Below are 72,089 nucleotides of genomic sequence, written 5' to 3'. Positions count from 1 at the left end.
AGCATTTCTCTCCAGTATAATCTAGCAAACCATGGCCCATATTCGATTTGAAGCATTAAGTCCGGATCCGGACTTTTAGTGGCCTGCATAAGAAGTAGCATAATTAAGCCATCCAGCTTCATTCACACTCAGCACATATAGCTAGCCCAAGAAATCCCAACATGAATCATCAAACCCCTAGTGACATGACAGTTTGTTCTGGCCAGATGGATTCAACAGGGAAACTGGTGCCAAAAATGGATTCAGGCCAATATTTAGCTAGCAGACTGGAGGAACAAGAGGCTAATCAAGGCCAATTTATGAAATGCCTACAGGTCCTGTTGACCGCATGGATTCCTTCCAAGGATCTCTGCAGCCAAGCCACATCACTGTTGCTTGGTCAAGTAAGGTCCAGTTGTCCATCTCCAATTACAACCACAAATGCAGTCTGTATGTGCTTAAGATAGTGCCTGTGTGCTGCTCTGAGTGTCTCTAATAGCTTGTATGTCTGGGTGCCTGGGCCCATAACCTGTTAGAAATTATGTGTGTGCAGGAGTTGGTACTGCAAAGTTATGTGGGTACATACCAGCGGATGACTCACACTATGAACAGCCCAGTTACTTAACCAGTGGTGTTGGTTTATTTGGTTACAGCAGGTACAGTCGTACTCACTGTGATATACACACTGGTGATGGAGTGGAGCTTGAGCGTAACAGGGTTTCATATAGCTCACCAGCTGGTGAGGGTATGATGCTTGTGGGTAGCAGTACAGGATGCTGGAATGATGTAATAGCAGGTAATAAGAAGGTCTGTTATTAGGAGTTAAGCCAGAAACGTCAGTCTCTCACCCTGTCAGTCTACACAGTGGCAAGATGGAGCCTCGCATGTGCCATACTAACTATGGTGGCCATCTTGGTATAGGGAATGAAGTCTCCCTGGAGTTACAGTAAGATGTAGAAAAGGTAGGAAAAGGAATCAAGTGCGCACAAAGGAACAAGCAGCTGGTGCAGTTGGTGTTCAAAGAGAGGTGCCCTTCACCCTCAAATACTAATCCACATGCAAAACAAAATGCCGCAATTCCAGCGCTATATTTTAACAATACTTAACAATACTTATATCCAGCTGTTTGATGGGAACTGCATCTTTGCAGAAATCGTCAGTTGGAAAAATGATTCAGAGGATTATCCTTTTCTTGGTGGAAATGGAGGATGATAATCCCATATACAAAAAAGAAAAGTGCATGTAGTGCAATAACGTTTAATCATATAAACATGACATACAAAACAAGTGAACACGAATATCAAATAGTATTTCCAATCAAGAACAGGTGCTAATAGTAGCACAACGTTATTATGTGAGTATCACAAAGAATCCCCAAAAAAGTGGCTGGAGGGCAGCAATTACCGGATCATGAAGTTTTGCTGGCATATACAAATGCCACAGTTCAGCATGCAGGGCTAAGGCAAGATGATATCAATATCCCTTAGGCGATCCGCACCTCCTCGTCTCGTGGGGTCCGTGAATGAAACAGATAGCCAACGCGTTTCGACCCGTTACTTGGGTCTTTTTCAAGGTCAAAGTTGGATTGATCCTGTGAGGGACTTAGTCTCTTAAATACCCCGTCCAATCTAACTGTACCGGACGCAGCTGGTCTCTATACATGAAAAAACTACAAGTCCCATGACTCTCTACTGCGTCCGGCCAATCTCCTGTCTCTGAAGCCGGGCACGTGACTCCTTTGTTTCCGCTCTATCAGTATATTGAAGCGGCTCATTCTTTCTATCGCGCGTCGTCACTTCCGGTTAGTTTCCATAGCAACTGGAAGCGTCCCCTGGAGCTGGAAACAAAGCCCTGGTGTATACATTTCGTAATATAGGGCCAATGAATCGGGAGTAATCGGCATCATTAAAGTGCTTTGTGCCTGGCAGTCTATTTCTCTATAATAAGTCAGAAATAACAGTAAGTGACACATATATATGGCCAAGTATGAATGTACATATAAACAATCCCTACTATAATATATTGACAGAACAACAAAGTGCACGGTGCTTAAACATTATAAAAATATAATAAGAAGAGGAAGGTGAAATAGAATAAAAATCAAGCCATTACAAAAACCATTTAATTTCAAAGTCAAGGTTTAAGAATCCTGGTTTTAAAGTACCCAGTTCATAGATTTTCTTCATCTCTGCCCAAGCTAGTTGTTTAGACAGATCTCTTTGTCTCCAATTTCCTTTAATCCACATTAACCCTATGAATCTTTTTATGGCTAGTGGCGAACAGTTATGATGTTGTTTAAAATGACTGGACAAAGCATGAGCTTCTAGACCTTTTCTTATATTTCGCAGATGTTTTCCTATTCGTATTTTTAGAGGTCTGGAGGTACGTCCGATGTAATACAAACCACAGTTACATTCAATGGCATATATAACATTGCTGGTATTGCAGGTTATAAATTCTTTGATTGAATGTGTTTTGCCATTGATGTCTACCTGTGTAGTTTTTGCTAGGCCATTACTTTTTATAAGTAATGGCCTAGCAAAAACTACTTGGAACCATGTCTGAATACCCAGGTCGGACCCGGATTTTTGGTGGAAAAGAGGTATAAGTTTTATATCCATGAAGAGTTTATGTCCAAATTGTGCATAAGAATTAGGCATAGATTGAAGTAATATAGGGATTTAGGCACATATTGAAGTAATACAGGGAATTAGGACAGACTATAGTTATACTGGGAATTAGGGCAGACTGTAGTAATACAGGGAATTTGGCACAGACTGTAGTAATACAGTGAATTAGGCACAGACTGTAGTAATACAGGGAATTAGGCACAGACTGTAGTAATACAGGGAACTAGAACAGACTGTAGTGATACAAGGAATTAGGACATACTGTAGTAAAACAGGGAATTATGACAGACTATAGTTATACAGGGAAATAGGACAGACTAATACAGAGAATTAGGACAGACTGTAGTAACACAGGGAAATAGGACAGACTATAGTTATACAGCGAATTAGGACAGACTAATACAGAGAATTAGGACAGACTGTAGTAATACAGGGAATTAGGCACATACTGTAGTAATACAGTGAATTAGGCACAGACTGTAGTAATACAGGGAATTAGGCACAGACTGTAGTAATACAGGGAATTAGGACAGACAGATTATAATTATACAGGGAATTAGGCACAGACTGTAGTAATACAGGGAAATAGACACAGACTATAGTAATCCGGAGAATTAGAGCAGACTGTAGTAATACAGGGAATTAGGCACAGACTGTAGTAATACAGGGAATTAGGGCAGACTGTAGTAATACCGGGAATTAGGCACAGACTGTAGTAATACAGGGAATTAGGCACAGACTGTAGTAATACAGGGAATTAGGACTGTAGTAATACAGGGAATTAGGCACAGACTGTAGTAATACATGGAATTAGGCACAGGCTGTAGTAATACAGGGAATTAGGCACAGACTAGTAATCAGGGGAATCAGGGGCATATCTAGGGGTCTGAGAGCCCCTGGCAAGCTAAGGGACAGCGCCCCCCCCCTCTCTCTTGCATTTTCCCCTACCACACAGTAGGGGGGGTGTTCAATAATTATATATATATATATATATATATATATATACATACACACAACATGCTTACAAACACACACAGCATACATACACACTTAACATACACGCATAACATGCTTGCAAACACACACACAGCATAGATACACACATGACATACTTCCAAGCATACATACACACATAACATACACACATGACATGCCTACAAACACACACAGCATACATACACACATAACATACAGACATGACATGCTTACAAACACACACAGCATACATACACGCATAAAATACAGTCATGACATACTTACAAACACATACACAGCATAGATACGCACATGACATACTTACAAGCATACATACACACATAACATATACACAACATACTTACAAACACACACAGCATACATGCACACACACATAACATACACACAACATACTTACAAACACACACACAGCATACATGCACACACACATAATATACACACAACATACTTACAAACACACACATAACATACACACTACATACTTACAAACACACACACAGCATACATACACACACATAACATACACAATACATACTACAACACACACACAGCATACATGCACACACACATAACATACACACAACATACTTACAAACACACACACAAGAGACTGACCTGTTAACACAAACACACACCCCCCCACCCAACCAACACTAACAAGAGACTGTAACTGACCTGTTAATAACACACACACACACCACCACCCCCTACCCTGCCAACACTAACAAGAAGAGACTGACCTGTAACCTCACAGTGCTGTGCCGCGCCGAACAGCTCCTCGATCCCTTGGACTGGGAGATGAGTCAATGCACCATGCGGGACCCGAGGGAGGCAGAGCAGAGCTCACAGCAGGGTTGTGGACAGATCCCCTTCCGTAAATGTACCTACTGAAGGGGATCTATATACACAACCCTCACTGCAGCAAGTGAGGACAGTCGGGTGCGCAGCTGATATACACCGCAGCGGGCACCCGGCAAACAAAACTTGCAGCAGCGGCCGGGTCAGCATTCTGTGCTCAGTGTGGCTGTGGTCACCCGCACCCTAAATACCTATCCTTTCCAGTGGGTACCCAGCACACCATAACCTATCTGTCCACAGCACTGTAGAGCGCATCTATTGCTATGGTGGCACTGCCAGGTGGCACCCCCTGGCGGCCGGCGCCCCTGGCAAGTGCCATCCTGGCCAAAGTATAGATACGCCCCTGAGGGGAATTAGAACAGACTGTAGTAATACAGGAAATTAGGACTGTAGTAATACAGGGAATTAGGCACAGACTGTAGTAATACAGGGAATTAGGCACAGACTGTAGTAATCAGCGGAATTAGAACAGACGGCAGTAATACAGGAAATTAGGACTGTAGCAATACAGGGAGCTGGACAGTCTGTAGTAATACAGGGAATTAGGATCAGATGTAGTATTCAGGGGAATTAGAACTGACTGCAGTAATACAGGAAATTAGGACTGTAGTAATACAGGGAATAAGGACAGACTAGTAATACAGGGAATTAGGCACAGACTGTAGTAATACAGGGAATTAGGCACAGACTGTAGTAATACAGGGAATTAGGACAGACTGTAGTAATACAGGGAATTAGGCACAGACTGTAGTAATACAGGGAATTAGGCACAGACTGTAGTAATACAAAGAATTAGGCACAGACTGTAGTAATACAGGGAATTAGGGCAGACTGTAGTAATACAGGGAATTAGGCACAGACTGTAGTAATACAGGGAATTAGGACAGACTGTAGTAATACAGGGAATTAGACACAGACTGTAGTAATACAGGGAATTAGGCACAGACTGTAGTAATACAAAGAATTAGGCACAGACTGTAGTAATACAGGGAATTAGGGCAGACTGTAGTAATACAGGGAATTAGGCACATACTGTAGTAATACAGGGAATTTGGCACAGACTGTAGTAATACAGGGAATTAGGCACAGACTGTAGTAATACAGGGAATTAGGCACAGACTGTAGTAATACAAAGAATTAGGCACAGACTGCAGTAATACAGGGAATTATGCACAAATCGTAGTAATACAGAGAATTAGGCACAGACTGTAGTAATACAGAGAATTAGGCACAGACTGTAGTAATACAGGGAATTAGGCACAGACTGTAGTACTACAAGGAATTAGGCACAGACTGTAGTAATACAGGGAATTAGGCACAGAGTGTAGTAATAAAGGGAATTAGGGACAGACTGTAGTAATACAGGGAATTAGGCACAGACTAGTAATACAGGGAATTAGGCACAGACTGTAGTAATACAGGGAATTAGACACAGACTGTAGTAATACAGGGAATTAGGCACAGACTGTAGTAATACAAAGAATTAGGCACAGACTGTAGTAATACAGGGAATTAGGCACAGACTGTAGTAATACAGGGAATTAGGCACAGAGTATAGTAATACAGGGAATTAGGCACAGACTGTAGTAATACAGGGAATTGGGCACAGACTGTAGTAATACAGGGAATTGGGCACAGATTGTAGTAATACACTCCACCTTGGTAAACAAAGATCTCTTATATCTTGAGATATTTTGTAATCAATTTGCCCAGTTTACTCCTATGGGGACCCTTCTGTTACACCATGATGATTGCAGTGATAAATCCATCATTATGTTCAGTTCCGTGGAAACAGCTCTGAGCTTTGCCAATTGTGAAAAATCTTGTATACAGCAGTCTGTTCAGTCTAACTTGAGCTGGCTATGATTGATTCTGAACAAAATACTCTCTTTTCTTTTTTAGCAGAATAGAATTGTCACCCTTAATCTTTGCAGAATTTACAATAGAGCTCCAGTGATTGCTTAAAACATAAGGTAATTAATAATGGCTGTTAATCTTCAAACAATTTTAAAGTGTCTTTATCTTATTTACAATATACAGAGCTAACTGTACTTTCTAGTATGTTTTATGTTATGTCCAGAAATATACTGTATGTCTAGAAATATTTTCATACAGTGCACTTTCATGTCTAACTGTGTGCTGTGGAAGTGAGAGAAAGTTACCCCACTTTATATTATATATATTTCAAAAACTTGGGTTAATTGGTTCAGTAGAGAGGCTAGTGGTACAGTGCCTAGGTGAATAATAAGGGTCCACACTTAGCTTTTCAGGTTTATATGAAGATATATGGAGCATTACTGTCAGCATTCAGGAACAAAATAACAAACAAACTAGCCCTTCATTCAGGGCACTACCTCACTTCATGAACCCTGACTATAATGAGCAGCTAGTCTGCAAACATAACACAGTCTCTAAAAAGTCTCAATCCTGTCTCTCGCAAGTCACACAGTCTCTTTAGTAGTCCTCCCTGTCTGACTGCACGTGTAGACGCTGTCTCCTAGCTTGGCTGGTACAACTTCACATACACGGTCTTAGAGATTGGTGAATCTCCCTGCCCCGCTGGTCTGGACACAGCTTTCTAGCCCCCAATGGCCTCCAGGCACTCTGGGCTCTTTGGCTGCCTCAGTCCTCCTTGGACTGAGTCCACATGTAGCCTGACTGGTCTGCCTCACCTGAGCTCTGTACATAAGGCAGCCCCTAGGTGTGGTTACATTTCCTAATTCCCTATACAATATATATATATATATATATATATATATATATATATATATACACAGTATATATGTATAGTATATATAACTATACCAACCAGTTAAACTATGCACCTGCAATAGCTCTTTGTGTAAGTTGCACATTATTATTATTACTATTATAATTATTATTATTATTATTAATATTATTATATTATTATTGTTTTATCATCCTTGATTTAGATGGCCCTACAAGGGGTATGCAGCGTCTTACACAGCATATTTACAGATACAGTACAGACATAACAATATATAAAGTTCAACAGCATTGCACTTCTACCTAAACGATGTACAGCATAGCTGGAGGCCATATAAGCATTGTTACAGTACATAAGCGGTAATCATAGCCAAAATGGCAGCGCTGACTGGACCAGGAGGTTCTGTGCTGCTGTTTGGAAAGACCAGGGGAAGATGATGAGATTGTGGAAAGTGTGAGCAGCAAAGGGAAGAGGGTCCTGCTTGCAAAAGCTTACAATCTATTGGGGAGATTACCAGGTACTAATCACAAAGACTGACACATTCAAATGTGGAGGTACAGTATGACCAGTGATGTAAAACTCGAAAAAGTATGTCATTGACCCTGAAAGTTCTAGAACCATCTATGGACCATGCTATAATCCATATAAACTGAAAGATCTGGATTCTCGGCTAAATGATACACAGAATGGCAGGTGCTCAATCAATTTATTGGTCCATCACATGTGTGTGTAAGGAAGGGGCTAATCTAGACAAGAAAAACACACAAATTCCATCAGCTCACTACAAAAAATCAGCATATGAGATTCTGATCCTACATAATTGTAGCAATGCAGATATTTCAATATTGCTATAATTATGTAGGATGAGAAGCTCATTTGCTGGCCCTTAGCAGTGTGCTGGGGGAATTTGTGTGTGTGTGTGTGTGTTTTTCCAGTCAAAATTCATCATGTTGACACTGCTGAAGTGTCAACATGATAGATTGTCAACAAACCATCTCTAGTGGTCTAGCAGTGCCTTACCTGGCAGCGTCAGCTTCAGTGGTGGCTTTCGGGTCCAAATGGTCATGCAGGGAACAGTTCCGTCAAAGTCATCTGATGCGCCAGCTTTCAGGGGCGTACATTCCCCCTATAGCTAACCTTAATCCCTACCCCTAACCCTAATCATCCCCTCTAGTGCCCAACAATCACCTGATGTTCAACCGTGGATATCCCTAAGACCTGAACTCTTGGGGTTCCATGATAACGCGTTTGGGAACCTCAGCACTAGAAGATAAATTGGACGATTTGACTATTTTAGGTGATTTGGAACATCAAATCGTCTGCATCGTCTAGTGTGTATGCACTATTGCGCGCTCCCGTGTGTCATCAGCGACATTGTGTGATTGCCCGTACTGCATGGCCTATCAGATGCGACGCAGTGCATATTAATGAAGGACGGAACAAGTGATCGTTCCATCTTTCATTAAATCTTCTAGTGTGTACCGACAATCTTACATGGTCTGGCAAGATTGCCGGGTCATTTAATGTACTGTATACCCAGCTTTACTTGTGCAGTTGACATCTCTTGATGACTACTGTATGCAGTATTTTATGTATTCAGTTAAAAATTGCATACATTTTTATATACTTATACAATATATATTATATTATGTTATAATATTTATTATATATTCATCCTTGTTTTTCTGCTGTTTTCTTTATTACTAATAATACTAATAAAATATTGGGTTTTTTACATTGTATTTTACCGTTGGAAGTATCACTTTTAAATTATAGCATAGAACATGCAAAAAGTCATTTAAATGGAAATTTCTTAGATTTTACTTTAAATGTCACCTCTTTCTGCTGACACCGGCTATTTTAGCCGAAGTTACATTACAGCCTCAGACAATCATTTTTCTTCTGAGATACACTATCAGACTCTGCATAACTAGTAGTTCCTTTCCTTTAATATTTTAATCTGTCAAAGATGAATTGGTATCATTATTTCTATTAAAACTAAAGTAAAACTGTCTGTTCATTTTTTTTTAAACTCATATGCAGTGACAAGATTTAAATCAAAAAAACTTCCTTGAAACAAGTCAGATGATTCAGTATATTAAATGCTAATGTACAATAGAAAATCATATTCATAAGACTTGAGATTCAACTTATAAAGGATCATCAGTGGACATATATTGGACAGTGTATATGAAAGTAATAAAAGTTAGTCTTTATAGAGACTGGGCTGTATTAAAAATGTAAACATTTAAACACTGTACTACAGTATGTAGAACTCTGGCTGGCAACAAAAACCTGGCGCCATTTGACTGTATCACGTGTCCCCACCTAACTAAAATAATGTAACCTCTTTTGCATACCAACCAATCATCTTGATATTGGGTTGGGAGGTATTCCCCACCATTGGTGGGTTTTGAGGCAACGCCCACAATACATGGCCATGCCCCAAGTGTACCATGGCCACACCATAAAGCTAAATAAAGCTGAAGAGTGATAAAAATTGTTATCATGTGATCTGAACCCTGACCCCTCCCACCTGTGTCAGCGACATCTCTTCCAGAGAGTTCCAGCATAACACAAATCTTCAGTCTCCAAACATTTATGATGTGGTCAGGTTTTATGTTTGGTTGTGAGCATTTCAAAGATTGGAGAAGACTGTGTGAGTGTCTGGTGACATGAGGAATAGAGTTTCAGAGAACAAAGAATAGATGCAGCATGAGAGAAATCCCAGAAATGTATGAGGAAAATCCTGGAAATGTGAGTACTAAAAGCTGATAAGAGAGGAGAGAAGGAAGTTGTATGCAGAGCAGAGGAAGTACAGGTTGTGTACCTGTATGTAAGTGAAAGGGATGTTAGGATTTACAACACTGCTGAGGGTTTTGTAGGTTAAGACTAGGATTTTTAACTTCACTTTGTGTACCAGTTTTAAGAGTTGAACTGCAGAAGTCATAAAAGATTGTAATGGTGTCAAGCAAACTATTTGGAACAGTGGTACACTACTAAAAATTATGTTGCAGTAGTCTATGCAGGATATGAATAGAGCATGCACTGGTATATTCTTTAGATCATGATTGAGAAAGGAATAGATTCAATGGATTTCTTTTCTAAAGATAAAAAAGGGCAGGCCATTGCTACAGGAGCTATAAATATCAAGACTCTGCTAAACACAAGTGAAAATTCACTAATTTGGCCACACAAGGGACCTGATTCAGACCCGCTCGCTAGGATGTGTTCGCTCATAGCTGGCTGATTTACGCATTCTGTGCATGCGTACGCATCGCAGTGCAAGTGCGTGAACTGCAGTGAGAGATCGAGAAGCGTTCGCTCGCTGCGCACAGACTGCCCAGCAGAGTGAGTGGCAGGAGAAGCCATTTGTGGGTGGTGACAGGGGCTGGCAGTTAGAAACGGGGGCGTGGAGATGCAAACGCAGGTGTGCCTGAGCTTCCTAATGCCGTTTCAGAGGCGTGCATAATTAAAAGGCAGCGTCATAGTAAACGTCACTTGGCTGGTTTTGACACTGAAGTGCTCGCAGTGCTTGTGGTAGGGTATGGTCTTCCCCAAGTGCTGCGATCGCATCCGATGCTACCCGATGTACCGATGATTGCATACACTTCCTGGAGATGATGTGCGCAAGTGGGCATCTTAAGACAGGCTGGCGGGCATCTGCATACACAAAGCGATCGCACGCCAAGGCATAGTGGGCGTGCTTATGCCTTGCCGTACGATCCCCTGCCTTCCCAAATTTGCATACGCATCGAGCGAGCTAACGCATCTAGCGAGCGGGTCTGAAACAGGTCCAAAGTTCCATGTATGAATTTGATCAAGCCTGACTAATGCTGGGCATACACTATACAATTATAACTGTCCAAACTGGCTGGTTGGAATGAAAACCTGGTAATGTATGGAAGCAAATGACAGTCCATCATATGGTTTTAAACACTGCAAAACGGACAAAAAACAATTGTTCAAATTGGTCTGAATGACCATTTTTGTCCGTTTTCCAGTGTTTGTGAGCAAATGGGCGATTGTCATTGAGCACAGGGAAGGCGGGATGGACTGGGGCAGAACAGGGTAGACCTATTCTGCCCTGTGTCTTGAAATTTGGATTACATTCAAAAGACTGATTTAACCTTCACTAGGTTTTGATGTTTCTTTAACCTTTGTAGCAAATTTTGGTAAATTCCGAAACTGTTTAGAGCACAGTATTTGGATTATTTTTAATTAAATTATGTTCAAATTGAGGTGATTCATTCTCAAACTTGAAGACTATGTTAACTCAAAACAAAAAATTTAGCTGAGAATAAAATTACAAAGTTTACCTATCTCAATTAGCCCACTTTCCAGCATGTCATGATCCCAATGTAACAGATCATCTCAAATGCTTGGTTGGATGGTAATGGGAAGTTAATGTTCATCTTGTTGATGGCGTGAGCACCACTAGAGTTTATTGGGCTACTCCATCAACAGTGTGCAGGTAATAAAGCTTTTAGGATTTTATAGTTTGATACTCATTTAATACTACGCAAATATATACTAAGCTCAACATTATATTTATCTCCCTGTAATTGGTCTAACTCACTAGATCATTGACTGGCCCACCCATAGTCAGGTAAAAAGGCTCTTTCTAAACATTATAAGGTTCTCCACATTCCCCTGACTGGGGTGTCAAACTCGGGGCCATCCAACTGCGGTGGGACTGCATATCCCAGCATGCCTTGCCACAGTTTTAGCATGCCCTAATAGCAAAACTGTTGCAGTGCATGTTGGGATGTGTAGTTCCACTGCAGCTGGATGGCCACGAGTTTGACACCACTTCCCTAGAGCATACAACGGTCTGCAAAGGGCTTTCTTCTTGGTTGGAGACCTTCCCACATAATAATATGGACAAGTTATTGAAGTATCTTTCCTTTCCTATTCCCAATCGGTTCTCTCCGCCAGTATGCACAGTATAAAGAGATGTTCCATAATATCTACCATAATGGTTACCTGTCCCCATTGTAGATTTTTAATAGGGTTGTCCAATTCAGGTGATTGCACCAAATGTAACACATTGTATGTGGGAATACAGTATGTCATTTTTGGGGATTAGTAATTGGATTTGTCCCTATCTGCCTTTTGAATTACTGTACCTTCCACGCTCATTGGAAAGGATGATATCAGGACCCACCTGCTAATGTTATGATTTTGGGAGGGGGTCAATTTTTTTTTTATAATATCAGTGGTAGCTGGTAAATGTATTACTGCATATGTGCTTTCATGGGGTTTCCCCATTGCTGTTATTGTTTAAGCTAATATATGTCTTCTGCATGTACTGTCTGGAATATAACACTACATAAATAGGCTAAGACAGCCTTCCTTTTACAGCCTTGGGTTGAAACTATTGACTCACTGCGTCTAGAGTCTAAGCAACACTCTCAGAAATGTTTCGGAGACTCTTCTTACAAGACTAAATTGTTGATGGAGGATCCACCAATCCTGCTACTACCTGATACTTGATTAGTGTTTACATTTTTGTCTTGTGGTTCAGATGGGTGTGGAGAATTGTATCCAATATCTGGGTTGAGGATGCTTTAAAGTCCCTCCATACATTTTTTATTTTGTGTTCTGTATTTTATAATAATGTGCTAAGAGATGCTTTGCTTCTCATTCCCTATTGCTCTGTACTTGATGAATTATTGTCTGTGTATCCTCTTTGTACCATTTATTTTAGCTCCAATGAATAAATTAAATAATAATAATAATAATAATAATAATAATAATAATAAAAAATAGTACCCAAAACTACATTTCTATGGGTGGAAATAGCCAATCTACTGTACTGCTACAAATTTCTTCAGTGATACAAGTCAATGATCACCCTGTAGTTTCTAGTGCACCAATGTTTTGCTAAGTTGAGCCAAAGTACCATACAAAGGAGCTCATTCAGACCTGCTCACAAGATGCGGCTGCTCGCTGTCAAAAAGGGGCCGGATATTTAAATTAAATGCTCGCACTACGTGGCGTAAGGACGCTCTCTATGTCTTAGCGAGCTACAACACTGAGCGCTTGCTAGTTTATAAAGATGCCCCCTTTCCCCTCGCAACACACGTCATCTCCTGGAATTGTTGGATTAATCAGTAACATCGAGAGCCATCGGAGCTGCTCGCAGCCTTTGAGGTAGACTTACCCTGCCGCAAACACTGCAATCAGTGCTGGCTGAAATACATGCAGGTGACGTGTACAATGACGCTACTTTCCTAATTATGCACGCCCTTTAAACGGCGTTATTGCGGCCTGACATGCCTGCGTCCGCAACACCACTCCCCCGTTCACAAGCACCTTCACCTGTTACCACAAACGGCACTATCTGTCACTCAAAGTAGCGGGAGTCTGTGTGCTATGAGCGCAGAATTCCGCATCGCTAAGACTGGCTTGCACACGCGCACTGCGAATTAAACGCATGCGCATTGAGCAACAATCGCCTGGCAGCGAGCGATCACGCCTTAGCAAACGTGTCTGAATCAGGTCCATAGTCTATGAAGTATTCTGTACTATTATTATTGTTTGATGACTCAGTAACTTTTTAAGTAGAAACAGAATTTGTTTTGTTTTTTTTAAATAAGGAATAATAAAGTGAAGTATTTTTCAGCAACAATAGAGCACTTTGGTCAGAGTTTTAAATTGTAGAATGAACAGAAGTTGTGCTTATCTCTTCTCCACTTCAATCAGCGGATTATAGTACTATAAATGAATCACTCTGGTAACCATTTTTTAAGGTTGGTTACTGTCAACGAGTGTTTAAAACATTATATACATTCACAGCTCTGTATTTCTTTCACATGTTGACAAGTTCCTCTTAAACAAGAAAGATGTGAGTATCCCGTATAGAAAGTATTTTATAAGTACTGTATTTATTTTATAATAATGAGCAACATGCTAATATCCATCATGGGGTACAAAGAAGAAACTGCAGTTTCTTAATTTAGTTTAATTGTACTAGTGCAACTCGGAGAAAAAAAGTTTGTGACTGGTGTTATCTGATACTTACTTTAGTCTGAATTTAAAAGGACAATTTAGTCCACATGTTCTCACCTGAGCAAGTTGCAATATGGTGGTTCCATGTGCTGATTCCTTATACATATTTAATTACATGTTCCTGACCTGCCTTGTTCCTGACCATATCTGGGCCAGCTGTCTGATCACTGCCCTGGCCACCTATCACTGACCTACCTTCCTAGGATTGGGATTGAAATGCCAGTGGCTGAGACCGATGGAAACAAGATCCCGACAGGGGCAGGTAAGTACCCTAACCTCCCATCCCCCCCCCTCTAACCCTAACCTTCCCTCCCCGGTGCCTAACCCTAACCTCCCCCCTTAGTGCCTAACCCTAACCTCCCCCCAGGGTTGCCTAAACCTAACCCCCCCCTCCCCGCACCCTAAATCTAACGCTAAGTGTGCCCCGGACTTACCTTCATTCTGGCTGGCGTCCTCGGCGTTCTGGCGCCGGCATTAACATAGACGTCGGTATTTCGACACCTATGTTAACTCCCTTGCCAGGATTCTGCTATCGGGAATGAGACCTCTCATAACTACACCTGAACTCCGTGTTTCTTACTCAAGCCTACAAATCATTAACAAGATTGATGCAAATCTCTTCTGATTAACATTAGGGGTGAGCGGGTTCGGATTTCTGAAATCCGAACCCCCCCGAGCCCCCCCGATCCGAGTCCGATCCGAGTCAGGCTCGACTTTTCCCGCCTGACTCGGATCTGAAATCGAGGCAAAACGTCATCATCCCGCCTTCCGAGTCTCGCGGGTTTTGGATCCTATATAAGGTACCCGCGTCGGCGCCATTTTCTCACTCGGCTGTGGACAGTGAAGAGGGAGGGTGGGAGTTAGGGCTGTGTAGTGTAGTGTAGTGTAGTGCTGCTGTTGTCCACTACTTCAAAGTCCATAGGGGCTGGCTGTGTTGTGCTGTGCTGCTGTTGTTAATAGGGGCTGTGTCCACTACTTCAAAGTCCATAGGGGCTGGCTGGACTGTGTTGTGCAGTCAGTTCTCCATAGGGGCTGTGTCCACTCCAAAGTCCTGTGCAGTGTCCCAGTCCTAAAGGAGTGCTGTAGTGTTGTCCAGGGGGTGCTCTGTCCATCAGGGGTGCTCCCCCCAAGTGCTAAAAAAATAATATATTTTCTGTGTTTGTGAATTGTGTGCGCAGTAGCCGCACGTGCATCAACAAAGTAGTGCCAAGCGTGCGCCTGTGTCATAAGTAAAGGGCCGGCTGGCTTGACCGTTAAAGGGTGCTGTAACCCCTGAAAGTACACTCCAGTCCAAACCAAAAAAAAATTATTTTCTGTGTTTGTGAATTGTGTGCGCAGTAGCCGCACGTGCATCAACAAAGTAGTGCCAAGCGTGCGCCTGTGTCATAAGTAAAGGGCCGGCTGGCTTGACCGTTAAGGGTGCTGTAACCCCCGAAAGTACACTCCAGTCCAAACCAAAAAAAAAAATATTTTCTGTGTTTGTGAATTGTGTGCGCAGTAGCCGCACGTGCATCAACAAAGTAGTGCCAAGCGTGCGCCTGTGTCATAAGTAAAGGGCCGGCTGGCTTGACCGTTAAGGGTGCTGTAACCCCCGAAAGTACACTCCAGTCCAAACCAAAAAAAAAATTATTTTCTGTGTTTGTGAATTGTGTGCACAGTAGACGCACGTGCATCAACAAAGTAGTGCCAAGCGTGCACCTGTGTCATAAGTAAAGGGCCGGCTGGCTTGACCGTTAAGGGTGCTGTAACCCCCGAAAGTACACTCCAGTCCAAACCAAAAAAAAAATTATTTTCTGTGTTTGTGAATTGTGTGCGCAGTAGCCGCACGTGCATCAACAAAGTAGTGCCAAGCGTGCGCCTGTGTCATAAGTAATGGGCCGGCTGGCTTGACCGTTAAAGGGTGCTGTAACCCCCAAAGTACACTCCAGTCCAAACCAAAAAAAAAATTATTTTCTGTGTTTGTGAATTGTGTGCGCAGTAGCCGCACGTGCATCAACAAAGTAGTGCCAAGCGTGCGCCTGTGTCATAAGTAAAGGGCCGGCTGGCTTGACCGTTAAAGGGTGCTGTAACCCCCGAAAGTACACTCCAGTCCAAACCAAAAAAAAATAATTTTCTGTGTTTGTGAATTGTGTGCGCAGTAGCCGCACGTGCATCAACAAAGTAGTGCCAAGCGTGCGCCTGTGTCATAAGTAAAGGGCCGGCTGGCTTGACCGTTAAAGGGTGCTGTAACCCCCGAAAGTACACTCAAGTCCAAACCAAAAAAAAAATTATTTTCTGTGTTTGTGAATTGTGTGCGCAGTAGCCGCACGTGCATCAACAAAGTAGTGCCAAGCGTGCGCCTGTGTCATAAGTAAAGGGCCGGCTGGCTTGACCGTTAAGGGTGCTGTAACCCCCGAAAGTACACTCCAGTCCAAACCAAAAAAAATATTATTTTCTGTGTTTGTGAATTGTGTGCGCAGTAGCCGCACGTGCATCAACAAAGTAGTGCCAAGCGTGCGCCTGTGTCATAAGTAAAGGGCCGGCTGACTTGACCGTTAAAGGGTGCTGTAACCCCCAAAGTACACTCCAGTCCAAACCAAAAAAAAAATTATTTTCTGTGTTTGTGAATTGTGTGCGCAGTAGCCGCACGTGCATCAACAAAGTAGTGCCAAGCGTGCGCCTGTGTCATAAGTAAAGGGCCGGCTGGCTTGACCGTTAAAGGGTGCTGTAACCCCCGAAAGTACACTCCAGTCCAAACCAAAAAAAAATAATTTTCTGTGTTTGTGAATTGTGTGCGCAGTAGCCGCACGTGCATCAACAAAGTAGTGCCAAGCATGCGCCTGTGTCATAAGTAAAGGGCCGGCTGGCTTGACCGTTAAAGGGTGCTGTAACCCCCGAAAGTACACTCAAGTCCAAACCAAAAAAAAAATTATTTTCTGTGTTTGTGAATTGTGTGCGCAGTAGCCGCACGTGCATCAACAAAGTAGTGCCAAGCGTGCGCCTGTGTCATAAGTAAAGGGCCGGCTGGCTTGACCGTTAAGGGTGCTGTAACCCCCGAAAGTACACTCCAGTCCAAACCAAAAAAAAAATTATTTTCTGTGTTTGTGAATTGTGTGCGCAGTAGCCGCACGTGCATCAACAAAGTAGTGCCAAGCGCGCGCCTGTGTCATAAGTAAAGGGCCGGCTGGCTTGACCGTTAAAGGGTGCTGTAACCCCCAAAGTACACTCCAGTCCAAACCAAAAAAAAAATTATTTTCTGTGTTTGTGAATTGTGTGCGCAGTAGCCGCACGTGCATCAACAAAGTAGTGCCAAGCGTGCGCCTGTGTCATAAGTAAAGGGCCGGCTGGCTTGACCGTTAAAGGGTGCTGTAACCCCCGAAAGTACACTCCAGTCCAAACCAAAAAAAAATAATTTTCTGTGTTTGTGAATTGTGTGCGCAGTAGCCGCACGTGCATCAACAAAGTAGTGCCAAGCGTGCGCCTGTGTCATAAGTAAAGGGCCGGCTGGCTTGACCGTTAAAGGGTGCTGTAACCCCCAAAGTACACTCCAGTCCAAACCAAAAAAAAATTATTTTCTGTGTTTAGCCGCACGTATATATCAAATCGATATAACATAAATGGAGGACCAAACTTTCTCCGATAAAAATAAAATAGAGAAAGATCAAGAACCACTTCCTCCTAGTGCTGAAGCTGCTGCCACTAGTCATGACATAGACGATAACATGCCATCAACGTCGTCTGCCAAGGCCGATGCCCAATGTCATAGTAGAGGGCACATACAATCCCAAATGGCAAAGTTCAGGAAAATGACCTTGAAACAGACATTTAAATCAGCTGAAGAGAAACGTAAACTTGCCAATATGCCATTTACGACACGGAGTGGCAAGGAACGGCTAAGGTCGATCCCTAGTATGTTCATGACTAGTGGTTCAGCTTCACATGACGATGGAAGCCCTCCTCCCACTAAAAAAATCAAAAGAGTTAAGCTGGCAAAAGCACAGCGAAGAACTGTGCTTTCTAAGAAGATATCACAAATCCCCAAGGAGAGTCCAAGTGTGGTGGTGGTTGCGATGCCTGACCTTCCCAGCACTGGACGGGAAGAGGTGGCTCTTTCCACCATTTGCACGCCCCCTGCAAGTGCTGAAAGGAGCACCCACAGTCCACTTGCTGATATGCAAATTCAAGATGTCACTGTTGAAGTACAACAGGATGAGGATACTGGTGTAGCTGGCGCTGAGGAGGAAGTTGGCGAGGAGGATTCTGATGGTGATGTGGTTTGTTTAAATCAGGCTCCGGGGGAGACAGTTGTTGTCCGTGGGATGAAAAAGCCCATCACGGTCATGCCTGGGCAGAAGACCAAACATTCCACCTCTTTGGTCTGGCAATATTTCTATCCAAATCCGGACAACAACTGTCTTGCCATATGTACCATATGTAAAGGTGAAATAAGTAGGGGTAGGGACGTCAACCACCTAGGAACATCCTCCCTTATACGGCACCTGCAGCGCGTTCATAAAAAGTTACTGTCAAGTTCAGAAACTTTGGCTAAGACCGTAAGCAGTCCAGGGACACCTAAATCCCGTTGTCCTGTTGTATCCAAGCGCCTGCAAACCACACCATCAACTCCCTCCTCGTCAATTTCCTCCTTAGTCAGGATCGGAAGTAGTCCTGCAGGCCATGTCACTGGCATGACTGACTCTCCTATCCGGGATTCCTCTGGAGGATCCTGCATTGCTACGCCTACTGCTGCCGCTGCTGCTGTTGCTGCTGCTGGGAGTCGTTCATCATCCCAGAGAGGAAGTAGGAACACCACTACTTTTACTAAACAATTGACCCTCCAACAGTCCTTAGCGAGGAGGATGAAGTACAACAGCAGTCATCCTGAAGCAAAACGTATAACTGAGGCCTTGACTGCTATGTTGGTGTTAGACGTGCGTCCGGTATCCGCCATTAGTGCAGTGGGATTTAGACAATTGATGGAGGTAGTGTGTCCCCGGTTCCAAATCCCGTCTAGATTCCACTTCACTAGGCAGGCGATACCGAGACTGTACAGAAACGTCAGAAAAAGTGTACTCAGTGTCCTGAAAAATGCCGTTGTACACAATGTCCACTTAACCACGGACATGTGGACAAGTGGAACAGGGCAGACTAAGGACTATATGACTGTGACAGCCCACTGGGTAGATGTATCACCTTACGCAGCAACAGCAGCAGCGTCACCAGTAGCAGCATCTCAGAAACGCCAGCTCGTTACAAGGCAGGCTACGCTGTGTATCACCGGTTTCAGTAAGAGGCACACCGCCGACAACCTCTTAGAGAAACTGAGGGAAATCATCGCCCAGTGGCTTACCCCACTTAGACTCTCCTGGGGATTTGTGATATCTGACAACGCCACCAATATTGTGCGGGCATTACATCTGGGCAAATTCCAGCACGTCCCATGTTTTGCTCACACAATAAACTTGGTGGTGCAGAATTTTCTGAAAAGCGACAGGGGCGTGCAGGAGACGCTTTGGGTGGCCCGAAAAATTTCTGGCCACTTTCGCCATTCAGCGACTGCGTGCCGAAGACTGGAGCGCCAGCAAACACTCTTGAACCTGCCCCGCCATCACCTGAAGCAAGAGGTTGTGACGCGGTGGAACTCAACCCTCTATATGCTTCAGAGGATGGAGGAGCAGCAAAAGGCCATACAAGCCTATACATCCACCTATGACATAGGCAAAGGAGGGGGTATGCACCTGACTCAAGCGCAGTGGAGAATGATTTCCGTGTTGTGCAAGGTTCTCCAGCCCTTCGAACTTGCCACACGTGAAGTCAGTTCAGACACTGCCAGCTTGAGTCAGGTAATTCCCCTCATCAGGCTTTTGCAGAAGCAGCTGGAGAAAGTGAAGGAGGAGCTAAGACGGAGCGATTCCGCTCGGCATGTGGGACTTGTGGATGAAGCCCTTCATTCGCTTTGCCAGGATTCCAGGGTGGTCAATCTGTTGAAATCAGACCACTACATTTTGGCCACCGTGCTCGATCCTAGGTTTAAAGCCTATGTGGTGTCTCTCTTTCCGGCCGACACAAGCCTGCAGAGGTGCAAAGACCTGCTGGTGAACACACTGTCAGCTGAAGCGGAACGTGACACGTCAACGGCTCCTTCTTCATTTTCTCCCGCAACTGGGGCTGCCAGGAAAAAACTTAGGTATCCTAAGCAACCAGCTGGCGGTGATGCAGGGCAGGCAGGACCAAGTTTGGACATCTGGTCCGGACTTAAGGACCTGGCAACAATTTCTGACATGTCTACTGTCACTGCATATGATACTGTCACCATTGACAGAATGGTGGAGGATTACATCGGTGACAGCATCCAAGTAGGCATGTCAGACAGTCCATACCTGTACTGGCAGGAAAAAGAGGCAATTTGGAGGCCCCTGTACAAACTGGCTCTATTTTACCTGAGTTGCCCCCCCTCCAGTGTGTACTCCGAAAGAGTGTTTAGTGCAGCCGGGAACCTTGTCAGCGAAAGGCGTAGGAGGTTGCTTCCACAGAATGTGGAGAAGATGATGTTCATCAAAATGAATTATCAGCTCTTCCAGGGAGACCAGCCTCCAGAAGGTACAGAGGGACCTGTGGTGGTGGATTCAAGTGGGGACGAGTTAATACTTTGTGAGGATGAGGATGTACACACTGAAGAGGGTGAGGAATCGGTGGATGAGGAGGATGAGGATGACATCTTGCCTCCGTAGAGCCAGTTTGTGCAGGGACACATTAATTGCCAGCTTGTTTTGTGGGGGCCCAAACGAACCAATCATTTCAGCCACAGTTGTGTGGCAGACCCTGGCGCTGAAATGATTGGTTTGTTAAAGTGTGCATGTCCTGTTTATACAACATAAGGGTGGGTGGGAGGGCCCAAGGACAATTCCATCTTGCACCTCTTTTTTTTCTTTGCATTATGTACAGTTTGGGGCCTAGTTTTTCAAACTGCCATCCTGTCTGCCACTGCAGTTTCACGCCTAGATGGGTCACGTGTTTGTGCCGCCCACTCGTGTCGCTTAGCATAGTCATCCAGCTACCTCGGTGCAACCTTTTGGACATAAAAACACTATTGTGAGGTGTGAGGTGTTCAGAATAGACTGAAAATGAGTGGAAATTAAGGTTATTGAGGTTAATAATAGCATAGGAGCAGAAAAACCTACAAATTCTGTGATTTTAGCTGTTTTTATGCTTTTTTTCAAAAAAATACAGATCCAAAACACAAAACCCAGAACCCAAAACACGGAAGGGTGGTTTTGGCAAAACCAATCCAGATCCAAAACATGAAGAAAGATCCAGATCCAAAACCAAAACACAAAACACGAAAAGTGGCCGGTGCACACCCCTAATAACATGGTGTTTAAGAGCCTCGTGTATATAATAATAAATCAATCAATAAATAACTTGTAGATAGCATGCGTAATTTTTATGCCTTCCTGAAATAATTTCTCAATGACATGGCAAAGTCATACACTGGATAACATGTGTTCTTCCTGCTCACTTACTGCTAGATATCCATTTAAATTCAATTTCAATCCAATGAGGCAAGATAATCTGATTCTGACTTCCGATTAATGTCTGTAGTCGGTCTTCTTAAAATAGTGTTTGCGTGTTTGTTTGTTTGTTTTTATCAGGTCTTAGAAGAATCCTCTCCCAGATACCTCCCATAGATTCTGCAAAGTTCATCTGAAAGACATTTCACTATTTATACTGAATGTATGATATATACAGCTTCACAGGAAAAACTGTACCTACAGGCAAGTTCTTTTATCAGAGATTTCATGTTATGGAGACTAGGAAATATATTGTTTTCTAAATCTAAATTAAGTTTTAGAAAAAGCTATTTGTTAGTAATTTCATGAAATAGATAGGCATTTATTATAGTATGCAACTGTATACCTTATGGCTGGGTGAGGAACTAGGCTTTGTTGCCCCAGACACCTTTTCTCCATTGCCCCTCCTTGAACTCACCTCACTGTATGTATCATGTTTACCCTTCTTATCCCCTTTCCCTTAATAAGGCACTAGTTGGAGTTTCAGCAACCTGTACATAAAATATTATGGGGCCTATTTATTAAGGGCTTTCCACCTTAAAATTCTCAAAAACTTCCCCCAGAAATGCCTAACACAGAAGTCATCAGACATCTCCTGCATTAGGTAAACTAACCCAGGATATGGCTGCCCCCATTATATGCCATTGGGTCTATGGTCTAGGACAATTTATCAATTTCTGAAAAGCTTAGCTCTTTGGAGCTTGGCCCATTAGCTAACTCTTCAGAGGAAATTTCTGATTCCTCCACAGTAACCTTTGTGTTCCTGCCCTTCAGGTGAATGTAGTTTGCATATGTGCATGCGTGGATACACAGTGGCAGTAAAGTGCTAGTGATGATTATCACTTTACTGTCATCCTCCTCTCCAAAAAAGGCTCCTATTGGATGTAGTGTTCAATATGTTGGGAGCACTACTCGTATGTTACACACACGTTTCCGAGAATATAGAAGAAACTCCATAAAGGGAGTAAAGACACATAGGGGTAAATTTACTAAGATGGGTGTTCTATTTAAGAAGTGATGTTGCCCATAGCAACCAATCAGATTCCAGGTATTATCTTCTAGAAGGTGTTAGATAAATGAGAAGTAGAACCTGATTGGTTGCTATGGGCAACATCACTTCTTAAATAGAACTCCCATCTTAGTAAATTTACCCCTTACTCTTTCCCAACACGTTAAATCAAAACATGAGGGTGATGTCCATGTGCTTAGACTCCAGGGCATTGAACATATCAAGAAGACATCCTAGGGGTGGAGACTGTTTTAACTTGCTTTGCAAATGTGAAGCTTTTTTCTTTAGGTACGTTATTTCCAAATGGCTTAAACGACTACATCGAAATGAATAATATTTAGGTATTGATTCACTCTCACCTGAATTTGATTTGGACTAAATGCTTTCCCTATGATATTAATTTTATCTTTTTCTTTTCTTGGGGGGTTAACTAAACATGTGTGTATATATATATATATGTGCAAATTTTTGCAGACTTTTGTCCAGGAATGATGATGTTCGTCCATGCAAGATGACGTTTTGCCTCTTTCTGAGTTCCGTTTTTTTGGAGGGAAAAATCCGAACTCAATTTGCAAATAAATAATAAATGAATAAAACTTGGATCGTTTACTTTATAGCTATGGAACCTTTTGTCTAAGTGTGCATTAGGTAAGTATTAGGGATATGGGAAAAGACGCTAGTTAGGTTTATCTGATTTGGGGCAGATGTGCACGCATGCAGCTAATAAACAGCGTTCGCATGCAGGTTATTGTGCATTCGCTACTGAGCGTCATGTTAGCAGCGCAACTGTGCGTAATGTGCGGTGTTTATGCATGAGATTTTATCTATGACGGACTTAACATATATATTTATATATATATACACATGTGTATATATATATATATATATATATTAGGGATGTGCAGGCTCGAATGATGATGTCATCCATGTAAGATGACGTTAGCCTCTTTCTGAGTTCCGTTTTTTTGGAGGGAAAAATCCGAACTCAATGTGCAAACTTGAACCTATCCGAGCCTGCACATCCCTAGTGCTAAGCTAAACTGATGGTGGGGAGGGATCAGTATGAAATACTATCCGGTTCAAATCCCGACACCGGAAGACCGGTACCAGTGAAGATCCTGACAGCAGCTAAGGTAAGTACTAACTAACCTAACCTCCCCTAACCCTAACCTTCCCTTAGGGGTGCCTAACCCTAACCCTGCCCTGTAAGTGCCTAAACCTAACCCACCCTTCCCTGTAGCCTAAACCTAATTCTCCTGGGGGGTCCTAACCCTAACCTCCCCCCAGGGGTGCCTAACCCTAACCCCCCCTTCCCCTAGCCTAACCCTAACCCTCCCGGGGGGTGCCTAACTGTAAGTCCCCCTGGGATCCCCTAACCTAAACCTCCCCCCATCACTGTCCATGCCCAGCTTACCTTCGATCATGATGCCGGGTGTCAGGCTCCCACCATAGGCAAAATGACAAGCATTGGGATTTCGACACCTGTCATTAGACCCTTGCTGGGATTAGACAGTCAGGATGCCGATTGTCGGTATTTAGACCATCGACATCCCAACTGCATACCGGTGGGGAGGCTAAGCATAACATCTTTACTTAGATGCACTTATTAATACACTGTTCTACTATTGGAAGTTTTCCTCTCAGTTGATCTAAAGAGACTCTTTCTCTACAATAAAGTACACAGAGCATAACACTGGTGCTTGGACGCATATATTAGTGCTCAAACACTGGGATTTATTTATACTTCAATGCAAAGAGGATTATCTCTGTCGTAAGACAGCACAGTAGCTAAAGTGGACACTATTTTGCGATTAAGACATTTTATATATTTTATGTATTTGTTTTAATTATTTAGCCTGATTAATTGGCTTTCTCATTATAGTGTTATATATCTATATGTATGTTTAATTATACTTTATTAAATGAATATGTAATGATTCTCATTAGCACTCCCTAAATGCGTTATTTGTACTTATGGTATATTGGGTTTCTCCTATTGGAGCCGTTGTTTCGGCAAGATATTTTTGATAAATAGCCCTAAAAAGTAATTCTACATCATCATGATATTCTGAGCCCCCACTGCTGCCAATGATAAATAGGCCCCTCTGGTGAAAATTCATTAAGTGTTAACATTTAATACTACAGTAACCAGACCTGCTCAAATAAAAGAGACATAATAATAATAATAATAATAATAATAATAATAATAATAATAATAATAATATCAATACTATTGAGCACCCAATTTGAAAAGTATTTAATAAAATACAGCATTAAATCAGAATACAGCTTAAAATACATAAAATACATAGTATTATAACGTAGTTATAAAGTTAGTAATGTTGTAAAAAGATATATCTATAACATTCAAATTTAAACGTATCATCTCGTACAGTTAATCGAGATAAAGAGGAAAAAAACCTAATGGGGAAAAATCCTTCATGGCTGCATAATGATCTCCCAATGTCATTGCTAATTACAGTACAGACACCATTCCTTCCAAGTATGGCTTCAATCTCATATTTAAAATAAAAAATACTGGAAAAATAAAAAAAATTGAAAGTTCCAATGAAAATAAACTAATATCAGTTAAAGATCATTTTTTGTGATCTCTAAAATAATTATGAACTCAGATGTTGCTTATTTTCTAATTTAACATGTTCAGTCAAAAAGCAATATATTGCATAAAAATGTATGACTTCTTTTTTTAAGTAATTTTGTATTCCTACATTTATTCCTAGAAGGCGAACTAATTTCATAATATCAAATTGTAAACTGTAACCTTGAAATATACCTGACATTACTCAACAAAAATGTCCTGATTGTGTCATCCTTTATAGCATTTGTTTGGGCTTTCTTTAATAATTTATTAGCTACCTAATGTGCCATCTGTCATGGAAAAAAAATTACTCAAAATAACAAACCACTTATTCACAATCACAGCTCTCTTGTCGTTAGCCTTTATGTATGTATGTAGTATCTGGATAATGTATAAAATTAAAAAGTACAAATTATATTTGTAAAATAATTTTAGAGTATTAGTATAGGGCAGAAGGTAAAATAATGAATATTTCAGGGTATACATAGAGAGCAGTCTGAATATACTTTTAACTCCTTAACCTGGAAATTCAAATCTAGCATGAATTACTGCAACATATGGTGTGAATTCATTCACATTCGGTATGTCGTATTAAAACAGAGGATGACATTTTTAAAGACAACCAATAGGTTTATTTTACATCTGAATATGCATTTATGTAAATTTATACCATAACTATTACAACATTTTAATAACAGATGCAAACAGGGCACAGAAACTTGGATAAGTCACCTACATATGAAACATAACTTATTGAAAAACAAAATAAACACAGAAGTTTTCTACAACATTGCATTTAATTCTTTCTGACATGTTTTTTTCCTAGAGAATGCTAAAAAAGATTGTGGTGAACATGATTTCCATGGCAGATTTATGTTGGCATAGCACGCAACTGAATGCAGACCTTGAAGAATGTATCCTTGCACAAGATAATAGAGCAAAAAGTAGGAGGCAGCTCAACAGTTTAGTACAAAACTATAGACTAGATCCTTTGTTCATTCAGGGTACTCTCATTGCCTTTAAATACAGCACCCAGATATTACTATGATCCATTGGCCATTATTCTATGTTGTTTGACACTGGTTCATAAAGGTGCCCCTTGAAGTGACACAACTGTTGTCAAGCTGGGCTCCTGGCAATCTGTTCCTGGCTAAATTTACTGCTGTGAAGTAGAGATGTGCGTGGACCCTCATATTTTGGTTTTTGTTTTGGATCTGGATTCATCTTTGTCTTTTGGTTTTGCAAAACCTCCCGTACGTGTTTTGGTTTTGGATCTGTATTTGTTTTTTAAAAAAACAGCTAAAATCATGTAGTTTGGATCTGTTTACATGCAGTCCAAAATCCGATTTCATTTTCTTAAAACTGAGTTCCAAGTTGACTGCGAAACCGAGCCGGGACTCGATTTGACTTGGTACCCCAAAGTGATTCCGAACTCGCACTCGGTGCAACCCCTTAATTCGGTTGTTGTTGGTTCTCTGGGAACTGGACCCACACATCTCTTTTGTGGTTGGGCTCTTTCTGTCTGATTTTTCTGTTTTCTTGCTGGGTTCCTGACAAGCCTATCCTGTCTAATTGTACTGTTCTGTTGTCAAGCTGGGTTCCTGATGATCCATTCCTGTTGTCTAGCTGGGCTCCTGACAATCCTATCCTGTCTGATTGTACTGTACTTTTGTCTATCTGGGTTCCTGATGATCCAATCCTGTTGTCTAGCTGGGCTGATGGCAATCCATTTCTGTCTTATTGTCCTGTTGTCAAGCTGGGCTCCTGGCAATCTATTCCTGTATGATTGTACCATTGTCTAGCTGAGCTCTAGACAATCATTTCCTGTCTGATTGTATTGTTGTCTAGATGGGCTCCTGACAATCTCTACCTGTCTGATTGTACTATTGTCTTTATGGGCTCCTGACAATAACTTTATGGCAGATTCTTTAGTTGTCTAGCTGGGCTCCTTACAATTCATTCTCGTCTGATTGTACTGTTGTCTAGCTGATCTCTGGACAATCCCTTCCTGTCGGACTCTACTGTTATCTAGCTGGGCTCCTATCATTTCCTTCCTGTCTGACTGTACTGTTGTCTAGCTGGGCATGACAATCCCTCCTTTCTGATTGTACTGCTGTCTTGCAATTTTTATATATTCTGTGTTTGACATTTTATAATTATTTTCCACACTACATGATTTGGATGATTTTGTGTGCCAATATATCAAATTTGTCTTACTGAGATATTGGCTCTGATAAGAGCCTGACTTGGTGAAGTGAAAAAAGTAAAGTGATAACGCACTTTAGTGCTTAGTTCAGATCTGCCTTAATTCCTGCACATGTGCAAGTACAGACTGCAAGAGAGTATTCCAAAGACCCCTTGCCAACCAGTAAATTGTGAAAAGGTAGTCCAATTATCTATCAGGGGTTAAACACCCAAAAGCTTGCTGATATATATTGCATTCAGCCTTTGGTAAATAGCCAAGGTAATAAAAAGGTCCTATAATCATGTGATTTTGGCTTAATAATTAGGCCCCTAGATTTCCATGATATTAGGCTAATCCCTAATGTTTTATTTAACATTAGTCTAAGGAGTCAAAACTGTAGTACTGACCTAAACATTTCTCAAATTTAATTCTAGAGCTCTAATCTTTCCCAACAAATAAGACAAAAAAAAAAGAATGTAATACTTTACAACATGGTCGCACAACAGTATTAAAGAAATCCTCATCAAAAGGTAATAATGACCAATTAGGACTTTTTAAAAGGGCAATGCTGTTTTGTGATGCTATAGGCCTACTTGCATGAATGGTTCTGTAGAGCATTTAAAGTTTGCCCACCAGCCAAAAGTTTAATTTGGCAGGATTGTGGGCATTACTTGCTGGGTACATTAGGTGCCCAGCAATATTTTGTTTTCTGGAACTACATTATTGAAACAAGTTAAAAAGGTGGAGAGAGTGTATTTACAGGGTGGGTCCTTGTTTTGTGGAAGGGATACAGCCTTTTTCTCCCACTATATATGTATATATATGTAGATATTGTAAGTGTCCCCAGTGCCAAAAAAGTCAGCAAACACGCTTACATCCTTTGCGGTGATGTTAAGTGGTTTTTTGTACACAATATCAGTGTAATGCACTCCTTAATAAATTTAAGTGTCAGCTCTAAAAACACAATGAATGGTTGTGGCTAACCACCATATATAATAAAAATGGTGTACACAAGGGTTGAAACTGAGCGACCAAGGTGCTTTATACACATTATTATTCCTTAGATGAACAATTACTAAAGTGCTAAGTGTCTTAAAAAATAAATACAATAAATAGATAAATAATTACTTATTGTCTCACATAAAGTGCTTAGTGATTGTATAATATATCCAGAACAGTGCTTATGCTTAAATAAAAAGTATATATTTAATCCATAATAATAACAATAGTTTAAAATTAATTTCATAGAAAATAAATACTCTAAAAAATTGAGGATAAATTGCAATATGCTTATCTTTAAATAGAGATGATTGAAAAGGTCATGGAGGTAGAATGGAGTAACCTTTCCAAAAGCATTTCGTCAGCTATATGACTTCATCAAGGGAATACATTGCCAGTAGTGTGCTCCAGCTGTTAAACCCCACTAATAGGGACAATTGGCGCTCATTGTGACATCACTTCCTGTGAGCAATTCATTCTAATTCATTATTAACATATTATATAATATTTCTATAATATATAGATTGAAGAAACCATCAGTCCGATAATATCATATATGTTAAAAGTCCAAAATAGGTAATCGCGTATATGTTATTACATGTAATAGCGATGTTGCCGGGCGGACGTCGCTTCCGCCCTGTAGCTGAATGTTAATGTCCGGCGACTTCCGCCCTTATTCTTGGTACAACTTCCATTCTCTCAGTGCTGCACGGCACGTCCAGTCCCACTGAATACGCTGCGGTCCAACTCCCGTCTCGTCCATGCGCCCACGATCGTCACCGAAACTTCAGCCCATCTTCTCCATATACAGCTTCCACCCTTCTGTTCCTGCGCATGCGTCTTTCCATTTTATTCACAATGGCGGCTATCTTTGTATTTCCTGTGCAGTCAGCTGCTGCTATCCTCGATCGCCATTTTTGAAACTTCTGTTTTTATGTAAGTGAATTCCATACTGAACTCCAGGTAATTTTAATAATCCAAAGTGTCCATAATATATATCCAATGTGTGAGGAGTCTCCATCTTTAGAAGGAAAAATGGGATATTTCATTAATATATATTATTCCCCTAAGATAATAAAAGAAGAAAAAGAGGGAACCCATAATGACTTCTTTCATGTATAGTTTCATATATCATGTAATTTAGACATGTAAACAACCAAAACCATATAGATTATTATTATTATTATTATCCTTTATTTATATGGCGCCACAAAGGTTCCGCAGCGCCTTACACAGTACATAAATGAGCACACAAGAAAAACAGTTAATAGTAATACAAAACAATGCAGGACAAGGACAAGGTTATAAACTCAGCTGCAAAACACAAGCAGCAGGACATGAGCAACCAGGTGGTAGGTGCCATTGTAGGGAGTTAGGAGTAAATTATACTATAAGTAGGGGGAGGAGAAGCACGTGAGGATGAGGGCCCTGCTCGTGAGAGCTTACATTCTAAAGGGGAAGGGCAGACAGACAGGGGCGACACAGAGGGGTAGATAGTGAAGAAGGAGCATGGAGCAGTGGGTTAGGATATGTGCTGCGGAATGTGTGTGTATAAGACGACCTGATGTTATGTAAAAATTAAGTCCTTCATACATCTATCTCTATGATAGAAAATAGATTGTTTGTGTTATTTACATGAGAGATGTACAAAGTAAAGTAGAAGCACTTTAATTTGTGTGTTACATTTTAGCATCTATATACAGCCTGACAAGAAATGCAGCTATTATGGGACTGTCCCGCCATCCTAATACAGTAGTGACTACTTTAGTTCCAGCTGCTGGGTGCTATGCCATGCTCCTGTGAGTGGGTGCATCTCACATGCTAGACCCACTCACAAATGGGTGCAGCCATACATGATGTGGTCCCACAGGATGTTGCAGTACCCGGGCCCAGAATTTCTCTTGGCAGCCCTGGAGGTGACAGAGAACGAGGAGGGAATGGGGCTTAGTAGTGGGGTAACAAGACCATGGAGGGAGGTGGTTGAGAGTGGAGGTATAGGAGAAGTGGGGGAAAGAAGCAGAGGGTTGGAAGCAGACTGATGAGAGAAAAAAAAGGAAGAACAGCAAGTGGAGGAAACAGGAGGGGGAAGAGAGGGACGGATAAAGTAGAGGATTATGTGGACATAGAATATGGGGGTTGTGTGAAGTAAGGGTGTTCATGCTGTGGACAAGGTAATAATTGAGATGTAAACTGGAGTGGAGGCTGTGAGATATAGAGTCAGTGTGATATAGAGACAGTGTAATGTGGAGGCTGTGTGATGTAGAGACAGTGAGATATAGAGTCAGTGTGGATTAAAGTTGTTAAATGTTCAAAAATACATGTAAAGAACAGTGCTGCTAATGTATGAGCGCAGCTCCAAAAGTGATATATAAAGGAGAGGTATGTGAGTAGTGGGTGCAGGAATTAGTTTATAAACAAATGATTAATGTGGATAGATGTGACACAATTGGAAAAGGCAATACAAAATGAATGAGGACAAAATTACAATGTACCCGAGCTGATCCAGTCCAAAGTGTTCTGATCAACAAAGATCAATCAACAAGAGCAGCACACAGACACGGGAGCACTTGCAGTGTCCAAGCAGTGAGTGCAGTAAGTAGTTGCCTGGATACAGCAGAAGATGTTGATTTTGTTCATTCACATAAGTATGTTGCTTCTTGTTGTTCAGAAAGTGTTCTGGTTTTGAGTTTCGTTTTCCTCCAGTTTGATCTGCAGCGTAACTCCGACTTAGTTATCAAATTGTATTTACACTTATAATCAGAACACTTTGAATCTTAACACAGACTATGGCAGCCTCCGGCTATGCAGCCTGTGGGAGCAGTAATATCTAAAGTTACAAACATGTGTCTCTGTGCTCACTGATTGGGACCCCACCCCAAAAGCTCTAACACACACTAAATTGGGATGCAATAAAGTCTAAGATAAACAATTTGTGAGAAGGGGGAGGCCAACACAGATTCACAATACATTCCTAACTTCCTTTAGATAAATTGCTCTTAGTATAGCAGTAGTTGTAATTTACCCAGTATAAATTTTCAAAACTGTGCTGAGGCAATCACTAAAACAGCATCTGATGGGAGCAGTAGTTGTAATTTACCCAGTATAAATTTTCAAAACTGTGCTGAGGCAATCACTAAAACAGCATCTGATGGGAGCAGTAGTTGTAATTTACCCAGTATAAATTTTCAAAACTGTGCTGAGGCAATCACTAAAACAGCATCTGATGGGAGCAGTAGTTGTAATTTACCCAGTATAAATTTTCAAAACTGTGCTGAGGCAATCACTAAAACAGCATCTGATGGGAGCAGTAGTTGTAATTTACCCAGTATAAATTTTCAAAACTGTGCTGAGGCAATCACTAAAACAGCATCTGATGGGAGCAGTAGTTGTAATTTACCCAGTATAAATTTTCAAAACTGTGCTGAGGCAATCACTAAAACAGCATCTGATGGGAGCAGTAGTTGTAATTTATCCAGTATAAATTTTCAAAACTGTGCTGAGGCAATCACTAAAACAGCATCTGATGGGAGCAGTAGTTGTAATTTACCCAGTATAAATTTTCAAAACTGTGCTGAGGCAATCACTAAAACAGCATCTGATGGGAGCAGTAGTTGTAATTTACCCAGTATAAATTTTCAAAACTGTGCTGAGGCAATCACTAAAACAGCATCTGATGGGAGCAGTAGTTGTAATTTACCCAGTATAAATTTTCAAAACTGTGCTGAGGCAATCACTAAAACAGCATCTGATGGGAGCAGTAGTTGTAATTTACCCAGTATAAATTTTCAAAACTGTGCTGAGGCAATCACTAAAACAGCATCTGATGGGAGCAGTAGTTGTAATTTACCCTGTATAAATTTTCAAAACTGTGCTGAGGCAGTCACTAAAACAGCATCTGATGGGAGCAGTAGTTGTAATTTACCCAGTATAAATTTTCAAAACTGTGCTGAGGCAATCACTAAAACAGCATCTGATGGGAGCAGTAGTTGTAATTTACCCAGTATAAATTTTCAAAACTGTGCTGAGGCAATCACTAAAACAGCATCTGATGGGAGCAGTAGTTGTAATTTACCCAGTATAAATTTTCAAAACTGTGCTGAGGCAATCACTAAAACAGCATCTGATGGGAGCAGTAGTTGTAATTTACCCAGTATAAATTTTCAAAACTGTGCTGAGGCAATCACTAAAACAGCATCTGATGGGAGCAGTAGTTGTAATTTACCCAGTATAAATTTTCAAAACTGTGCTGAGGCAATCACTAAAACAGCATCTGATGGGAGCAGTAGTTGTAATTTACCTGTGGAATGCAGAGAAGAAGTCACATCAGTCTTTGCATGGTGCGCATATGACAAATAAGATCTGCAGCGTAACTCCGACTTAGTTATCAAATTGTATTTACACTTATAATCAGAACACTTTGAATCTTAACACAGACTATGGCAGCCTCCGGCTATGCAGCCTGTGGGAGCAGTAATAGATAATGTCTAGAAGATGTACATTATAGGTGTTAAATTATGAATATACTACATATATGCATATATGTATATATGGATATCCAGTCAATTGAAAACCACAGAATCATAAAACAAGGAAGATCTAAAGTTCCATAAAATATTCTGTCCAAATGAAAGCCAGAAAAAACAAAGAAGAACAAAGAGCCTAAATCACAATGCATACATTCTATATGTGTGTCAGGTGATCATTATTATTCTAATTCCTTTCAGGATATTGCTCCATATACAGTAGGTGCCAGAAATACAGGGAGGATGAAGATGGTGCATCTTTGAATAGGTTTAATTAAGGTCTTGGTTTCCAACAGTGTTCTGTTTGACCTTAAAATTACATATGTAAATCTTCTTCATGTGTGTCTTCATTCCGAATTATTCCATGAGATCCACGGGACTATGGGCCTGATTCAGACCCGCTCACAAGCGCTATGTGCTCGCAAGCGGGTCGATGGCCAGGCAGTGCGCACGCGCCACTTGTGCACTGCGTGTACGTGAGCCCCGGAGTGAGCGAGAAATCACTTGCTCCGGGGCTCGCAACAAAATGGGGCGGCTTTCGATATTGATCGACAGCTCGCCCCATTTTGTAGGCGGGGAGGGGGGGTGACTGGCCAAACGGAGGCATTCCCAAGGGAATGCCTGCCATTTGAGGAGGGCGGCCCTACTGACATCACTTGTGATGACAGTAGTTGAGCTTCCTGCTCTATTAGAGCAGGAAGCTCACTGGGGGTTGCGGGAACGAGACCCTACCACAAGGGTCTTGTTGCAAGCCCAATGGTCGCGACCATCACCTGGCCGCTCGCAAAAGCTGTGGGTGGCTCCCCTCCCAAAAAAAACGCCCTGATTCAGAGTGAGCGCTCTGAAAGATTGTCCGGCTCTGAATCAGGTCCCATGTCTAGATGTGCATCCACTTCAAACTACAGTACCCGGTATTCCCTGGAGGTCTCCCATCCAATTACTGACCGGGCCCATCTGAACTTAATTTCCAAGATCAGATGAGATTAGGTGTTCAAAAGATGGTTTGTAGGAAAATACCTTGCACACTAACATGTCCCATAACCCATGGTTACTGCATCGGATTCAAAGGTCTTCCAATATGAAAAGTGCGATTTCATAACTGTCATTAAAACCCAATGCATCTTGGCCAGGTCTCCTCCTCTTTCTCCCAAGGTCACCTGTGCTATAGGTTTAAAAGTAAGGTCCTCTGGGTTGGAATTATGAGGGAGTAGGAAATGTTTTGACACAGCATGTCCCTCCAATTTATTTAGAATATTTCTTATGTGCTCCTGTATGCGCCATTTTAGTGGTCTTTTTGACTTCCCAACATACTTAATGCCGCAGGTGCACTCCAGGAGGTAAATGATAGATGTACAATTACAGTTCATATACTGCTTAATTCTGTATTCTTTAGAGCTGTCTGAGTCTGTAAAACATCTTCTTTGTGGATGTAACTGTTTGCATATATTACATCTCCCGCACTTGTAGCTTCCCATGCATTTTGGTAACTGATTTATATAATATATATATATAGTGAAATGGCTGGCACTCCACATAAATGCAAAATAAATTACTTGCCTTGGTGCCTTCCTGGAAGTTCAATAGAGAACCCACTTACATATGTAGAAAGGGAAAGGCGGCACTCACTGGTCTGATGAAATTAAAGAATCAAACTTGACACCTGTGTCTGCCTTGTTCAACGTTCTTGATAAAACAAGTTCTTGATAAAAGTCATGTGAGACTGAAACGTTGAACAAGGCAGACACAGTTGTCAAGTTTGATTCTTTCTTTTCATCAGACCTGTGAGTGCCGCCTTTCCCTTTCTACATATACATATATATATATATATATATATATATATATATATATTAAAGTGCCAAGATCAGGGTGAGGGTGCCGACTCCTGGGGTAAATGGTTGCACTTGTTGTAATGCAGCAGCCGAATAGTAGTAGACCATTCTGTGGCCTTGGCACAAGTTTCCACAGACAGCTAGTTTTATTATTTTATTAGCAAAACAAAAATAAAAAAACATAAAAATAAATCTTGGCCTGCCCAGCTCTAACTGAACAAAATGATTCCCTCTTTAAATGAAAGGACCTCTCTCAAAACAGAAGTCTCTTTGCACAAAATTTACCTTCAGTATGCAATCTGGCAATCAAAGCTGCTAAACTGCTTCTGTCTACCAAACACAGCTGAAAACCTGGGGCATGTATATCTCCCCTTTTAATCAGCTATGTTGCAAATGTACTGTAAACAAAATCTCAAGAATCTCAAGTTCTATTAAAGTATGGGAACTATAACTTACACTTACAAAAGGCAATTTTTATTTTATTTTCATTTTTGACATGTGGAAGCGGTTCTGTTTTATTTTTGTTTTTTTTACAGAACCCAAAAATGTTTTTTTCAGACATCAAAATATTTTTGTTATTAATCTTTTTATGTTTGTGTTTTGCTCTGATTAACATTCTCAATTTGAGCTGGTGTATAAAGGTATTTTTTGTTAAATATTTGAAGCATTAAATATTGGTAAAGGTTACATTTTTAGAATGGTGAGATGCAAACTCTTTATGCTAGATTATATTTTCAAATACAAACTGTAAGCACATTGTGCGAGTTATAAATTAGGTTTTGAATTAGCATATATGATCGTTAACTGAATGCAAACAAGACTTCACAAAACAGCATGTAAATTATTACCACATGGAAACAGCCAGAAGGGCATAAGCTTCAAAATGTTTCGCTGAAGTAGCAGCAGGAGATTGAGCTGGATCCTGCTGTTCCGGAAGCCCCTTTTTTTTAAAAAGAAATTATTATTATACAAAGAGGCAATTGAATTTTTTGGCAATCAGACAAGCTACAAGATGAATTCTAGATAGGAACATACGGTGTCTGATTTACTATAAGTCGCAATTTTGTGGACCAAAAATAGGTGTAACCGTAAGGTTGTGAGGCGTACGTTTATATATAGAGTTACATGCATCATTTTAAGGTAGCCTCAAATTACAATGTACGTACATGGACGCAGGAACTTATGGTCAGAACAGATTCTAATGTGGCGGCATTAAAGATACACAAGTCATTGGTGGCGATTCAATTCAGTGCAATGGTGAATAGGCTATTCAATTCAGTGTGCTGTTAAGTAGGAGAATGACGGTTCTCGCGACTTAACATGGGTGTTAAGTCAAGAGAACCGGCATTCTCCGACTAAAGTGCCGGCCACTAGGCTGCTAGCGTGGCTGGCACTTTTTTCTGATTTCTCCTTGCACCCCCAGGAGGGTGCAATAAGAAATCCTTTAGTAGGGCCAAACATTGCGCTGAATTGAATAGCTCTGGGAGCTCCCTTCCGGGGCTATTCATCATCGCTTTGAATTGAATCGGGGCCATTATCACTAACTTGATGATGATCACTCTCATACAGATGCACACAAGTTGCATTGTGGCTGATCGTGCCACAAACGTGAGCACTCATCGCGCCATTCGATTCCCCGCGACTGCGTATGTCACGCTATGCTATGGCGTGCACTGTGATCGCACCATGCATTCCTATGTAGGCGCGGTCACGTGCAAAATGCGCATATCGTCTCGCACTATGTGTGGCACAATTCATGGCGCCATTGACAACAATATAACTGTATCTACACTACATTTAAAAAATAAAAAAGACAAATAGAAATTTAAGAAAACGTGTACCAGCCTAATTTGAGTAACTCATTACTTGATGGTGGTGATCACTCTCATATCTATAATATTTTAAAAACATGTAAGAAAAATGGATGCCTGCATAAAGTCAATGACACTTTATTTTACCTGATACCAACCCAATTCCTTTAAACCATTTGTAATCTCAGGAAGCACAACACAGCATGTGAGATACAGATTAGATAAGGTACTTAAATAAGTAAAATATAACAGATTTTTTTTTAATTGTAGCATTTGCTTGAGTCAGAGGTGGACGGTAATGTTTTACCAGCTGTGACAAAGTCGCAGCCGCTAGTGAGTCTTTCTGTTAATGCCACGGCCAATGGGCGTCCTATTGAGACACCCAGCAGCCATGGCAACATCGTACAGACATTGGCCGCCTCATGGGACATTCAAGCAATCCTATGGTTGCCCAGAATGGGGGAGATGTACTAAAGCCTTGCATAGTGAACAAGTGGAGAGAAATAAAGCACCAAACAAATAAGCTCCTAAGTGTAATTTTACAGGCTGTGTTTGAAAAATGACAGTTAGGAGCTGATTGGTTGGTATTTTATCTCTCTCCACTTTATATCTCTCCAAAGCTTAGTACATCTCCCCCAGTGTCCACTGGTACATGGCTGCTGAAGCCAGTGGAATTGCCAACCAATTCTTGTGATATTAGTATTGTCTGTAATAGATGCATTTGCATTTTATCTGCTTTCTAGTCAAAGCCACAGTGTCTGATGGAGTAAGTACTGGTGGTAGCCTCATAGTACACTGCACCAGAAGATCCCTTGCCATTTGCTATATCCACTACTTATGCCATCAATGAGCATCAGTGGTAGTGAGTTAACCCTCAGATTCATCGGTTGCTGAAGAATAATAGATGAACATGGATGTTCAGGTTCCAATGCCCAATGTTCCAATGCCTACAGAATCTTCTACAGATGTGGGTCAACCAAGGTCAAGTAAATGGCCACCTTACCTGTATTTTACATGTCAAATAAGAGGTTCAGTTAAGGACTTGCTGTTGACTTCCTGCAATTTGTGCATTACAATTGTGTGTAGGAGGTAGACAACAGAATGTGTAGGGGCTGCTCTCCACCTGTAGGACACACAGGATAGCCCTGTTGAAAACCGCTTGGGTTACCACCAGTAGTAGGATTGCTACCACTTGCATAATGGGCACCTGTAGCATTGGAATTCCTGGTAGAAGTGAAGGATTCTCTATGCCAAAATTCGACACGTGTGTGTATGGAGTAGAGGTTGACCACAGCACCGTACAGGTAATTAACATAGTAATAATGTAACATGATATATCATAAGTAGAGCAAATGTTCATGATGTATGTCATGTTACAACACAACGTACTAAAACAGCAGATTAGGTAGATTATGTTGAATGAGGACAAGGGTGAGGGAAGGACAATTTACTGAGTCTTGACAGGCAAGCAGAGGAGAGTTGCAGGAAGGGGCAGGCAGTTCAGCAGTTCTAGCCTCTGCCCAAAGTAAAGGCAAGCATAGAGTATCAGTCGAAGAATGAGACAAGGCGCACTGATTACCTGGGTAGTGCAAAGGGCAGATCAGGAGGAAGGGCCCTAATCACGAGAGCTTACATGTTGGGTCTGATTTTAAATAATTTATGATGACACCAGATGTAGTTGTGCAATTTTTTCATAGCACTGTGCATGCGACCCAAATGTGCTTGAACAGAGGTGCAGTTGCGATCTCAGACGCATACATGGAGAAGTGTATTGAAATGTATTTGGCATTTCTTGGCAGTGACTGCGAGGTGGCTATTTACACACATAGAGATGCTCCATCTTATGGGTGTGTTATGGGAGTTTTGCGGGGGTGTTGCAGAAGTGTTTGCGTACACAGATGCCTAATCACCCACATTGGAGTCCATACACAGACAGAGAATCTGAACTTAGCACATGGCTGGAGCAAAGTTACAAAGGTGCAACAGATGGTGGCATATAAAGACACAACTGACATGATTACAGCGTCTAAAGATGCTCAAAGTTGGCGTCTCAGGCCTTTCACATTCAGACGCACAGATGTACATCAGGGAAGGTGCTTGTAGTAGTAATAGCATAAAGTTGCAAATATGTGCCCAGGAAAAGATAGACATACGTCCAACTCAGAATCAGCTCCATCCTGTGTTCTGGCTCCAATGCAGGAGGTCCACAATTTACTAGAGATGTGCATCAACCCCTGTGTTTTGGTTTTGGATCTGTATCTCCTCTGGTTTTGGATCTTGAATGGTTTTGCCAAAACCACCCTTCCGTGTTTTGTTTTTCGGTTTTGGTTTTGGATCTAGATGTTATCTAAAAAAAATCATAAAAACAGCTAAAATCACATAAGTATTATTAACCTCAATAACATTTATTTCCACTAATTTTTTCTGCAATTTTGACAACCTCACAGCTCACAATATTGATTTTTTTTTCTTCTAGTTAAGGGCCAAAAGGTTGCATCCAGCTAGCTGACTGTCACGATTCTTAGGCGGAATCAAAACTGATTGTTAAATAGAGTTGAGGACTGTGCAAAGACGATGGTTGGCGTAACCCCTTGAGGATTGAAGACTTGATAGTTGATAATTGATACAATAACTGGCTGAAGGAGGAATTGATAGTTGATAATTTGTGCAGCCACTGGCTGAAGTAAGAATAGTTGATACTTGAAAATTGGTGCTGTCACTGGCTGAAGTAAGAATTGATAGTTGGCGCAGCCACTGGCTGAAGTAAGAATAGTTGATACTTAATAATTTGTGCAGCCACTGGCTGAAGTAAGAATTGATAGTTGATAGTTGGCGCAGCCACTGGCTGAAGTAAGAATAGTTGATACTTAATAATTTGTGCAGCCACTGGCTGAAGTAAGAATTGATAGTTGATAGTTGGCACAGCCACTGGCTGAAGTAAGAATAGTTGATACTTAATAATTGGTGCAGCCACTGGCTGAAGTAAGAATAGTTGATACTTGATAATTGGTGCAGTCACAGGCAGCACCCCTACGCAGCTACATTGTTGATAAGTGCGGCTAATGCGCACACACAGACACAGAAAAGAAAACACTTCGAATATTTTTTTTTTTTACACTTGAGGAGAGAGCACACCTGAACGAGGCAGCAGCCCTTTGATAAACAACACAGGCAGCACCCCTGCGCAGCTACATTGTTGATAAGTTCGGCTAATGTGCACACACACACACACAGAAAAATAAACACTTTGATTATTTTATTTTTTTTACACTGGGGGAAGAGCACCCCTGAACGAGGCAGCAGCCCCTTGAAAAATTATACAGGCAGCACCCCTGCACAGCTAAGTTGTTAATAAGTGTTGCTAATGCTCACACAGTCACGGAAAAAAAACCACTTTGCTAAAAAAATGTTTTTACATTGGGGAGAGAGCACCCCTGAATGTGGCAGCAGCCCCTTGATAAACAACACAGGCATCACCCCTGCGCAGCTACGTTGTTGATAAGTGTGGGTAACGCGCACACACACACACACAGTGGATAAAAAACACTGATCAATGTTTTTATTTTTTTTTTACACTGGGGGGGAGAGCACCCCTGAACAAGGCAGCAGCCCCTTGATAAATGACACAGGCAGCACCCCAGCTATGTTGTTGATAAGTGCGGCTAATGCGCACACCCACACAGACAATAAAACTGTTTGATTAATTTTTTTGTTTTACCCTGGGGGGAAAGCACCCCTGATGGACATAGCACCCCCTGGCCAACAGAGGAGCACCCCTTTATGGACTGCAGTGACACAGGAGCCACTTAGTCCCCCCTGTTCTGTTTTCAGCACAGCTCCTATAGAGTATAGAGTGGACAACAGCACAGCCCTTATGGACAACAGCACAGCACAGCCCTGGACAACAGCCAGCCCCTATGGACAACAGCCAGCCCCTATGACAAGTGACAACAGCAGCCAGCACAGCACAGCTGCTATGGACAGCAAGAGCACAGCCCCTCCCTTGCTTCCTCTTCACTCTCCACATCCGGAATGAAAATGGTGGTGAGCACGGAACCTTTTATACAATCGAAACCCACGAGAATCCGACAGCGGAATGATGACGTTTTGCCTCGCTCTGAGATCTGAGTCAGGTGGGAAAACCCGAGCCGGCTTGGATCTGACTCGGATCTGCAAAATTCGGGTGGGTTTGGATCCGAACCCGCTCATCTCTACAATTTACAGGTGCTTTTTGACCAGTTTGCTCATGCAGTATTTTGCCCTTTACCTTTTGTGTTGGAGCTTGATTTAAGGAGCAGACAAAACTAGGAATGTATAAGGTTATATAAATTAGCACAGCTTCCTCACTGCAGCTATAAAAGCAAATGGAAGGGCAGCACCAATTCCCCACAAGTATTGTTTCATTAATATTTACTCAGCGCTGTAAGTGTTCACCCAAATAACAATCTCTTTATAAATATATACAATAGTGCATTACCACAATCAAAAATAAAATAACCTAGTGTCAAGCCCTTCTAACACACAGTACCATCTCTGGGTGTCACAGCGCCCTTTGCCGGTCATACCCCCCTCAAGTGCATGACATCATGACATCCTGCTGAGAGGGGTGGAGTTGCCAGTGCCCGGAAGGACAGCAGTGCCCAGCAGTGCTTCGGGGGGGCTGTATAGGCTGCAGTGTCCATGTCTGAAGCATCCAGAAGACACTCAGGGTGGCTGTAATTCTGGCTGCAGGTGCCCTTCCATAGCATAGAGGTCCACTCACACTGCACATCATTTCCTGATGGTGCTGAGGGCCCCATTCAGACCCGCTTGCTAGGCTGCGTTCGCACGTAGTCTGCTGATGTTTGCAATTTGCACATGCATATAAGATGCAGTGTGCGTGTGCGAATTAGTCCATGCGGTCAGGAAGCGATCGCACCCTGTACATAGACGCCTCGCTAGATTGAGTGACAGGATGAGCCGTTTGTGGGTGGTGACGGGTTGGTCGATGGAAACGGGTGTGGTGGTGCAAACACAGGCGTGTCTGTGCATCCTAATGCCGTTTCAGGGGCGTGCATAATTAAGACCCAGAATCATAATACATGTCACATGGCTGCATTACACACTGAAGCACTCGCAGTGCTTGTGGTAGGGTATGGTCAGCCACATGTGCTGCGTATGGGACCGATGTTACCGTTGTTGAATACACTTCTTGGAGATGAAGTGTATCACTAAGGGAAATTGGGTGGGCGTCTCACTACACAACACGATCGCATGCCAAGACACTAATGCTAATGTGTGCTAATGTCTTGCCGTGCGATCGTGGGATTTGCATACTTTAGCTGCGTGTGAACACATCTAGTGAGTGGGTCTGAATCGGGCTCTGAGGTCTGTCTGTGGTGCTCCTGGCTCATCTGCTCAGTGTCCTGTCATTGAGCATGGAGATGGCTCTTCGTAGTACCCTGCTCACAGCGTGTCTTCCCAGCAGGGGCGTATCTTCCTATTGGCCTGGATGGCCCTCGCCATGGTCACCGGCCGAGGGCGGGCGCCGTTGCCACCCAACATAATTAACAAATGATCACTGGTCTCCTGTTTGATCTGCGCAGTGTCCCGCAGACAGCTGTCATTAGTAAATGATCCCTGGTCTCGTTCTGTCTCCTCTGCTCTTATCAATGTCCTCCGCTGATTGTTAATGTGTATCAGGCTTCTTATATGTCCCTTTATATCAGAAACATTTAAAATTAGAGAGACTAATATTTTTTTCTAATATATCTCCTCTCTTTTTTTTCTAATATATCTCTTCTCCCACAATGCCCACCACATACCAATCACCACTCACTAATTCCCATATGTCAACCTTGCAGGAAAAGAGTGTAAGCACCACATCAACCACAATGCTCTATTCTTGCCCACAATGCACCTTGTTTGTTATTGATGCCCTCTTTTCCTGTGTTGACATATAGAAATTAATAAACAGTGCTTGCATGTAGTAAGTGTTATAACTGAAAAAATATAAATATATATATATATATATATATAAAAAAAAGTATATATATATATATATATATATATATTGTCTCCCTATTTCTACAGGCATGTAAGTTGAACTACCCCCAGTGTAAGTACTAATACATTTATCTTTTCCTCTGTATGGGGAATTGACCATGATCTTTATAGATTGTGGATACTCAGGTGTCAGGATTAAGATATAATCCTTATGGGCTGTTTTTATTATTGTGTGTGAGATAGCAATGGACCCATGTGGGTGGTTTTACCAGTGAATTATATGGCAGAGTTAAAAAAGCATAATGCAGTGTACAGTCCAATTTGAATATATGTAAATTATTTTACCCATAATGCATGTTTGTTTTTGATGCTATGTTTTCAAGCTTTTCCTGTGTATTTTGGCATTAGTGAATAGTGGTTTGCAATAGAGTAAGTTCTGTAAAAGATATATATATATATATATATATATATTAAAAAGAGGAAAAAAAATATTCTCCCTATTTCTACAGGTGTCTGAATTAAACTACCCCCAGTGTGTGTTATTTTATTTATTGAAGTAGAAGCAGTCATTGGAGGGGGGCGCCAGTCCCTTAGTTACACCCCCAAGATACACCCCTGCTTCCCAGCATGATGGCACACAAGCTGCACACCAAAGTTCCCTCCTAAACCATAGTATGGGCGCAACCATGTTGGACTCTGTCACCTGACGCTCTTCCTCCACTCAGAGCGCTGCTCCCAGACTCAGACTAGATGATCACAACATCCAATCCCTGGGGATCCTACCCTATAAATTCCATTTCCTGACTGGCCTCTGTTGCCAATACAATGTTGCTTCTGCTTTGGTTACAGCTCTGAGCCTGATTCAGACCCGCTCATGAGCGCTGAGCGCTCGCAAGTGGGTCGATGTTGGCCCAGTGCGCATGCACACGATGGAGGCGGCTCCATCGTGCGCATGCGTGAGACCCAGATAGCAACAGGCAAGCCGTCGCTCTCGGGTCTCGCTACAAAGGGGGCGTGCTGTCGATGTTGAGTGATGTCTTGTAAGAGCAAGAAGTACACTGGGACTTGCGGCAACGAGACCCTACCACAAGGGTCTCGTTGCAAGTCCGATGGTCGCGATGGTCTTGACCGTCGCGACCATCATCCTGGCCGCTTGCACTAGCTGTGGGTGGTCACCCACAACTATGCGAGCGGCCAGGAGGCCGCTCTAAAAATACAATATGTGGGCACTGATTCAGAGCGAGCACTCTGTAAGAGTGTCCGGCTCTGAATCAGGCCCTCTGTGCTGTGCTCCCAGGTACTCTGTATCTGAATGGTTCCAGTTCATGTTATTTCAGTTCCAAGTCTGGTTACAAGTGTCCATTCCAGCTAACACTCCAGTCTGGTTTTACCACAGAAACTTAGGCCTTCATTCAGAGGCGGTTGCAAGAAGTGATCCCTCTCTCTGAAGGAGGACGGCGCTTCCTTTTTTTTAGTGCGGCCTCCTGGTCGCTAGCTAAGCTGTGGGTTACCATCCACAGCTTAGCGACCTACCAGGTTGATGGTCGCGATGGTGATCATCATCACGACAATTGGGGCTTGCGACGAGACCCTAAGGTTGGGTCTCGGCAACCGCAAGCCACAGGGAGCTTTCTGCTCTAATGGAGCAGGAAGCTCCCCACTGACATCACTGCTGATGTCAGTGCGGCTGCCCACAAAACGGTAGGCATTCCTTAAGGAACGCCTCTGTTTTGGAAACCACCCCCCCGGCGCGTCTACAAAACAGGGCGAGCTGTCAATCAACATTGACAGCCACCCCTTTTGTAGTGAGCTCCGGAGCGAGAGAGTTTCTCTCTCGCTCTGGGGCTTGCGCACGCGCAGTGCTGCCGCTGCACGTGTGCAGGGCTACCCATCGACCCGGTTGCGAGCACATCGGTGCTTGCGACCGGGTCTGAATGAGACCTTTATTTCTATCTGCCTCCATTGGTCCTAGACGATATCTCCAAATATCGGTCCCATCTGATATCTCCAAACATCGGTCCCATTTGATATCTCCAAACATCAGTCCAATCCGATATCTTCAAATACCTGTTCCATTCAATATTCTCAAACATTGGTATCAAACCGATTAGGGCCCTGATTCAGAGCCAGACGCTCTGACCAGAGCGCTCGCTCTGAATCAGGGCCCACCTCCATTAATATGGAGCGTTCTCCTGGACGCTCGTATAGCTGTGGGTCACCACCCACAGCATATATGAGCGTGCAGGATGATGGTCGCGATGGTCTTGACCATCGCGACCATCGCCACTGCGAGCAGAAGCCTGCGGTTGAGTTTTTCAACCGCAAGGCCAGGAGTAATTTTGGCTCTATCAGAGCCAAAATCACTCCCACTGACATCACTAGTGATGTCAGTGGGGCCGGCTTCAGACGGTAGGTGTTCCCTTGGGAACGCCTCCGCCTGGCAGGCACGCCCACCAAAGGGGGCGTGCTGTCAGTCAACATCGACAGCACGCCCCCTTTGATGAGACACTACGAGCGAAGGAAAGTCCTTCGCTCGTCGCGTCTTGCGCATGCGCATGACGGAGCTCCCTCCGTCGTGCACATGCGCAGTGCAGACCATCGACCCACTTGTGAGCGGACAGCCTCTCGCGAGTGGGTCTGAATGAGGGCCTAAGTTCTTCAATTCATCAACATCGGTCTCAAAATGATCAAGTTCTTCAATTCATCAATATCGGTCTCAAACAGCTCCAGCTCTCAATCCAGCATCATAGGTCCTAATCAGATTCCACCCATATATACAGTATCATATATCTAGTTCCTTTTTCAGCCTGCTGTTTACTAAAGACAATTACATTACTGTCCTCGCCTTCATGCCCATCATCGTCTACAGTTCATACATGAGAAAGTCCTGGCTCAAGCCAACCAGTTTCATCCACGCCTTCCAAGTCTCCCCTTTAGCCTCCCACGCCTGTTCCAACCAAATCCTAACTTCATGCGGGACACACATGACCCTCCTAACCAATCGGAACGTATCCCTTCCGGGACTGGAAGTCAGATGTGTTCCAAATGCATTTTAGTGTTCACTTCCGGTTCCGGATGATTTCAGAAACCGGATGTTCAGCACTTCCGGTGGAATGCATTGTGCAATCTCACAGGGAAATGGGGAACTTGAACACCTCTAAAGTTACTGCATATTCCATGTTAAAGGAGTAGAATGTAATTTTAGGAAAACAGGGAATTACTACATCGATTATCATCACTTCATGTTTTACAGACACTGGGTTTTGTATTTTTGATTGTATTACTAATGTCCCTTGTTTAAGCTTATTTTGTATTTTGCACTGTAAATGTAAAGCACTTTGAGTCCTTTAGGAGAAAAGCGCTATATATAAATAAAATTATTATTATTATTAGTATTAGGATAATGCAATATTGTATGTATTTATACATGTTTTTACGGAGATTGTTATTTGGGTACTTACAGAGTTCAGATAAGTAAACATTCACTAAACACACTGCAAAACTAGTAATGTCTCTATTTCTGATTATGCCACTAGATATACTGAGTTACTGAGATATAGTTGGAGGCAGGGTCGGACTGGCCCACAGGGGTACAGGGGAAATCCCCGGTGGGCCCCACTGCCTGAGGGCCCCACCTCCTTTTCAAATATCAGGTTTCAGACACTGCACTTGAATCATACATTGTTACTCTATTACAGGGTGAGATACCTGGCAGAGCAGGAACATGGATGAACAGACCATATACTGTAGTTTCCATGTTGTCTGCAGGCTATGGGGGAGATGTACTAAGCTCTGAAAAGTGATAAAGTGGAGAGTGATAACTGACCAGCCAATCAGCTCCCAACTGTCATGTTACAGGCTGTGTTTGAAAAATGACAGTTGGGAGCTGATTGGCTGGTGGTCTGCAGTTTATCACTTTTCAGAGCTTAGTACATTTGTCCCTATGTCCTCTATAATGGTTAGCCAAGACTCTGTGATGGCTGGCCACACCCCTCTAGAGGCTGGCCACACCCTTTAAGCATGGGCCCCTACCACTGCCTTCCCTGTTGGGCCCTTCATGCCCAGTCCAACACTGGTTGGAGGTGATAATCAGTTGTATGATATATTGAATATCAAACATCAATTAGAGTATTTCCTACTTTCTCACACTGTTGGTCTCATCACTGAGTGACGGTGAACCAGACCAACAACATGAATGGCTTGAAGTAAAACTGCTGTGTACCAGATGTAGCTAACACCTACGAAGCAGCACATATATTCACCATCACAGTCTAAACTCTGTTGGCACAACTGTGGGCAAGTTGGCAATACTTCCCATATATTGAATGTGCCCGGGGGTCCAGAACTTCTGGAAGGAAATACAGTCCCTTATTGCTCTTATTCATCTTACTTTGTCCCAAGAAGTGGCTTTATTCCACCTATATTCACCCACAGACCCACCTCATGATTGGTGCATACTCCGTCAAAGCCTTATTGCTGCACGAGAGTCCATAGCTCAACTCAACACAGCCTTAAACACACACACACACAATATTGCTCTAACCCAGAGGTTCTCAAACCCGGTCCTCAGGACCCCACACAGGTCACGTTTTCCAGGCCACCCAACAGGTGCTCAGGTGTATTCATTACTCACTGACACATTTTAAAAAATCCACAGGTGGAGCTAATTATTTCACTTGTGATTCTGTGAGGAAAACATGCACTGTTTGGGGTCCTGAGGACCGAGTTTGAGAACCTGCGCTCTAACGATTTCCAAAAGTTTGAGATGGATATGATTGACTGCCCCTACTTGTCCTCAGCCTCATCTCTCATAATGAAATGGTTCTTCTGCCATGAGTTTCTTACAGATGGTCCGGGTTAAAAAAATAGTTTGATTACAATATCTCCACGTTTTTGGCTGTTCTCCTCACTCTAGCGCCTTTAGGCCCTTTTCCTAACAGTGCGTCTCCCTAGACATGTTGTCTTTCTGTTATAATATGTTCTATACTGTACTGTTATGCCTGATGCTTGTGTGGGATCTGCATGTCCTTTACCTCCTGCCTTTGCCTCTCAGTATTGTGTTTTATGACTACAATCAATAACAATTAAAAAACAACTGCGGTGTACCTTAAACATAGAAATGAAGATTAGTGTATGAAATATAGTCATTCAACATAAAATACTGTATGCTGACACAATGAGGTTTCCAAGAATACATTACATTTTTTTACAGTTTGTATGTTTATTAGGGATTCATAAATACACGTATTTAATTATTTATGTGAGGGGCTTTCAAATTCATCTAACTGTGCTATCCAGAGCAATCTGTAATTCACAATACTGTTGCTACTCCAATGACAGCTACTTTAGGGGGTATATTTACTAAAGTGAGAGTTTTTAGAAGTGGAAATGTTGCCTATAGTAACCAATATATGGATCTGTTCTCTGCCTGTCTGCACCTGATCTCAGCATTTGAATTAGGGGTGTGCACCGGCCACTTTTCGTGTTTTGGTTTTGGATCTGGATCTTTCTTCGTGTTTTGGAACTGGATTGGTTTTGCCAAAATCACCCTTCCGTGTTTTGGGATCAGGGTTTTGTGTTTTGGATCTGTATTTTTTTTTTACAAAAAGCATAAAAACAGCTAAAATCACAGAATTTGTGGGTTTTTCTGCTCCTATGCTATTATTAACCTCAATAACCTTAATTTCCACTCATTTCCAGTCTATTCTGAACACCTCACACCTCACAATAGTGTTTTTATGTCCAAAAGGTTGCACCGAGGTAGCTGGATGACTATGCTAAGCGACACGAGTGGGCGGCACAAACACGTGGCCCATCTAGGAGTGACACTGCAGTGGCAGACAGGATGGCAGTTTGAAAAACTAGGCACCAAACAGTACATAATGCAAAGAAAAAAAAAGGTTGTATAAACAGGACATGCACACTTTAGCAAACCAATCATTTCAGCGCCAGGGTCTGCCACACGACTGTGGCTGAAATGATTGGTTCGTTTGGGCCCCCACAAAACAAGCTGGCAATTAATCTGTCCCTGCACAAACTGGCTCTACGGAGGCAAGATGTCGTCCTCATCCTCCTCATCCACCGATCCCTCACCCTCTTTAGTGTTGTGTACATCCTCATCCTCACAGAGTATTAATTTGTCCCCGCTGGAATCCACCACCACAGGTCCCTCTGTACGGTGTGGAGGCTGGTCTCCCTGGAAGAGTTGATAATTCATTTTTATGAACATCATCATCTCCACATTTTGTGGAAGCACCTCCTACTCCTTTCGCTGACAAGGTTCCAGGCTGCACTAAACACTCTTTCGGAGTACACACTGGAGGGGGGACAACTCAGGTAAAATAGAGCCAGTTTGTACAGGGGCCTCCAAATTGCCTCTTTTTCCTGCCAGTACAGGTATGGACTGTCTGACATGCCTACTTGGATGCTGTCACCGATGTAATCCTCCACCATTCTGTCAATGGTGACACTATCATATGCAGTGACAGTACACATGTCAGAAATTGTTGCCAGGTCCTTCAGTCCGGACCAGATGTCCAAACTTGGTCCTGCCTGCCCTGCATCACCACCAGCGGGTTGCTTAGGATACCTAAGTTTTTTCCTGGCAGCCCCAGTTGCGGGAGAAAATGAAGAAGGAGCTGTTGAAGTGTCACGTTCCGCTTCAGCTGACAGTGTTTTCACCAGCAGGTCTTTGCACCTCTGCAGGCTTGTGTCGGCCGGAAAGGGAGACACCACATAGGCTTTAAACCTAGGATCGAGCACGGTGGCCAAAATGTAGTGGTCTGATTTCAACAGATTGACCACCCTGGAATCCTGGCAAAGTGAATGAAGGGCTTCATCCACAAGTCCCACATGCCGAGAGTAATCGCTCCATCTTAGCTCCTCCTTCACTTTCTCCAGCTGCTTCTGCAAAAGCCTGATGAGGGGAATGACCTGACTCAAGCTGGCAGTGTCTGAACTGACTTCACGTGTGGCAAGTTCTAAGGGCTGGAGAACCTTGCACGGAAATCATTCTCCATTGCACTTGAGTCAGGTGCATACTCCCTCCTTTGCCTATGTCATAGTTGAATGTATAGGCTTGAATGGCCTTTTGCTGCTCCTCCATCCTCTGAAGCATATACAGGGTTGAGTTCCACCGCATCACAACCACTTGCTTCAGGTGATGGCAGGGCAGGTTCAAGAGTGCTTGCTGGCGCTCCAGTCTTCGGCACGCAGTCGCTGAATGGCGAAAGTGGCCAGAAATTTTTCGGGCCACCCAAAGCATTTCCTGCATGCCCCTGTCACTTTTCAAAAAATTCTGCACCACCAAGTTTATTGTGTGAGCAAAACATGGGACGTGCTGGAATTTGCCCTTATGTAATGCCCGCACAATATTGGTGGCATTGTCAGATATCACAAACCCCCAGGAGAGTCTAAGTGGGGTAAGCCACTGGGCGATGATTTCTCTTAAGATTTTGCCAGCAGTGTGCCTCTTTCTGAAACCGGTGATACACAGCGTAGTCTGCCTTGGAACGAGCTGGCATTTCTGAGATGCTGCTACTGGTGACGCTGCTGTTGTTCCTGATACATCTACCCAGTGGGCTGTCACAGTCATATAGTCCTCAGTTTGCCCTGTTCCACTTGTCCACATGTCCGTGGTTAAGTGGACATTGGGTACAACCGCATTTTTCAGGACTGAGGAGACTTTTTCTGATGTTTCTGTACAGTCTCAGTATCGCCTGCCTAGTGAAGTGGAATCTAGACGGTATATGGAACCGGGGACACACTACCTCCATCAATTGTCTAAATCCCACTGCACTAATGGCAGATACCGGACGCACGTCTAACACCAACATAGCAGTCAAGGCCTCAGTTATACGTTTTGCTTCAGGATGACTGCTGTCGTACTTCATCCTCCTTGCTAAGGACTGTTGGAGGGTCAATTGTTTAGTAAAAGTAGTGGTGTTCCTACTTCCTCTCTGGGATGATGAACGACTCCCAGCAGCAGCAACAGCAGCAGCGGCAGCAGTAGGCTTAGCAATGCAGGATCATCCGGAGGAATCCCGGAGAGGAGAGTCAGTCATGCCAGTGACATGGCCTGCAGGACTCCTTCCGATCCTGACTAAGGAGGAAATTGACGAGGAGGGAGTTGACGGTGTGCTTTGCAGGTGCTTGGATACAACAGGACAACGGGATTTAGGTGTCCCTGGACTGCTTACGGTCTTAGCCAAAGTTTCTGAACTTGACAGTAACTTTTTATGAATGCGCTGCAGGTGCCGTATAAGGGAGGATATTCCTAGGTGGTTAACGTCCCTACCCCTACTTATTCCACCTTTACATATGGTACATATGGCAAGACAGTTGTTGTCCAGATTTGGATAGAAATATTGCCAGACCAAAGAGGTGGAATGTTTCGTCTTCTGCCCAGGCATGACCGTGATGGGCTTTTTCATCCCACGGACAACTACTGTCTCCCCTAGAGCCTGATTTAAACAAACCACATCACTATCAGAATCCTCCTCGCCAACTTCCTCCTCAGCGCCAGCTACACTAGTATCCTCATCCTGTTGTACTTCAACAGTGACATCTTCAATTTGCATATCAGCAAGTGGACTGTGGGTGCTCCTTTCAGCACTTGCAGGGAGCGTGCAAATGTTGGAAATTGCTACCTCCTGTCCAGTGCTGGGAAGGTCAGGCATTGCAACCGCCACCACACTTCGACTCTCCTTGGGGATTTCTTCTTCAGAACGCACAGTTCTTCGCTGTGCTTTTGCCAGCTTAACTCGTTTGATTTTTTTAGCAGGAGGAGGGCTTCCATCATCATGTGAAGCTGAACCACTAGTCATGAACATAGGGAAAGACCTTAGCCGTTCCTTGCCACTCTGTGTCGTAAATGGCATATTGGCAAGTTTACGTTTCTCCTGAGATGATTTAAATGTTTTTTTTAAGGTAATTTTCCTGAACTTTATCATTTGGGATTGTATGTGCCCTCTACTATGACATTGGGCTTCGGCCTTGGCAGACGACGTTGATGGCATGTTATCGTCTATGTCATGACTAGTGGCAGCAGCAACAGCACTAGGAGGAAGTGGTTCTTTATCTTTCCCTATTTTATTTTTATCGGAGAAAGTTTGGTCCTCCATTTATGTTATATTGATATATACGTGCAGCTAAGGCGCACACAAACAGAAAATAATTTTTTAATTTTGTTGGAGACTAGTGCACTTTGTGGGTTACACCACCCTTTAAGAAATGAGCCAGCCGGCTCTTTACTTATGGGACACAGGCGCACGCTTGGCACTGCTCCTTTGTTGATGCATGTGCAGCTACAGTGCACACAATTCACAAACACAGAAAAAAAAGAAGATTTTTTTATTTTTTGTGGAGCGCACTTTGAGGGTTACACCACCCTTTAACAGACAGATGCACGCTTGTTGCTGCTGCTTTGAGGATGCACGTTCAGTGCAGACAATTCACAAACACAGAAGAAAATGTTTTATTTTTGTTGGAGTGCACTTTGAGGGTTACACCACCCTTTAACAGACAGACACACGCTTGGCGCTGCTGCTTTGAGAATGCAGGTACGGCTATAGCCCACACAATTCACAAACACAGAAAAAAAAAGAAGAATTTTTTATTCTTTGTGGAGCACACTTTGAGGGTTACACCACCCTTTAACAGACAAGCCAGCCGGCCCTTTACTTATGGGACACAGGCGCACGCTTGGCGATGCTCCTTTGTTGATGCACGTGCAGCCACAGTGCACACAATTCACAAACACAGAAAATATTTTTTTATTTTGTTTGGAGTGCACTTTGGGGGTTACAGAACCCTTTAACGGACAAGCCAGCCGGTCCTTTACTTATGGGACACAGGCGCACGCTTGGCGCTACTTTGTTGATGCACGTGTGGCTACTGCGCACACAATTTACAAACACAGAAAAAATATTTATTTTTTTTGCACTTGGGGGGAGCACCCCTGATGGACAACACTACAGCACCCCTTTAGGACTGGGACACCACACAGGACTTTGGAGTGGACACAGCCCCTATGGACAACTGACTGCACAACACAGTCCAGCCAGCCCCTATGGACTTTGGAGGAGTGTACACTGCCCCTATGGACAACACAGCCAGCCCCTATGGACTTTGGAGGAGTGGACACAGCCCCTATGGACAACAGCAGCACAGCGCAGCACAACACTACACTGCACTACACTACACAGCCCAGCCAGCCCTAACTCCCACCCTCCCTCTTCACTGTCCACAGCCGAGTGAGAAAATGGCGCCGACACGGGTACCTTATATAGAATACAAAACCGGCGAGAACCGGAAGGCAGGATGATGACGTTTTGCCTCGATTTCAGATCTGAGTCAGGAGGGAAAAGTCGAGCCTGACTCGGATCTGCCTCGGATCAGGGGGGCTCGGGGGGGTTCGGATTTCAGAAATCCGAACCTGCTCACCCCTAATTTGAATGTTACATATTTCACCCTACTTTGGTTTATTCCGCTCGATTTTCCACTCCAGCTTTCTCCCTGCTGTCCATACATAAGCTCCAACTATCCTGAGTATAAGACCTAGGGACATCTGAGCACATAAATCTTTACGGGAAAGGCTTTTGCTATAGGTGAAGACTGTTGGGTGTGCATAACAGGTGCATCCTCCTCATTCCATCTCAATATATATTTTATCAGAAAGCCATCTGACCTTCTATATTCTGTGCCATTGAATGTATCATTTGTATAACTTGGGTCAGTGTAGCAGAATGCGGTGCTAAGCTTGTTGTAGCAGCATTACTAGGCACATGACAGGAGCTGATTGGTTGGAGCACCATTTAAGATTAGTAATAAGCGATCACAAGGATATTACTCATTATTAAATATGCCCGTTAATAACTAATTTGTAACTTATGATAAAGAGAGCAAAGGCTGTGTTCTGTTAGCCAATGCTCAAAGTTCTGATAATAAGGGGAAGATGTATCCAGCAGTAAAAAGAGTGGGGAAGTGGTCAAGTGGTGAAGTTGCTCATAGGTGATAGGTAGAATTTGATTTGGGGGTTGCTATGGTTAATTTCTCCACTTGCCCAATTCTCTACTCTATTTATTGCTTGCTACATCACCTCCCTTTAAGTATGAAAGTGAAGTCTTCTAATCATTTCTAGGAGAGCCTTATCATGTGCAGTATGGCTGATGCACATTTATACGCTTGTTGTGCTTGACAACTGTCCATCATTGTCCACAATTATTTACCTAGTTTTTCTCTATTTTAGATTGCTAAATAGCTATATTACACATCCCATTCTCCTTCCTATAGATTAGGGATGTGCAGGCTCGGATTAGTTCGGATTTTCCTGCCAAATTCAGATTTTTCCCACCAAAAATCGGGTTTCAGAAGGAAGCAAAATGTCATCTTTCATGGACAAACATCATCGTTTCTGGACAAAAGTCCAGGAAAGATGATGTTTGTCCATGAAAGATGAAGTTTTACCTCTTTCTGAGACTTGATTTTTGGCTGGAAAAATCCAAACTTGGTGGGAAAATCCGAACTAATCCGATCCTGCATATCCCTACTATATATGCATACAGAGGCACTCAATGGTAACGCCAAAATGCATTTTGCTGTTTCGGCTTCCTCAAGGCAGAATTCAAATTTAAGCAGAGCAGGGTCTATAAATATCCTTTAGTCATTGTTGAATTCTATATAATTCTTATCAATCACCAACCAGAATTGTAGTGTAGCTTTGTTATTTCATACAGTGGATTGTTCTTCATTCGGGTGTAACTTTCTATATACATAAATGTTATACCATATATTGATTTATTATATATAAATTGGTGTGCACCTTGTCAAGTTATATTTACACATAACCTTTACCCCAGAAGCCAACGTGCTGGCACTGGAGCACATTGTTACTAGAGATGTGCGGGTCCAGCACTCAGAGAACCGACAACAACCAAATTTAGGGGTTCCGAGTAGAGATGAGTGGGTTCGGATCTCAGAGATCTGAACCTACCCAAATTTTGAGATTCGGGGCGAGAACCGAAGGTGCGTTCGGTTCCCCCGCCGATCTCAAACCGAGGCAAAACCATAGAGAGGAAATCTTGTGGCTTGCAAGCTTTTGTTTCTATGTATATAAGGGACCACGCGGCAGACGCCATTTCACTCCTGTGGCTGTGGAGACTGAACAGGGAGGGTGGGTAGTGTAGGGCTGGGAGAGATAGTACTACTTACCTATGCTGGTGCTGTCTGCTGTGTCCTGGGCTGGTGCACTGCTGATCCATCTGGTGCTGTCACTGCTGTGCTGTCTGCTGTGTCCTGGGCTGGTGCTGTTGCTGATCCATCTGGGCTGGTTCTGTGCTGTCTGCTGTGTCCATCTGGGCTGGTACTGATCCATCTGGGCTGGTGCTGTGCTGTCTGCTGTGTCCATCTGGGCCCAAGTTCTGGACCCATAAAAAAATATATTGTCTTTTTATTTTTTTTCTGTGTGTGCGTGCTAGGCTTAGCCGCACAAGATACAGCAACGCAACCTAGTGCTGCCCGACTCCAGTTGTCATCAATCTGTGCTCTAGGCCCAAGTTCTGGACCCGAAACCCACCCCCAAAAAATAGTGTCTTTTGTCTATTTATTTTCTGTGTGTGTGTGTTAGGCTTAGCCGCACAAGATACAGCAGCAACACAAGTTGCAACCTAGTGCTGCTCGACTCCAGTCGTCATCAATCTGTGCTCTGGACCCAAGTTATGGACCCGAAAAAAAAATAGTGTCTTTTGTATATTTTATTTCTGTGTGAAGATGACTGCACGTGTGTGAATTTTGTAACCGCACCTTGGCTACACTATTGGTGCCTGTGACACTGCTTCAAGACCACAGAAAATAAGGAGGGCTGTCACATGACAGGAGAGCAAGGCCAAGATCCACATGTTGTAGCTGCCACCAGCAGTCATCATAATAATGCAAGGTCGTCAACTTCCTTGTCTTCTATGAAGGCCCATGCCCCAAGTCATGCCATGGATATGGTAAAGCTACTTTTACGTAGTAAAGAAAAAAAAATCGAACGGCAAGTTGCCTTTAGATAAACAAAATATTGGCACTATGCCATTCACTACACGAAGTGGCAAGGAAAGAATAAGGCCTTGGCCTTTATTTATGAAGACTGGTGGTTCTGATAGCCCTTCTGCTTGTAGTAGTAGTGGTGGTGGTACCATTAAAAAATTGAAAGTTGTTAAGAAGAGTAAAACAGCTCTGGAAAAACCAACTGTATGCCCTGAGAAATTTAAATCACAAATCCCCGAGGAGAGTGCAAGTGTGTCCACGGTTGCCATGTGTGAGTCAGACCTAAATACTAGTGTACTGGAGGATCCTCCAAGTTCCAACATTTGTGTGCCCTCTATAAATGTGGGGAAGGGCAGTCAACATCTTGCAGACGTAGTCAGTGAGAATGCTTCTGTGGAATTGCACATGGAGGAGGATATTTTGGTAGTTGAAGGCGCTAAGGATGATGCGGATGTTGATGATGAAGATGTTGGTGATGAGGATGTTGATGCTGAGGATCTCCTTTGTGTAAGTAAGGCAACAGCTGTTGTCCATGGATTTAACCACTTAACTGACGAATTATTTTTCCAAAAATCGCTCCAAAAATTGTCTGTTTTTTTTAAGGTAGAATTAGGTCAAGAACATCTTTTTGAAACTTTTCCAGCACGATTTTATAAAAGAAAATATTTTTTACACACCGTATACCATAAAAATAGCAATTTTTATGATATACTGTCTTACCATCGATGGCCAGAGGGCTCAACCATCGATATAAACTATTGATGGTTTGAATATATATATATATATATATATATTCACAAAATACTGCCCGAGCACAGAGGCGGAGCTTGAATAGGAAGGAGGGGGTGTGGATGTTGCCGGCTATATACAGTTGTCACACACAGCTGCAGCCGCACCAGGGAGAGGGATGTGGATACAGTCTGGATTAGCCAGGCAGCCGCAGCGCAAGAAGGAGGGGGTTGGCGGAGGAGCCATAGACACAGGAGCAGCTGCCTGGAGGAAAAGGGGGCCATGGACGAAGCAGCAGCAGCCGTCGCAGTGCTGGTTTCAGGGGGTTGGGGGGGAGGTCAGTGGACACAGGAGCTGCCACCTGGAGGACAGGGGGAGCCGGCGTCGAGGCAGCAGTGGCCGCCGCAGCACTGGTTGCAGGGGGTTGGGGGGTCCGTGGACACAGGAGCTGCCGCCTGAAGGACAGGGGGAACGAGGCAGCAGCGTCTGCCGCAGCACTGTTTGGGAGGGGGCCGTTGACACAGGAGTGGCTGCCTGGATGACAGGGGGGAGAGGCAGCAGTGGCCAATGCAGCGCTGATTGTAGGGGCTTGGGGGGTGTCCATGGACAACGGAGCAGCCGGCGGGAGGAGAGGGGGGGCCGGGAACAATGCAGCAGCGGCCGCCGCAGCACTGGTTGGGAGGGGGCCATGAACACAGGAGCGGCCACCTGGAGGACAGGGGTGGCCGGGGACGGGGCAGCAGTGGCTGCCGCGCTGGTTGTAGGGGGTCCGTGGACACAAGAGCAGGTGCCAGGAGGCGAGGGGGGACTGGGGATAAAGTATGGCCGCCACAGCGCCGGGAGGAGCGGGTGCGGGGGACAGCCAAGGACATAGGGTCAGCCACCCAGATGAGAGGAGTGGCCGGGAAGCCACAGCGCCGGGAGGAGGGGTTTGGAGGAGGGTCCAGGAACACCAGAGCAGGTGCCTTGAGGAAGGGGGGGTGGGGACGAAGCGGCAGCGGCTGCAACAATGCCAGAAGAAGGGGGGAGGGACCTGGGACAATGGGCAGCCGCTCTGGGAAAAGATGCGGCGCTGGCTACACGGGGAGACAGCAGCAGCCGTGGCTAGCAGGAGCTGCGGTTACTGCAGTGAGGATGGTCACACAGGCTGCCCGATCACTGCTGGCCACAGTGTTCGGGACATAGCATATGGAACACACGGCTGCCCTTGCAGCTGCACCAGGAGGGGGGTGCCACGGAGTGCCCGATCACTGTGGCCAGCAATGATCGGAACAAGCTGGAGAGGCAGCCACAGTTGCAGAGGTACCGGAAGGTCCCTCTGACATAGGTGGCTGCGGGAAGATTAGCTTCCCACAGCAGCCTAGTGGGGACTTCTGACTGGTCGTATCAGATACGACCATGTCAGGGAAAGCCCAACCTGGTGTGGTCGTATCTGATACGACCGTGCCAGGCAAGTGGTTAAAAAGCCAAAGCCCATTGTTGTCATGCCGGGGCAAAAGACAAAAAAATCCACTTCTCACGTAAGGAATTATTTCCACCCCAATCCGGACAACAGTTGTAAGGATACTGGATTTGAACCTCTATACACCCCTGCCTATACCTTCTAATATCCTGCCTATAAGCCTCTAAGGTTGACGCAATTTGCATACGCAGTCATACAGTAAAATAAAGACTTTAGACCTTGAACATGTGTTCCAAAGCACAAAGTATTATTCAAGTAAAGTACAGTCAGTTACAAGCTATGATCTAAGTACAATTTAGCGCAAAGGAATTATACAGATCCAAGTACAGTTATACATACGCATGCGCTCTGGACCAGATCTCGGCATCAGCAAGAAACCTCCGTCAATCAGCATTCAGCAAGAAGACTAGCAACCCAGGGTCAGAGCACACATATTTATACCCCCCCAGAAATAGGCAACACAATAGAGGAGTTTGTTGCTGATCCCATTGGTTCCCAGTGTGGGTGCATTTGTTACAGGGCATTTAACAGGTTGGTTCAAATGGACACAGAACAGCCTCTAACAGCTTGTTGCCTCCTCTATTTCCCCTGCATGCAAATCTAGGCTGTTGGTTTCACAAAAATACATTTTGGTTCTTTATGTCTTTACGGTCCACAAGTTGTGAACGCATGTTCTGATCTTCACACTGTTGATATCAGAAAGCTGTGGATAATCTGTATAATATCAAACACGGCTTACTTATCACGTATTAAACCTTAGATACCAAAATAGTCTTTATTTCAGAGCATCTGTAATAAATGAATAAAACTTGGATCGTTTACTTTATAGCTATGGAACCTTTTGTCTAAGTGTGCATTAGGTAAGTATTAGGGATATGGGAAAAGACGCTAGTTAGGTTTATCTGATTTGGGGCAGATGTGCACGCATGCAGCTAATAAACAGCGTTCGCATGCAGGTTATTGTGCATTCGCTACTGAGCGTCATGTTAGCAGCGCAACTGTGCGTAATGTGCGGTGTTTATGCATGAGATTTTATCTATGACGGACTTAACATATATATTTATATATATATATACACATGTGTATATATATATATATATATATATTAGGGATGTGCAGGCTCGAATGATGATGTTCATCCATGTAAGATGACGTTAGCCTCTTTCTGAGTTCCGTTTTTTTGGAGGGAAAAATCCGAACTCAACGTGCAAACTCGAACCTATCCGAGCCTGCACATCCCTAATATATATATATATACATATACACACACATACACACACACATCTCATTCCTTACTTACAGTTTCAAACTGCAATGCAAATGTGTTACCCCCAGCTATGAAGCTGGGGCCATTCTGTCTGGGAGTAAGACTAAAACCTTTTTAGGATTCAGACAAATTCAATTGTGTAGATCAATCTCTGGGTTATATTACAATTGCCACAACTATACTTGACTATATACAGGGATTCCCAATTTCTATGTAAAACACTCACAGTATTCTGGTGTATTGTCTATTCTATTTTCTTTTTTCAGGAGGCTGTTTTTCTAGTTGTTTTTGGTAGATTATCAAAAACATTGCCATCTGTACTTAGCTCGTGAGTTGTAACTTAAAATGGCGCTTGTCGCAAAATGGCGTCTTGCAGATTCTTATTTTTAAGATGGAGTCTAGCTGCTATTCGCAAGATGGCGTTGCGCATGCTAATTTTTATGCTGATTCCATCTCAACCACTAATCCAGCTTTGACAGTCCACCCTTTGATAGTGAAAAACATGCTATCACACTCTGATTTAAAATGAATTTAGGCATACATTTAAATATATTACTTAATGTTATTAGGGGATGGCACAAGGTGGTTCTTAATCCATCAATAATGTGTCTCTAGGAGGGGACATAAAACTACCATTTTACGCACACCGCGGACCTTGGGAGATCATGTGAAAGATGTGGGGATGCACCAGTCCTATAAAGGAAGTTTTGATGGGGATTAGGGACTTACATTATTTGAGGTTTTTTTAAAATAACATTTTGATAATACTTTTTATGCAAATCTAAATATAATACATTATATGATGGTATTTCTAGTTCAGGGTTGTAATGCAGTTCTACATTTACCTTAGTATTCATATGGGTACTACTAACCACCATCATAATTTCGCTTTTCCGATTACCTTATTTTTACATTTTCCACACTTCAACACATTAGGAACACACTTGACACATATGCCAATTACTATGATGACAACCAATATAAGGATCAGGAGTTTACCTATGCTTGCGATCATTTCCTGGACCCACTCCCCTAGACCTGAGAACCACTTCACGGGGTTCAACCATGACACCCATTCCTCTACCGTTTCTTCTACTTCAGCCACTGAAGCATTATGGTTCTTCCGAAAGTCCCATTTTAGCTGCAGAATTTCATCCATCTTCCGGTCTATCACCTCCTTGGGGTCACTGGTGTTATTAGTAATATATGTGCAGCACTTTACTCCAAACTGGGTGGCCAAAGTTATGCAATACCCTCCAGTAACAGCAGTTAAATAATTTAACACTAGTCTGTGTTGCACCAGTTCTTTCTTGTATGCTTGCAATTTTCTCCCTGTATACCTGAATGTGTCATCATACATCTCGGTGATATTATCTATTAATTTAGCAAGTTCCTGAATATATCTAAAATTTAATGTACCCCGAGCGATTCTGGTGGGATCCAGTGCGACTAAAACTTGGAAGCCAGTTGTCTCACTAATTTATTTTATGCACGTCACCAGGTATCATAATTCGTTTGCCTCTGTGTTCATACTGCATGTGAAGATATGGTGATGGTGTGTTTTTCAAGCATTTCACCATGTGTAAGGGTCATAATTTCTGGAAGTAGTCTTCCCAAATAACATAACAATTACGGTACTAAGATTGGTCAGACACTCCCCTGATTTGGCATAGCACTCCTCCTTCTGATTCCAATCCATCAGCACTGCCTTCAGCTCCCATCTCCTCTATCAGTCTTCCATCACAGAAACTGGGTATCCCCAAACAAACCAAGATGACGGAAACTCTGGAAGAAGAATACAAAAATGAACAAAGCAGAACAATCCCTTGCTGTGACACTGATCTAGTTTTCTTTTAGCTCAGGTTTCTCACTGTCACCTTTTTAATCCTCCCGGCACAAGATCGCAATCGACAGGTCCACGTTATCGGCCTCGTCTCCACCTTGTATCTCCACCGGTTGGTTGACCTCCCTGTAGTGAGTGGAATGGACCCACGTATCTTCCCTGGCCACCCTTTGAGGATGTGGTACTTTGTCAACAACGTCAGATATGGACCTTTCCACTGATCAGTCAAACAACCTGAGCTAAAAAGAAAATTGGATCATAACAAATTCCCCAGGTTTGACATCATGACAGTTTGCATCAGACATGTTGGAAAATAACATTTTCAATTTCAGTTGTTCTTACTCATCTTCGTGAGACACTGCACAGTAACCTCATTATCTATCATATTTTCACATGAGGCTGCCTGTTAAACAGCATTTCAAAGGGGGAAAGGTAGACAGATGGTCTGGGATGATCTTGATATTAATACCCATCACCTTACACAGGTTATAGAAGACATTACTTGTGAAATGAGTATCCCTCCTATATTCAATTATTCTCGGGATACTGTATTTGTACACAAATTCCTGCAATTTAAATTCTGTTATCAATATCTACTGCTCTAAATATTGCCTGGGCCCCTGGGTTGGACAGTATTCCGAGTATTTGACCTTAGCCTGGCATGGCTGCCATTTGTCCTTAGCGTCCTGTGTGTGAGAGACAAAGCACAACAGTTTAATATCATTTAAACATGACCTAAATACAACAATAAATTGTCCACATTTTTGCGGCTCGCACGCATTCCAATCCAGCGCTGTGGGTGTATATTCTGGCAATACGTTCGCGACACTAGTTTGTGTCGCTTGCACATTTTTAAGCCACGCATCCCCTTCATGCTGCCACAATTTTAAACATTCATAATATTTTACCTTCTTACCTCGAGACCACTTCAGACTGATGTGGTCCCGGACATTATCCAATACATCTTTATCAAAACTACGAATTCTGGGAAACGGTCTAACACTCTTCATCGTTATCTTAAACCATACATCACAATACCTTATTGCATAAGTACCGTACTTTGTATGCATGATACAATGGGCCGATCCAAGCGGCTCTTCCATTAGCAGTACATCATTATCTAACATCTCTATTGTTTGCGTGGCTCCCATCTTGGGACAACTCCTACGTTTTTCAATAAAGATTTAAACTGGTGAAAGACAGTCAAGATACTTTCACTTACCTGCGGACGCCTTTGAAAAAGGGTGTATCCACCAAACCCTATGAATGACCTCTAAATGCCTTCACTCACCTATGGAAGGAAGATTCTCCCATACAATAAAATCCCTTTTTGACTACTTTCAACTGCTAGGGGGCAGCTAAGTATCCTTTTTGTTCCAGTTGATTTCGTTCACCCTCTCATCAGCTTACAATCAAAATCTAGCCAAGATTATGCGGTTCAATTATAATGTTCAAATAAGCCTAACAGATCACACACATTGATTACTGACCATTATAATCACGCTGGGAGCCGAACCCTAACAAAAATAACAAACCATACACCTGCTTTGTGTAAAAGTAAACGGTAAGCTGCTACCGAGTCACTAGGCCAACTCCTGTGCCTAGCACTTAAGGGTCCTACGATACCCTTAACATTTAGGTCCCGTGTTACACCCTAAACAAACACTCACAGTTGCACACTTTTTTCCTGCGCAGAAAAATACACGTTAACTCAGTTATTGCCAACAATTGAAAAATGTAAACCTCAACAGCTTTCTTTAAACACGTGGCAGCACAACTGGAAATACGTATATGCTATTGTGCGACCAGTCGCATACACAATAATGTGACTACTACACAACCATATGACTTACCCTTAGCTGCGTATGCAAAAGTGCGTCTTTACCGTGCGCGCAAAACTGCGACTCAGCCGCATGCGCAATACTGCGGCGCCCCTTTTAACGTAAAATACTATCAACAAAGGAAAACAAACTTCTTCCTCTCTTGTCCCTGGATTCTAGTCAGCGTCTCTTGGTCACACAATAATGGGTAGCGATCTCTCAGCATCGAATAGTTGCAGGTAAGACTGCTTGTGGCCACTATCCACCCTTTGCTGAGATATAGATATCCGTGTATTTACCATGTGATTAGGTACGTGACTTCACTATGAGCCCCCAACTAAGGATACTGTATTTGAACCTCTATACACTCCTGCCTATACCTTCTAATATCCTGCCTATAAACCTCTAAGGTTGACGCAATTTGCGTACGCAGTCATACAGTAAAATAAAGACTTTAGACCTTGAACATGTGTTCCAAAGCACAAAGTATTATTCAAGTAAAGTACAGTCAGTTACAAGCTATGATCTAAGTACAATTTAGCGCAAAGAAATTATACAGACCCAAGTACAGTTATACATACGCATGCACTCTGGACCAGATCCCGGCATCAGCAAGAAACCTCCGTCAATCAGCATTCAGCAAGAAGATTAGCAACCCAGGGTTAGAGCACACATATTTATACCCCCCCAGAAATAGACAACACAATAGAGGAGTTTGTTGCTGATCCCATTGGTTCCCAGTGCGGGTGCATTTGTTACAGGGCATTTAACAGGTTGGTTCAAATGGACACAGAACAGCCTCTAACAGCTTGTTGCCTCCTCTATTTCCCCTGCATGCAAATCTAGGCTGTTGGTTTCACAAAAATACATTTTGGTTCTTTATGTCTTTACGGTCCATAAGTTGTGAACGCATGTTCTGATCTTCACACTGTTGATATCAGAAAGCTGTGGATAATCTGTATAATATCAAACACGGCTTACTTATCACGTATTAAACCTTAGATACCAAAATAGTCCTTATTTCAGAGCATCTGTAATAAATGAATAACACTTGGATCGTTTACTTTATAGCTATGGAACCTTTTGTGCAAAGACGCTAGTTAGGTTTATCTGATTTGGGGCAGATGTGCACGCATGCAGCTAATAAACAGCGTTTGCATGCAGGTTATTGTGCATTCGCTACTGAGCATCATGTTAGCAGCACAACTGTGCGTAATGTGTGGTGTTTATGCATGAGATTCTATCTATGATGGACTTAACATATATATATATATACATACACACACACATACACACACACATCTCATTCCTCACTCACAGTTTCAAACTGCAATGCAAATGTGTTACCCCCAGCTGTGAAGCTGGGGCCATTCTGTCTGGGAGTAAGACTAAAACCTGTTTAGGATTCAGACAAATTCAATTGTGTAGATCAATCTCTGGGTTATATTACAATTGCCACAACTATACTTGACTATATACAGGGATTCCCAATTTCTATGTAAAACACTCACAGTATTCTGGTGTATTGTCTATTCTATTTACTTTTCTCAGGAGGCTGTTTTTCTAGTTGTTTTTGGTAGATTATCAAAAACATTGCCATCTGTACTTAGCTCGTGAGTTATAACTTAAAATGGTGCTGGTCGCAAAATGGCGTCTTGCAGATTCTTATTTTTAAGATGGAGTCTAGCTGCCATTCGCAAGATGGCGTTGCACACGCTAATTTTTACGCTGATTCCGTCTCAGCCACTAATCCAGTTTCGACAGTTGTCAAGCCATATTTAACCATTGCCAAGCAAGAGTGAGTAGAGGGAGGGACTTAAACCACCTAGGAACCTCAACTTTGTTACGTCACTTGAAGCGCATTCATCAAATATCAAAGTGTATGTCGCCGAGTGCCAAAAGTCAAAATGTAACAAGTCCAGTGTCACCTACCTGCTCCCTGTCTGTGGGATCCAAGCACCTTCGATTTCCACCACCAGCACCTGCATCATCAACATCCTCATTCATCATCGGGAGTAGTCCTGCTGCATCCAATGTTGTTATTCGATAGACTCCTCTCCTATCCCTGATTCCTCAGAAAGAACCTTGATGACTACGCCTGTTGCTGCTGCTGTTGCTGTGAGGGGTCTTCATCCCAGAAGGGGACCAGGAGGAAGACTACTTGTAGTGTATCCTCCAAAAAACAATTAACTGTCAAACAATCATTTGCAAGGGCAAACAAGTATGACAGCAATCACCCAGTTGCACAGTGGATTACTGACGCCATAACAGCTATGCTGTTCTAGTATCTGCATAGTATAGATGTGTGCCCAGTATCCGCAATTACTGCAGTGGGTTTTCAACAGATAATTGAGGTCCTGTGTCCTCGCTACCAGATCCCTTCTAGATTCCACTTTGGTAGAACAGCAATTCCAAGTCTGTACAAGGACATTAAAATAAACCTTATTAATGTCCTCAGAAATACTGTTGTACCCACTGTCCACTTGACCACTGATATGTGGACAAGTGGGACAGGGCAAGCTAAGGATTACATGACTGTGACAGCCCACTGGGTAGGAGTATTGCCTACAACAGCAACAGCAGCAGCAACATCTACGAAAAGACAGCTGATCATTGCTAAATGGTTTACCCCACTTGGACTCTCCTCGGGATTTGTGATTTCGGAAAATGCCACCAATATTGTGAGAGCATTACATGTGGGCGAATTCCAACACATCCCATGTTTTGCTCACACAATTAATTTGGTGGTGCAACATTTTTAAAAAAATGACAGGGGTGTGCTGGAGATGCTCTCAGTGGCCCACAAAATATCCTGACATTTTAGACATTCGGCAACTGCTTGTCGAAGATTGCATGACCAGCAGGTACTGTTAAATTTGCCCTGCCATCAGCTGAAGCAAGAGGTAGTAACTCAGTGGAATTCTACCCTCTATATGCTTCAGCAGATGGAGGAACAGCAAAAGGCCATCCAGGGCTATACAACGGCCTATGGTATAGGCCATGGAGGGTGAATGCACCTTATTCAAGCGCAGTGGAGAATAATTTCCGTGTTGTGCAAGGTTCTCAAACCCTTTGAACTTGTCACACGTGAAGCTAGTTCAGACACTGCCAGCTTGAATCAGGTCATTCCCCTCATCAGGCTTTTGCAAAAATAACTGGAGAAACTGAAGGAGGAACTGAAACGGAGCGATTGCGCAAGGTATGTTGGACTGGTGGATCAAGCCCTTGATTCACTTCACCAGGATCCAAGAATCATCAATCTATTGAAATATATTTTGGCGACCATTCTGGATCCTAGGTTTAAGTCCTACTTTGTGAGTTTTTTTCCAACAGACCGAAATCTAAAACTATGCAAAGAGCTGTTGGTAAAAAAATTGTCAGCTGCAGCCGCAAGTGAAACGCCATAATCTCCTCCTTCAGTTTCTGCAGCTGCCAGGAAAAAACTCAATTTTCCTTACAGAATGCCTGCTGGTCATGCAGATCGTTCACCAAAAAATAACATCTGGTCGGGCCTGAGAGAACTGCTTACTAGTGACATGTCTTCTACCGTCTCTATGTGTGATACAGTCTCCATTCACAGAATGGTGGAGGACTGTTTTAGAGATAACATGCTAATAGGCACGTCAGACAGTCCCTTTCAGTACTGGCAGGAAAAGGAGGCAATTTGGAGACCCATAAACACACTGGCTCTGCATTACTTAAGTTGCCCACCCTCCAGTGTGTACTCCGAAAGAGTTTTCAGGGCAGCTGGCAACCATGTCAGTGATCAGTGTAGGAGGTCACTTCCTCTAAATGTGGAAAAGATGATGTTCATTAAAATGAATTACAAATTCCACAAGGAAGACCTCTACCAACAATTACATCCAAAAATTACAGAGGCGCCTATGGTGGATTCCAGCGGGGACAAATTAATATTGTGTGAAGAAGAGGATGTACACACTGATGGGGATGACGAGGACGATGACAACTTGTAATGTAAAGCTAGTTTGTGTATGGGCGGCAGTATTATGGATGGGAGGATGGGCCTTGATTTAGAGTTGTAAGCTATGCCGATGATTTTGCAGTTGAGCGAATATCGCCCATCTGCGCTTGTGTCTGAGTCGCACTGCGCATGCCCCAAGGTACACTACCGTAGTCGCTCATAGCAACTATACGCAGCATGATTGACAGTCAGGGGGTGGTAATGGGGGGCGTCAACTAAAATCACAGGTGTTCACAGGTGTTTTGCATCCATTTCGGGGCGTGCCCTATCCTGCCTAGAAATATGTCTCTGGTGTCTCGGTTTCTGCAGCCATTCAGCACAACCATAGAGTTACTAACATCGAATGATCTGAGACTAATGCTGCGACTGTCTACGTAGTTGCTTGGATTTGAAAAGACGCCGGTCGGTAGCTCAATACATATCCCGGCGGCTGCGACATTAGCATATTTTCGGACAGCAGATGCGTACAGGATTACAGCTGGGGTGGCAATAGCGTACATCTCCGAAATAGGCCCATAATGCGTTATTGCTAAGCAACACATAAAGAGCACAATATGTTATAATGCTGACGTCCCAGGTGCCGTGTTACAGTTTGCTACATCTGTAAGACAGTTGGTCGTTATTTCTTTGTTTAGATGGAGAACCTCATTAATCCAACTCTTTGCAAAAGTCACTGAATAAGCAAAGCACAGTAATAGCTTTATTTGATTAAAAAAACATAACGATATCAAGCTTCAACATTAAAACAAAATGTAACACTCATAAATCAACCTTTTACTTATTCTCGCTTAATGTCATGTTATCAATTGGACCATTTCCTCTGTGCAACTACGAGATCGGGAAAGAAGGAAACAAAATGAGGTGTCGCCAATTCCCTCGTTTCCGAAGATTGCATTTTTTTGTTTGTGCAAAATTACAATTTAATTGCACCTCCAGTGATTTCATTACAGCCGCACACGTTTCCGAGCCGGCAGAGATATCCCTCACATTTCAGAGGTTGAAACAAAATTATGAAGTGTGAAATAGAAGTGCCAGAATGAGAGATGCACAATGCAGAGGGCCACTTAACAACTCCGAACACTGTATATAGACAACGGCCATTTAAACTGTAATAGATAATGTGAAGGGCCCTGGAAACTACCTCAGTGTCCTGAATTATTCTCTAAGTATGTCGTTAAGTTGTCAAAAAGATAATGCATAAAGGAAAATGCACAAATGCATCAATACAGATGCATAAAATAAATAGCTGATAAGAATAAACACCATTGATTTCTACATGCAAGGAGTATTTGAACCGTATAAGGAGAAAAAAAAAAAAACCCTGAAGCAATTTCATAGGTTTGGACATGGAAGGAATATTTATTAGTTAAATACCTCTAATAGAATCTGGTTTTAAGAATTGCCCAAGATTATCCTGAATTCAGTGGGGTATGGACTGGTTAGAACAGACACAGGGGTCTATTTACTAAGCAGTGTTAGGAGACAGAGTGAAAAGTGATAAGGTGCCAGCCAATCAGCTCCTAACTGTCATCTCACAGGCTGTGTTTAAAAAATGACAGTTGGGAGCTGATTGGCTGGCACCTTATCACTTTTCACTCTGTCTCCTAACACTGCTTAGTAAATAGACCCCTAAGGGGTATATTTATTAAAGAGCGGGTTTATAGAAGTGGAGGCATTGCCCATAGCAACCAATTATATTCTAGCTATTATCTTCTAGAAGGTGCTAGATAAATGATAAGTAAAATCTGTTTGGTTGCTAAGGGCAACAACTCTGCCTCTGAAAACCTGCACTGTAGTAAATAATATACCCCTAAGGGCTTAATTCAGAGATGTACGCTAATGCAATCACAACTGCATACTCTCACGGATCGCAGTTGCTAAAATATACTAATGCCTTCCAAAGCTTAGCCGATCATAGGGACGTCCACTGGTGCCTTCTCACATCCTTATGACAATGTGCAACAGTGTAAACATCGGTATCACCGACGCCCATAGGGCAATCACGCAGCATGTAAGTCAAGTCTGACCAGCCGCAAACACTGCAGCTCTCATGACACGCAGAGAGCTCTAAGGGGGAGACTGAATATAGCTTGGAGGGAGAGAAAAAATTGGAGATAAATAGCACCAACCAATCAGCTCCTAACTGTCACTTTATAGGCTGTGTTTGAAAAATGACAGTTAGCAGCTGATTGGTTGGTGCTATTTATCTCCAAATGTATCTCTCTCTAAGCTTTATTAAATCTCCCCCTAATTCTCTGAAGGCAATTGCAATAGTTCATTTATGCATGCCCATTAAAAGGGCATTTAAACAGACACGCCTGCATTTTTCCCTCCACACTCGTGTTACCACCCCCAAATGCTGACTACCGGTCACTCCTTTAGCAAGTGGTTCTTATGTATGAGAGTAATCACAATGCAATCGCTGCGCATGCACAGTGAGGTATTCGCACAGGCGCAATAGCAAACAATTGCTCGTTCTGCGAATTGCGTACATCTCTGAATCAGGCCCTAAGACTGAGTCTTGTCTATCCAATGTGTCCTATCGTGGATCTATTCCATGTATTTTATACATTCTCACTTGGGTTTCCGTGCAGTAATGATGCAATATTTTGCAACTTTGATCATGCACTTACTGGCTTTAAAGTTCGCTGGAATCCTGCATTTAAATCTTGTCGGGAGAGCTCTGCAATAACGAACTGTCCTGGCGCAGTCTTCCTTTGGATCCCTCTCTGGCCCAACTTGTAATATTATAGCCAATTAGGGTTAGCTATCGGGGCTAAGCTTGGGACGCTACACTTTCCAGAGCTTGATACTGCTGTGCTGAGTGACCACAGCAGATATCTCTGATGTCTGCGGCAGACCCTGTCCTGACGATACATATGGGGGATCTTAAAGTGATGCAAACAACCCCGGGAAAGCAGCAAATTTCTGAGATTTTTCAGCAAATTCAGTTTGCTAGATCTTGCCCTTGGACTGAGATCTGGGGAGAATGGAAGTCTGCAGTAGGTAGTGGAATAGTTAGTAACTCTAAGGGAAGCAAGTGGTTACCAGGAATTTTGTGGCTCTATTCTTAAGATCACTGAGTATGGGGGAAAAACTCTCTAAACAATGTGTGAGCTCAAGGACACTAAAATGTGGTGCAAAGTAGTTTCCATCTTCTCCCTAGTAGTTACGTCTACCCCATACACAAACACCACACCCCACGTTTACCTAATTTACATATGTTATGTCCACAAGACCTGCTCTTCTGGGAGTTCACTAAAGCCTGTCCCAGTTGTCTTCTCTGTCATGTCTGACCTATCCTCATGTCTGCTTCCTCTTCCCTAATGTCCATTTGACCTTTATCTATCCCAGCTTCTTACATGTTCTGTTCTAAATCCCACTTTCTCATTTAAAGCACCCATGCAGACTCTTTAGTTGATGTAGTTATAAATGATTGCTCGGGCACTGTGCAGTCTGGCAGCCCCTGCTATTGCTGTCAGGTCAATAGTGACGTTGGAAAAAAAAATTAGCCCCATTTGCTGTCCATTCAGACAGTGGGTGCAAGTGAACAAGACAGCATTGACTTTCCTAATCTTAGCTCACCTTTCTCACTTGTTCAAATGGTCCTGCAGAACATCTCTTACTGAGGGGCCTATTCATCAACACTAAAATAACGTTTTTAAGGACATTTTCCTTAAATAACGTTATTTTGGTATTCATGTAGCCACTTGCTAAGTTCCCCTGCGTTAATTTCCACACTCCCCATACATTAGTATGGGGATGTGGAAATTGTGGTATTCATCAAATTCCGAAAATTATCAATTTTCGGAATTTGATGCAGTTACTATTCGCCACTGTGAGGTGGCGAATAGCAGGTGAAACTTACCTGTATCCGCGTGTGCAGGACCCCTGACGAGTCCCTCCGGCGCTCTGCTCCGTCCTCAGGCTCCGGAGGCTGGTCGGACATGTGTGCTCCCCAGCAGAGCATGAGAAAGTTTAGAAAAAAAAATAATTTTTTTTTTTTTATAATCTGTCATGTGGTCTGCTGGGAAACCACATGACAGACCAGCAGGACGGAGCCGGAGGATGCTGCACGGACAGGTAAGTCGGGGGGGGGGGGAGGTGAGCAAAGGGGGGAGGGGGTGTCCACAAACTTAACGCATCTGTAGGCAGTGCTGCGCATGTGCTGGTTTTACAGATGTAACAGCGCATGCGCAGCACTGTTTCCAGACGCGATAAGGTAGTGTAGGCAGGGAAAAGTATCTATTTCCCGAAAAGCTGTCATCGCAAAAATGACAGCTTTTCGGAATAGATACTTATGGAGAGGTGGAATGATGAATTCCACCTATAATTAGCTAGAACTCCATGAGAGTTCTAAACCTAATTATCTCCAGAGAATTTTTAGGTTTAATGAATAGGCCCCTGAGAAACAAAACTTGCACACATATAAAAAAGCTGCCATTGTTTCCCTTCTCTTTCCGAACATCTGCAATTTCTGAGGAAGCACTTACAGGGATTTTGATCTTGCTGTTTTGTAAATGGCAAAAGCTATGCTCAAAGGGAATTAATGTGTTAATTAATACATTCATTAATTTGTTATAACAAGGCTGGATGGAGTCTTCTGTTGGCTGAACACATTAATTATTGCTTTCTCTGGAATGGTGTTAGAATTGGGAATCCTCATCTGACAGAGAACACGTTTGATGGATTAAGCTGTTTCTGTGCTAGATGTTACTGACCCGGCAAGCCATTCAGGCAGTTTGTAAAATTGCTTTGTACTTTGGTTGGATTTAAACGATGAGTGTTTTAGCTGACAACCTTGTCCTTTTGTCTGTGCAGGGAAATACATTTGCCGTGGGCCAAAATAAACATAAAGTCAATGTTCTCACAACTTTTAGTGCTAGAAAAATAGGATGCAACTTTTCTCCTGGTATTTATGTATTCATAGAGTTATCCATACAGTTGAGCAATCGTTCATACTGTACATGATATCTCATTGGACCTAGCATCAGTTTTATGGAAACATACTGTGACACCTACTGTACAATACTTACAAGACTGATGGGTTTTACTTCATTACAATTAATATGGTATACTATGGTGCAGCTGTCTCCAAATTTTACAGGAACATCACATTACTTTGAATAAAAAAAGTGTCATCATCTAATTGGTTTTGTTCCAAGCGAGTGGTTTCAGCAAATATCTTGCAAAATACTGTGAAGGGTACATTCATGCAAACACTCTATGCCAAACACAACCAGAAGCCTTGCATACAATAGT

This window comes from Taudactylus pleione, unplaced genomic scaffold (genome assembly GCF_031769625.1).
Source record: "Taudactylus pleione unplaced genomic scaffold, aTauple2 ptg000070l, whole genome shotgun sequence".
Lineage (NCBI taxonomy): Eukaryota > Metazoa > Chordata > Amphibia > Anura > Myobatrachidae > Taudactylus > Taudactylus pleione.
The sequence above is the reverse complement of the archived record's forward strand: the minus strand, read 5'-3'. Positions refer to the sequence as shown.